This window comes from Macrobrachium rosenbergii, chromosome 9 (genome assembly GCF_040412425.1).
Source record: "Macrobrachium rosenbergii isolate ZJJX-2024 chromosome 9, ASM4041242v1, whole genome shotgun sequence".
Lineage (NCBI taxonomy): Eukaryota > Metazoa > Arthropoda > Malacostraca > Decapoda > Palaemonidae > Macrobrachium > Macrobrachium rosenbergii.
The window spans coordinates 1629452-1701540 of NC_089749.1; the positions used below are offsets into that span (position 1 = coordinate 1629452).

Sequence of the window (72089 nt, forward strand, 5' to 3'; positions counted from 1 at the left end):
TAACCAAATCTAAAGTAATTATTCTTTTGCAAGTGTTTAAATCACTTTGCGTTCTGTTAACGAAAATTGTCCCAATGTGTTATTAAAAGTAATGTCACAGCTTCATAAAACCCTTAGGAGTAAAGTTCATTGCAAGGCTGAATGTAGAGTAACGTAAAGCACTTACCAATTACTCATTCTTGAATATCAATGTACACACCCGCAGGAGGTATGTACATCATCTTGTATGGGGAGGTATTATGATTAGCAAGAATTCTAGCAAATCCTGCCTCCCCAAAATCCTTTGTTGTTGTTGGTTGTTCTGTTGTGTTTCATTTACTGCCAGCCGATTTCTGAGACCATCGATAGTAACCATCTGTCTATCAACTTAAAACAAGGGTTTAAAAGATTAAAGGCCGCTCCCATTTTTGATAAAGATCTTTCCTTCGAGGCAAAAGTAAACTGGCTTGGGTGTTTCTCCTACAGGCCAAAACCTCCCCTGCAGGCACCAGGTTTATCAATGAGTCAAAACATCTGTGTTGGACGCACTAGCCCCATATAGGAGGATAAAAAGCAGAAACCCACGAGGTCTCGACACGCAAATTGGAAGATAAATGGAATTGAAGACGTCCCCAACACCTGGCCCCACCGTTGCCCTTGCATCCTAACCACGTGGCCCTTTCCAATGTATACTATTCCTCGAGCCCACGCCATTGCTTGGAGTTTCGAGGAGTCCCCATCGCCTTGCCCCTTTACGGAAGCCCTTGCATCTCACCACGTGGAAGAAACTTAACCCTGAAATACTCATGTCATCCACGGACTTTTTAGTTCTTGTAATTCTTGCCCCTTTTACAGGAAAATCTGCTAAGGTAAAGTGCCCTGAAGTTTTGCCCCATTTCAGTCACACTTTTGTCTCGTAATATTTGACTTAAAGAGAAAGCCAGAAATCACCCTTGTCTAATGTCCGTGCGCCTCTTGCATCGGCAGTATTAATTCTTTATTACTCCTTTGGCACCCTGATTGCAAATGCAGCTTCAACATTTTTCATTATTCTTTTGTCTATTTTCATTACTGGCGTATAATGTTATCTCTCTTTTGAGAACGGGATCAGGTAATTTGTGGAAGCTTCTCGGACTGTGGCTGGAAAATTCCCCAGTTTCATTCAATCTACTTGAGTTCCTCTTTCCTTTACTACCTGTCTCATTTATGTAAATACACTACTTTAAATGTGCCCACGTGTTTTACGTAATATTTCCCTCAGTAACCAGAGCCCTATGCTCATATGAAATTCTCCTTTGTTTTCTGGAAGGTTACGTTTTCCCGTATCTGTCTGACGAAGTCAGAATTTTAAGGCTAAATTACCTTAAATTGTTGCTACCTGTCTCACAAGCTTATTTCAAACTAAAACCACGAAAATGTAAAAATATATATATACATATATAAATATATATATATATACATATATATATATATATATATATATATATATATATTTCTATATATATATATATATATATATTGTATATATATATATATATATATATATTGATAGGTAATAGCCACAATGCCCTCTTAACTCCTCATTATATTCTTACTTTTTTTGGATACGCTTGTCACTCCACAAAACCTTAGGATCCAAGGGCAAGAAATTTAAAGAAATTATCAGTAGATTCCATATATATTTCAGCCTAAAAAAACAATAAAAAAAAAACGATTGTCCACTTGGCTACGATGGTGAGGTTGGGTCTATTCCAGCTCTAGTAAATATATCTGAAAACGACAGGTATTATGTATGTACGAGAGGCAATAGTCTTTATCCTTCTCGTGGTCAGGTAGGCAACAGGACCTACTGTAGTTGTGATTATGGAACCTGGTTCGTTTTCATGAAAATGGCCTTCTTCATATTTCTTGCACTTGGATCTTAAAGCTTTGTAGTGACAAGCGTATTAAAAAAAGCACGAAGAATTCGAGAAGTTATGAGGGCATTGTGGCTATTACAATTACACATTTATCTGGTAAAAAGTGACCAGTAGATTCTACATATATACTGTATATATACATCGAATTTATCAGAAAACAGTGGATGAAATCTAAGTTCCTCGACGTAGTTGACCTATATTGATCTCTGTTTTATGAAATTCCGGCTGTACTGCTGATTGTCTGGTTTTGTCAGGTTTGTATTCGGATACTAAATAATAGATGAATCAGCTATCAAGAGTAAACACCGATTTATCGATTACCGATTGACTGCCTTGCCGTTTAAGCCAAATCTCGTCAAGTTACCTGGTGTGAAGTATTACTAATAAATATAGTTTGTATATGTATACTTCCGCACCCATTCATGATTAATACCTATGATACCTACAAAACACACACACATATACATGCACATTTATATATAATGTGTAAGTCTATGTATATGCGGGTATGTATGTATGAATGTAGTGTATGTCCCGTGGGCTCAAACCAACGAAAGACGACGAACTTATTCCCCTTCGGTAACATATATGAAAATATATTATTTACGAGGTAGAGCGGATTGGATATTAAAGGACGTTTGTAGCTTAATGCTTGTATATGAATCACGGTGATGTGATAAAAATTCATTCATAATATGGCTACGTGCGACAAACGCACTACATGGTCAGCATGGCAGAAGTGGGTTGATATCCATTCTAAATACAAATACCTGAGTTCGACAGGGATTTGTAGGTGGGAGTCGGTATCAACTTATACATCACTTGTTGGCCATGTGGGTAAAGGGCGTCACTGTAGTCCTAAGTTTTTGTCTTTCGTTGGTTCGAGCCCACGAGACGACGAACTTATTATCAACTAAAAATTCCCCCTTCGGTAACATATAATGAAAATATATTATTTACGAGGTAGAGCGGATTGGATATTAAAGGGTGTTTGTAGCTTAATGCTTGTATATGAATCACGGTGATGTGATAAAAATTCATTCATAATATGGCTACGTGCGACAAACGCACTACATGGTCAGCATGGCAGAGGTGGGTTGATATCGATTCTAAATACAAATACCCGAGTTCACAGGGATTTGTAGGTGGGAGTCGGTATCAACTTATACCTCATTTGTTGGCCGTGTGGGTAAAGGCGTCACTTTAGTCCTGAGTTCTTGTCTTTCGTTGGTTCGAGCCCACGAGACGACGAACTTATTATCAACTAAAAAAATTCCCCTTCGGTAACACATATGAAAATATATTTCCGAGGTAGAGCGAATTGGATATCAAAGGACGTTTGTAGCTTAATGCTTGTATATGAATCACGGTGATGTGATAAAAATTCATTCATAATATGACTATGTGCGACAAACGCACTACATGGTCAGCATGGCAGAGGTGGGTTGATATCGATTCTAAATACAAATACCCGAGTTCCGTTGGTTCGAGCCCACGGGACGTCGAACTTATTATCAACTAAAAAAATTCCCCTTCGGTAACATATATGAAAATATATTATTTCCGAGGTAGAGCGAATTCGATATTAAAGGAATCGTTTGTAGCCATGATATATGAGATTGTATATATATATATATATATGGCTATATATATATATATATAAATATATATATATATAATATATATATATATATATATATATAAATATATATATATATATATATATATATTTATATATAAAAGAACAATATTATATATACCAGCCACCGGCCGTGGCATATATATATATATATATATATATATATATATATATATATAAATGATAAATATATATATATATATATATATATATAAAAATATTTATATATATATATATATATATATATATATAATATATATATATATATAACCAATATATATATATATATATATATATATTATATATATATATATATATATATATATATATATATATATATATATATATATATATATATATATATATATATATATATATATATATATATATATATATATATATATATATATATATATATATATATATATATATATATATATATATATATATATATATATATATATATATATATATATATATTTCGAGTAGAAAATAACACCCTTACGCCTGAATTCCGGAGACGTCAACAAAAAAACAGGAATGCATTACTCTTCGGCTAAATATTTACATAAGAAGATTTCCAAACCGAACCAGACAAACTACTCCATATTTCAGTTATAGCCAAGATAAAACTCCTACCAAACTTCCGAGAAGATACGCAGAGAACAAATGGAAAAAAGAAAGCAATGAAAATTCATTAAGTTTTATGCTTTATCTTCAGGTAGGATTTCAATTGGTATTGAGCAAATGTTACCTTCTTAATCCTTTCCAGGAAATGTAACCTATTTCCTCAGTAATTTTCAGTTCTTAAAGTTATATAACTAAATTCTTACCAAGGTACGCACCAAAGTTTACATAATTTTGATTCCGTCACTAATTTTCTGTGCTCATTTGTAGAGCTTACTTTTAAGATGCATTAGTAATTCTCTCTTTCATTATTATATGAATTAATCTGAGACAAATCCCATAAAGAAATTATTAATTCAGACTTTCCTGGATCTCTCAAAGAGACTGTATTCCTAGCACGGGAATTACATTTTACATTGGAGAATTCAACATTACTCTCACAACTTACGTTGTAATTATAGCCAAGAAGGTTATTCGTTACTTAAGCTGGTTATTTTGACTTGAAAAAGAAACCATATCTTGGACCATGGCATAAGCCACGCCCTTCCAAATGGAATGTACCTCAGCTCTATACAAATGGAGTAATAAAAGCATAAACTGTAACTGTAAGGGTGGGTGTGACTCTATTGCTTCAAAAGGTAAAAAAAAATATCTCTGTTGAGTATGTATATATATATATATATATATATATATATATATATATATATATATATATATATATATATATATATATATATATATATATATATATATATATATATATATATATATATATATATATATATATATATATATATATATATATATATATATATATATATATATATATATATATATATATATATATATATATATATATATATATATATATATATATATATATATATATATATATATATATATATATATATATATATATATATATATATGAGAACAAATAAACTTATTCAAAAGCAGTTCCTGAAAATCAAAGTGTTGACCCTTCTCTGAAACCAGCACCCTCTGTGGTAAAAAAAAAAGGCAGGTCGTACAAGGATTATTTCTCAATTCCGGTAGCCCCCTGGCCCTCTTCGCTTAATTAAGCAAAGAAAAACAAAGCTCAAAAGCTTTTTCAGCTTTCATTCTTTTACGTCACTACCAGTTTGATGTAAGACACGAACCCTTAAAAGGAGGGAATCCTATCCTAATGAAAGAATCTAAAATCAGAATGTTGTAATCGTTCCTTTTGGAAAACTAAAACAAGGACTTGGAAATCAAACACTTTTCAGCTATATATAAACTAAATGGTCATACGAAATTATGTTTTGATGCATACATATAGCTTTGAAAACAGTGTTTTTTTATTTGGTTAGTTCTCCACATGTGAAATAATAAAAAAAAGTAATTTTCCTTTAAAAATCACTAAATATAGACTTTATGTAAGATTTCACCGAATGTAATTTTTATTTGAAAATAAATTTGATTTAGAGACCACTAATTAGAACTATGGCCATAAAAGTATTTAAAACCAGTAAGAATCAGTGAATACGCCATTCCCAGAAAATCACCGCAAACGAAGCATTTGAAATACGGTCGTCAAGGACAGGTTTACGATCGGCCCCTTTTTGTCACGTCACCAAAAACGCAGAATTTAGAGATGATGTTTCATTCTCGAGGATAAAAGATTTTTTGATCTGTCTCATTAAATGTAGCGCAAACAGGGACGAACTTCCTACGAATATCGCCGTCTCTTTTCACGAAAACAGAAGCCGAAAGGGTTTGTGTTCTGTGCTAAAGTAACAATGGTGGTCAACCTTCTTCAGGCATGACCTAGAGTCGATGAAATAATATCTACACAAGTTGTGAAAGAAGAAGGAATATTACTGGCAGAGTTTTGGATCACAGGGAAGGCGAATGCTAAGATGAAACGGAAAATATGAACTAGTAGTTGGTTTTATCTGGAGACGCGACGATTGGTTAAATGAAGTGAATTGTATTTTTGATTTCTGAAAGGAAATACAATAAGGAACCATGAAGTAGCATTCAAATCTCTGATACATAGCGTTCTTGAAAGCCACAAAAACATGAATGCAGAATCAGATTTTATTATTTACTTTAATTAATGTCGCCCATTCTAATTGATGATTAGACCAAATCGTGTTCAGGAGCAAATGAATCACTGTCTCTGCCCAGATAGAATAAATTACCTCTGGCAAATCAACAGAAAACGTCTATAACATCTGTGCAGTTGCTTCTGCCGAGTTACACAAAAAAAATGTGAGGAAAACAGATATTTGCATGTTTAAGGATACATTTAATTTAATGTCCACATTTAAATGTCTATGAATATTACATCCTGATGTAGTCATACTTATAAAAGAAGATACTTAAAAAGAAGATACTAAAAAAACTCTAATATTTATTATTGTGAATTTTTCAACGTAAGAATCTGAATAATTACTAATAATTATAACTAATAGGAAAGCTATATCATACCCAAAAGGAGGACAAAAGGGACCCGTTGACCTAAAATTCCTCAAACGTCGTTGCAGCTAAATTAACTTGAATTGCAGGAAGGCCAGTTTCGCTTTTCTGGGGATTTTCTTTAATGAAAGGATAGGAATTCCTTTCTTCGGGGAAATGAAGTGGAAAACTCTCCTTTCACTCAAGCAGAAGGAGAAGAAGAGCGAGTCCAAGATGGCCAAGGACGTTGGAGGGGAAGCAATGGAAGAAATCATAGATACTCCCAGATATTTCTATTCCTTTTTAATTTTCAAACTTTCTGAAAATTTTCAGACAACACACTGTGTTCGAAAAGTTTCAAACTACACTTTTTTTCTGGAAAGTTTCAGACTACAATTTTTTCTGAAAAATTTTCACTCACTCAAGTGTTCTGAAAAGTTCCAGACTACACACTGTGTTCTGAAAGGTTTCAGACTACAAACTGTGTTCTGAAAAGTTTCAGACTACTACACACTGTGTTTTGAAAAGTTTTAGACAACAATTTCCATAGGCCACAGTATGAGCTACTTTCTTTTTATTGCATAAATAATTCACTCGTGAAAAGAAAACAAGGAATTTTGCGATTGAGATATAAAAACAAACATATATATTTAACTGCGGAGGTTTAATGGAAATCTTCATATAATTAACTGCTTGTACCGGATACAAGAGAAAGGACTAGTGGAAGATTATCTCTTCTCTCTTTGCCTAATAAGTTACCTTGCAACAGAGGTTACGCGCCTGATGCAAGCGGCAACGACTTTCAGTTGGTCCTCGTATTCCAGTCAATTTAAAGAATTAATTAGCAGAGTCTCCATTGTTTTGGAAAATACATTGTTTATTCATATACTGTATTTTTCTGTGTGCAACACAGACAGCCTAAAGGGTATAAAAAGCTCCACGTTTTAATTTCCGAAAAGTCTCGAACAAGAAAATGCAGGGCAACATAACGTAACCTTTGCAAATTAGAAGACCTGTGCAATTACAAAATCACCTAAATACTAGTTTAATTTTTGACATGACATACACTTACTGAATTATGAGTCATTCTCGTCTTCTCTCCGGAAAGGATTTCAAATGACGTGTTATTTTTGTGCAAATTTTATTTCCAGTTCCTTGGCAAAATGAATCTGAGTTTGGGCGAGGACCAATTTTCCATGGAAGGCAAAAAAGTGAAATCTTTCGCTCACTTGAGGCCGAGTCGTTTTTCATCTTCTTTGTGCGGAGGATTTTCCCCCCATTCATTATTCTATCGTTTGAGGGGATTTTTTTATTTCATTTTTCTGGAGCTAATTATGTTAGTAATGAACTGGATGAATTCTGATCCATCACACTGATAGTTCTTTTTCTAGTTTCCGAAGTCAATCACAGATTATCACTTTATCTAATTGAATTTTGTAACTATTATTATTTTTATTATTATTATTATCTATTAATATTATTATTAATTTATTTTAGGAACGACTTTTTCTATTTTTCCTAGCGGACTTCTCTTATAATGAAACTGCTAACAGTCGCCTTTTGTCATTTCATCAAAAGTCAAAATTATTATTCTTTCTTTTATATATTATTATTAGTTTATATACAATTGTTGCCGCGACGTTTCGACGAACTCTTCTGTCATTCTTAGCATTGAGGTTACATGGGTATCTATACGGGCTTCAGCGGCAGGGGTCATGGAGTGGCGAATTCAAGAACACCCAGTCAGCGAACTTCAACCACCTGCGGCGAAGCTCGATCCTGTTTCGCCTGGAAGACATGCATTCCGGCGTTCCCAGGACCGATTTCGGCTCATCAACCCTAGACAAACCTAAATGCTATTGGGCTCACTAATGATGTCATTATCTACCTTTCAACTGTCGGACCTCGAAGGGCGCCTCGCTCATCAGGGCATCTCCATTTTCAGGTTGTCTTTCAGGTATTCGTTGGATTTTGGGTTTCTGCATTATTATTATTATTATTATTATTCATTATTATTATTCGAGAAACGTATTATTATATGTACATCACCAGATCTTGCCTATCAGCCCTAAAGAAAAGAGAACAGTGAGAAGAATTGAAAATGAATTTGTATAAAATCAGTTCCCCAGGATTCTGACATTCTTTTAACAGAACATATTAAATTATTATTAACCATTATTATTATTATTATTATTATTGTTGTTGCTGTTGTTGTTGAAGACCTGTTGTTGTTGTTGTTGTTGCTCCCAATTAAAAGAGTCGACACAAAAGCTTATAGTTCCAACAATTGAAAAAAATAAATTAGATAATCCAATTGACTTTTTGATATGACAAAATTAACTATAACAGACTGAAGAGACTCCAAAAAATGAGAAAATCTCTTCTATAAAATAAACCAAGCTGAAGCAGAATGTTCCATTCTAGTACTGGTAAACTGAGGGTTCCTAATTATGATAAATGGAGATGACACTGTTATTAATTTATTGCCATGTGATTATTATTTTGTTTCAGTTGATTCAAACAGTAAATAAAGAATCTAGTTTACTGGAAAGAATGAAATAAACTGGTACAAAACAAATGTCCAAAATTAGAAGCATTCAAGGAATAAACAAATCACAGTAAGAGCAGGGAGCACAACAATGACTAGCCTCAAAGTCTATACAGTTCCAGGTAGACTGGAAATTACTGGTAATGGTACCAGTACTGAAGTCGGAATCCTACTAGTAATATGATAAATGCAGATGACACTATTTGTAACCTACTGGTTCCAGTACTAGTAATGCTACCGGTACCGGTGCTGATGCCTTGTACTGGTACTAGGAAGTATGGAATCAGAGCATCAAGGCAAAACACTCCAGACGAAAAAGGAAAGAGGAAAATATGCTTTTATAAAATAAATGCATGTAAATGACCTTCTTACGTCCAAATATATCTTAAATTTTATTATATTTTTAACATTGTTTCATAACAAACAATCTTTCTGGGGTAATATTAAATAGTGCATTCATTAATCCATTTATCCATGAGCATAATCTTATATAAAATTTGCTCAAAATTATTTGGCATTTACAAGATACATTTTCTTTGAAATATCTGCAACCAAATACTGCTATTGTTCACGGAGATATAACACAGCGAAAAGCGGAGGCATTTATGCACCATGACTTTTCATAAACCAATGAAAAAAAAAAAATTATTTTTCGTTACCAAGGGTATAAAATCAAATGATTTAATTACCAGCCATTAAAAGGAAATGGATTTTAATGATCTTCACTGGAGACATTCACAGTTCAGTTAATATTAAATCTCTACTGATAACGAAACTTCATTATGGTATTCATAATGAATGAGAACTCCCTTTGCTCTCTGTAATGTTATTAGGCAGTTGAATTTCAATTATTCTAGTGGTCTAATAAAAGGCATGCTTTTCTCTCTCTCTCTCTCTCTCTCTCTCTCTCTCTCTCTGGATCTTATCTCTCTCTCTCTCTCTCTCTCATAAATGAATTTTACCCGTAATTGAAATTTCTTCGTAAAAATCATGAAACGTATGTAGTGGGTGAAAGGACGTAATTAGCAGGTAAAAAGCCCTAAATAGTAGGTAAAAAGACAACCATTAAGATTAGTAAATGATGTTTTAATCTGTTTCACTTTCCAAATTACTTTTTATTGAAAAAGAATTCTCGGAAATGTATGAATCAGGCACCTAAGTCACTACTCATAAACATCGTGGGTTTCATTGAGTTCAGCTTGGATATGGTTTCTTTAAAGCTACCGAGAGAGAGCCTGAAAGATTCGGTTATCAAGAAACAGCAATATTGATTTTAAAAATTCCGGGTATTTATGTTTAATATTTTATTACTATTTTCACCATTGCAAGTACTGCTACAGTTCCTGATACTAGTGCCAACACTTAATTGGCTTATTCATGAAAAATATAAAAGATAAACTACTTCCTTCAGAAATTACAGAAAGAAATTAGTTTTAAACGAAAAAGATTACGACATTTATATTTCTTGTTACTACTATTTGCAATACTACAACAACTGCTGCTATTACTGCAACGACTATCATTCCTCGATCTTTAGATAAATAGAAAATTTCTGTTTCACAATATTCCTGTTATCAATAATACTTTAGCTACAAATCCTACCGCCTCAATAACTTCCATTACTATGATACTGTCAGTCGTAACAAAATCTGAATAATTCCCCTTCATATTCACTTCCAGTTATTTTGGGATAGCAGACGTCTGGGTCATTTCATTTGCATAAATCTCCCACGGGAAGGTCGAAAAGGCGATCTAAGATCGTGTAAAGTTTCTAAACAGCTATCTATGAAGAATGTTTCTGTAAACAGCCAAGATCTATAATATATATTGCTATATATATAGTCCAATATAAATATAGATATATATATATATATATATATATATATATATATATATATATATATATATATATATATATATATATATATATATATATATATATATATATATATATATATATATATATATATATATATATATATATATATATATATATATATATATATATATATATATATATATATATATATATATATATATATAAAATATATATATATATATATAATCTATATTAGTCATTTTTACCAGATACGTATGTAATTGTAATTACCACAATGCCATCTTAACCTGTCCATTTTTGCATCTTTTGGATGCGCATTTCGCTACAAAGACTAAGGTCCAAATGATGAGCCAAATGAAGAAATTTTTGACGTCACTAGCAGGATCCGAACCTACACCCGCAACATCAGAAAGAGGTAAACTTTATGTGTGTGGGGGTGTATTGTGCGTATGTGAGTAAACAGGACAAGTAACATTAGAATACCCTTCAATAATTAGTTTACTCGAGTTAGTGACAGAGAGGAGGGGAGATCAAATGATGATTATCACTGTATATCAATAATGAATTACATTGTTTATAGATACGAATAAACATTTCATCTCATCTCCAGATGTATCGTTGCAATGTACTATTAGTTAAAATTCAAGTTTTCTCTATCATACGTAACAAAATTTCCCTTCACAATCTGTAAATTTTTCAATCGCATATTTTGCGAACAATTCTTGCTTCTTTCCAGCAGATAATCTCAAGCAGGCATCCGTCGGAGAACTATTCGGTCTCACGGCAAGACTAAATTGATGAAACTGAAAACTCTACCATCGGCTTTGAGAGAGAGAGAGAGAGAGAGAGAGAGAGAGAGAGAGAGAGAGAGAGAGAGAGTTAACCAACTCTGATTTCCCTCGCATGAACTTGAATGAACTTTTTAATTTATGGAAAGTAATCGTGAAACAATTTCCATCGATTGTAACGTTAGGAGCTTACTCCAGTTTCATACCCTGATGCATCCGAAGGCAGATGGAAAGTTGGCAGATTTCACTTAGTTTCAAGGACTCCTTTAATAATGCTGAAAGCTGTTTAACAGAAATGTAGAAGTGAAGAGATAAGAGGAGACAGAAGACAGCTTATAATCTCAAGTGCAAATGGAGAATACCTGATGCCTGTTGCAATTATCATTATTATTTTGTATAACTCCTTTTCATGAGATTAAATGTAAAGTTGTGGAAACAGACAATCAGAACAACAAATAAGAGGGGAATATATGTACGTATATATATATATATATATATATATATATATATATATATATATATATATATATATATATATATATATATATATATATATATATATATATATATATATATATATATGTATATATATATATATATATATATATATATATATATATATATGTGTATGTTTTTATGCGTACGTATAAATATAACAACTAAATAGCTGAATAAATTAAATCAGCTACAAATAGCAAGGTAACAGGCAAAAAATATTTAATAAACAATGAATAAATAAATAAATAAACAAAAAAAGAAAGTGTATAAAAGTGCCTGAACCTCAAATCTAAGACCTTGGAATGCCAAAGTACAGTGATTATGGCGCAGTTCAAAGCAGGAACGTGGGACACTTGAGATCTTCAAAAAATCCATAAATAATAATACAGGTAACCATAATAATTAGGCAAAAGACATTGGAAGTGAGGGAATGTTGAACAGCACTAACTATCCAGTGGATGCAGAAAGTCAGGTTTTCAAATGAAAGAGGTGAGACTACAAAACTCTGTCAAGGCTGGACAACCAACACAGTCCCTTTTCCCAGAAAGTTATGTTCCTATATCTCCCGGAATTTAATCCCATGATCCCAGATAAGAAACCCTAACTGGGTCGGAAAAAGTCTACAGATATCTTCTTGGGTAATCCTCCTACAGAGCAGACAAACCAACAAACTGGCCTGAAGACATAACCTCCTTGGAAAAGGCAAATTCTTGTTTACTTGAATATTGAGCACTCTTCCAGCATCTGTTCATTCATCTGAATAATTATCATTTATATTTCCTCTATATACCAATTTGAGTGTGTGGCATATTTGCGTCTATTTATTTACTTGAACAGTGTTCAGATAAGTTATCTTGTTTCTTTATCTGATTATCAATTGTTTCTGCATCGATGATTCGTCTACAACATCTTCCAGCTTTTATTTACAACAGTATCTGACTGTGGTTTACAGGATGGTGAAAACAGAACACCAAACCATGCGAACCTCACAGAAAGACCTGAGCATTATAACGTACATGCAAAATTAAGGGATTATGATGATCTGCTCCAGATATCGGTCTGACATAGACAGTGTGATTAAAAACCAAAACATATACACTTGAAAGTGATAAAACCCAAATATCCAAACATTTTCCCAATGTTTAAAAGAAAATTACACAGAAGGTACACAAATAATGTATGTAAACGGCTTACTTCCATCTCATATTACGAGATGCAAGTGCAAAGATAGAAACAACGAAAAGGAAAACCCAGGTGCCATAAAAAAAGGGAATTTCTCTGTTCGCTCTTCAGTTATGGATTAGAATGTTATTTATAGAGGAGGAATAAGAAGTTTTTGCAGATTTCTCCAATAAAAACAACCCCTTTCTTCTCTGGAAAACACAGACCCTACGGCGCGTCTCCCGATAATTCTTAAACTCTGAAAAGAAGTTTATGAGTTTGCTATATTTCGTCGATATATTTTTTCTCTCCTTCTTCAGAGCGTGAGATACATCAATTTGCAAACTTTTCTTTCGCGTAAGTTACTACGCGGAGATTCTATCGTTTATCCGTTAAGGGAAATAAAAAGTGCTTTTGGGCAATGCAACCTCAATCCATCTCTCTCTCTCTCTCTCTCTCTCTCTCTCTCTCTCTTGTTTACCCGTGACTGGTAATAAACCCCTTTCTGTTTCTTTCTTTTCAATATTTAGCTGTACAAACTCTCTTATAACAGTGCCTGACTCTTCCTCCTCATCTCTCTCTCTCTCTCTCTCTCTCTCTCTCTCTCTCTCTCTCTCTCTCTCTCTCTCTCTCTCTCTGCAATTATTTACTCCTTAATAATCCCATTTCTAAAATCCATTTTCATTATCTATCAATAATAACTCTCTCATGACAGTGAATGACCCTAAACTCTCTCTCTCTCTCTCTTTCATCTCTTTATCAATAATGAACTGAAATTTGTTTCAGGATAAGAGAAAACACAACAAAATTGTTGAAATCGGCTCAGAAGATGTTAGCCTTGAGGAGAATGTCGTCGAGTGGCACTCTGACCGGCTTTCGCTGTTCCTCGTCGCTGATCCTCGAGAGACCTTGAGCCTTTAAGTAAGTCTCTGGAAAAGCTGTTGTCGTCGCCGTAGTAAGATCTAACGCAGAATAATTCTACCAACGCATATTCCTCTTTAAATATATTTTTACTTTACTTTTTCCTGCATGTTGTTTAAACATTTCAATAATATATGATATGTATTTCGCTAAGATAGAAATATATCTTGTTATAAAATTATAAGTAATTATCTTATAAAAATCTATATATATATATATAATATATACATTATAACCAATAATAATTCTCTCATAACAGTACATTCTATATATATCTCTCTCTCTCTCTCTCTCTCTCTCTATATATATATATATATATATATATATATATATATATATAATATATTTATCTGTAATAATCCCATTTCTATATCTCCTTTTTCATGTTGTATCAATAACTCTCTCAAAACAGTGACTGTGTGTGTGTCTCTGTGTGTGTGTGTGTCTGTCTCTCTCTCTCTCTCTCTCTGTCTCTCTCTCAAAGAATGAACTGAAATTTGTTTCAGGATAACAGAAAACGCAACACAAATGTTGAAATTAATATTGAGGAGAATGTCCTGTGATTGATATGTAGTGTTGACAGTTGAGAGACCTTGAGCCTTTAAGAAAGTCTCTGGAAAAGCTGTTGTCGCCTGCTTGGTAACTAACGCAGGCTATATGTATATTCCTCTGTATATATAAAACCTTTTCCAGTTGTTTAAACATTTCCCTAAAGCCCATTTCTTCTCCTAAACTGTCAATGGGTTTTGTTATAAAAAAAAAAATTAATTTGTTGGTAAAAAATCTCATTAACTCAATAGCGCTACAAACAACTGATATATACAGGTATGGATTTATCGTCTACTGTATTAAATGTATATATAAATGCTTCGCATAAAGATCATGTTTTTCCTTTGACTGTGTGTGTGTGTTTATGTGTATTGGTTTCGTCTTTGCAGCTGACGCCAATTTTACTGTCAAATTAATATTTCCTCGTTTGTTATTTTGGTCTTGAGAGATGAATAAAAAAAAAAGTAGTTAATAACTGGCATTATAGGACTGATAAAACATTATTTTGTCGAAGTTGCTTTGTAATTTCTGACACTGGAACCTAATTCAAAAAAATAAAATAATAGTAATGGTATTACTGGTCATGGAGTAACTCGTTTGCGTGAGTGCTTGTTAAGATCGCCATTTGCTTTCATTTTGATATTTAAGCATAAAGACGGGAATATTAAGATATTTAAACATAAAGATAAAATGGATTCTAAGGAAAACCATTAGCTACAAAACGTATGCGTAAAGCTAAGGCCTAAAACTGCCTGTAGAGATTTTCTATGCGGAAGCTGATATATATCAGCCAACCTAAAGCCTACACCCAGAAGAGGCACAAATAAAACTTCAAGAAGGAGAAAGGAAAGGGAGAGATGTACATAAAGAGAGCAACAGATTTAAACAAAAAAATGAAAAGGTGAAGGGATTGTTCCATAATGTATATTGCGGTCGAATGGTACAGTGATTGACTCGCGCTTGCCTGGTCCAAGAAACGGTTCCGGCCTATTGTGGATGAGCGTTAGCGTTCCTTGTGGCCGAGAAAAAGGGACGTAATGCCAGCGACCTCATCCGTATAAACATACTTAGAAATACTAAGATGTACACATACGGGGCCACTCACACAAGAGGGGAAAAAGGTAAATGGCAACATTACACACACGCACACACACACACATTATAGATATAGATATAGATATAGATATATATAGATATAGATATAGATATATATATATATATATATATATATATATATATATATATATATATATATATATATATATATATATATACATATATATATATATATATATATATATATATATATATATATATATATATATATATATATATATATATATATATATATATATATATATATAGGTAGGCAATGACCGATGAAAAGTTGATTCAAGAACACTTGAAAAAACTTTTGCAGTAATTCCAAGTGAGAATGAAGATGGGCGTTCCAAAGGCTCTCTGCAGATTGTGTAAAGTTTTCCCTTTGGCTTTCGCACTTACTTGGAGCATTTTCTATTTCACGCTCCGCCTCTCTTGAACAGGATAATGCTTTCAGGCAGACAATTCGGTTATTTATCGGACCATAGAGTACTCTTGTAGACAGATTATTGGAGGGTTGAAAAGAGGAGTCTCCGGGAAGCGAAGCTTAGTAAAGGTTCATAAAAAAATTATTATATGTGGCTCTATTAGATTTTGTTGCAGAAAATACATAGAGATCGATGTAAATTTAGAACAACCAGTTCGCTTATATAAAACAAGAAAACAACAAAAATAACCGCTTAAAAGAGAAAAAGAGAGAGACAGAGAGACAGAGATGAACTCAATCGATGATCAAAGATAAATATAATTAAGAAACCTAACCTAACTCATAGGTACAAACTATACACATAAGGATATGCACATTCACATATATACATACATGCATACACACACACACACACACACACACACATATATATATATATATATATATATATATATATATATATATATATATATATATATGTATATATGTATGTATGTATGTATGTATGTATGTATGTATGTATGTATGTCTGTATGTATATATGTATATATATATATATGTGTATACATAGTTCCTCCTCTAAGGGGAAATTGCTTGAGTTGATTAGATTTCGTTCCAATATATTAATCTGAGATGTGCAATATGTTGTAGAAAACCAATGCGTTCGAGTATTTCTATACAATTCCAAAACCAGCTTTTGCAATCCAGCATTCTACTTTCTAGATCCGGTTACCCAATCCACTCAATCAATTCTCTTTGCTATTCAATAACCACACAGTCTTTTAATTCACAGAATCCCTGTGTTTTCCGGATTCTTTTGCGTTTACAAAACACACGCACACACACACACTCACACACACACACACACACATATATATATATATATATATATATATATATATATATATATATATATATATATATATATATATATATATATATATATATATATATATATATATATATATATATATATATATATATATATATATATATATATATATATATATATATATATATATATATATATATATATATATATATATATATATATATATATATATACATATACAATAATAATAATACTATCCCACGCCATGAAAGATTGGCTTTTAAGTTTTCCTTTCCGCTTGACGTCCAAGGAAAAGATTTCACTGATGAGAAAAGTTGCAGAATTTTTCTCATCGATTTCGAACAGAAAAAAATCAATAAAGAAATATAAAACAAAGACGATTTCGCTGAAGGTCCGGTCTTTAGCCCCAAGTTTAAATCGGTTTTGGAATCTCGGCGACATCTGATACCCCGTCGATAATCTGCGCTGCTGGAAACGGAAAGAAAATAATGCCTTTGTGTTGTAATCAAAACAAACTGTTTGTCATACTATTCATCGTGACTTTAAGGAGTGGAAACATGTGTTTGTTTTACGCGTGGGTACAGAAATTATGTTCATACTGATATTATAGGTAAGTGTCGAATTCTTTTCAGTCAGAGGTAAAAGGAATGAAATAAAATAATTACATTGGTCAAGATGATAATAGCGGTTTACCTTTCTTTTCCTCTGAAAAGAATAAGGATACACTTTTTATCACGCTCACTTCCGTTGATATTAAAATATATCTCGAATTATTTCCTGCAAGTTACAAAGACCATTTCATATATAAGATAAATTTATTATAAATGATCAAAGTTATAGCAAATTAAAATTATCTAGTTTAGTCAAAAGAAATAAAAGATTATAGATAATGTTTTCTGATTTATTGTAGTAAAATATCTCGGTTTACTATGACGTCTAAACACTTACACACACACACACACACACACACACACACACACACACGCACACACACTAACGCACAGACACACACACACACACGCACTATTCAGTCGTCTTCCTTCTAGAGAGCGACTTCTCCTTTGTCACTAAAAGTGCTGATATAATTCTTCCAAAAGGGAAGGGTATGTTCAAGCATCTCCTTCCACTCTCTCTCTTTTATATTCAAGAACACAAACGCCGTATTTTTGGTTTTCATCACTAATAAAGAATTGTTTTTAAAAAGCGCGTGAATGAAAACTTAAGAAATATTGCTCTTCTTTCTTACACGAATCTTATCTCTACTTAATTTTATATATAATAACAAGAACGAGACATCTTCCTTCCCTTTCAAAAATTCGTACGGAACTCTGACTCTTCTTTCTCTGTTTACGAGGAATGATAAAGAAGTTTATACCCAGCATCCAAAGATTTTGGCGACTCTTGGTACAATATATGCAAAAGCCGGGAACCAAAAAGTGATGTCATTTTGCGATATGCATTCAAGATTTCACTGCACCCTACTCTCTCTCTCTCTCTCTCTCTCTCTCTCTCTCTCTATAGCAGCAAACATGCCCAGCCCCTTTGAGAGTTAAGAGTTTCAAATCAGTGATACAGAAAACATTTAATTTTTCCTCTTCAATATCAGTGTCAGTTTACTTAATTTCATTCAGCATTCATTACCCCATTTATTCGTCACGCTTTCATAATGTTCACAAAGTTTTGTCCAAATAGAGGCAACTTTCATCTTCCGCAAAATGATTGAAAATGCCGCTGAGGTTAAATTCTACTCGAAACTATTACTAATTATTCAGTAGAACCCATTTGCAACATTGCGGCTGTTTTCAAAATGGAACGAGTCCACAAAGAATTGTTTTTTTTTTTTTTTGGTATTGGATGCAATATGAAAAACTTAATTCACAGAAATATCAAAGACTAAAAACAAATTATTTCATAGCAACCAGAAATTCTCACAAGCTGGTAAATTCCTGTTCTCAAATAAAATCTTTTCGTCTGCCTTCTATTTGGAAATGACTGAAGACAATTCTCACAGAAGCAAACGAGTAAAAAAGTCAAGCAGTCAGAAAGACCGTTTAACTGAAACACTCGGTAATGGCGAAATAAAATTCTGTCGCTCATATTCGACAACTCTGACCCAGATATAATGGCAATAATATGTTAACATTCGACGTTGCTGTGCATCCGAGGGAAATTCCCTGTTATCGAAATGTTTTAGATAAAAGCGCAAAACAAGTTTAGATTCTCAAACGATTGCAGAGCCAGCAGAAGTATTCGGCGTACTTTATGTGACTCTGGAAAAAATATGTAGAATATCAAAAAAAGGATCCAGTACACAAAGTAGTTTTGATTTCTTAGTGATATAGAAGTATCGATTAAAGTATCTTATAGGAAATTTTCCTTGCTTGTATGCTTACATCAAATTTTTTCCTTGCATTGCTTTGCTGGTAACGTTGCGCTAATAACATTTAAACTATATCAGTGATGGAAACGTTGCTGACAATTAGTGCGAATGTACCACAGGCTATACACCTAATGTAACCCCACTCACCCCGTCCATAAGGGGAAAAGGCCTATAGTATTTTGTAAATTCAATATGCTCACACATACACACATATGTATGTATATTATATATATATATATATATATATATATATATATATATATATATATATATATATATATATGTGTGTGTGTATATGTGTGTGTGTGTGTGTATATACATATATATATATTATATATATATATATATATATATATATATATATATATATATATATATATATATATAGATAGATAGATAGATAGATAGATACATACATACATACATACGTACATACATACATACATACTTAAATATCGACCCTCATATGCCCTTTAACATCGAATTCCCGTTATCGTGGGAATACTGTAACTTACCCTAAAGGAAATTATATATGAAAAGTTCATTCGCACTGTCCAGGATTCGAACTTATTCCATGGGGGTTTCATCAGAGGTAATCGGTTGACTTATGCACTATATAATCCTGGCTAGGGATGAATGCAAAATATATATAATCCCCTTTGGATGTTAAGGGGTATTTGCGTTAAAAAAAAAAAAATAAGAATGGCGCTAGAACCTACAGCTTTCCGGCTTCTCGGAATATTAAAGACGTGAAGGAATTAAATTAGATTAACCGCATCGCAGCATCCCAAGGCATCTATGATTCGCCAAGATATCTTCTATATATTAATATATATTAAACTTTTAGCTTAAACTGACTGTCAAAAGTGCATCGCTCCTCGAAGGTGTTAAAAGAATAAATCTCAGCTGAATCTCAGTTTATTTCACTAATATCTTTAAATGTTTGCATTTTCGTAATACTAATTGCCCTTACATACAACGATGTTAGTGTTACCTGTTCAGGTTTGAAGTTTATTCAAGAGAATTGCCCTAATATAACTCAAAGAATGGGTTATGATTCTTTGTAAACCACAATATGATCAAGTCCAAGGAAAGGCGAACTAGAACACCCAGTCATTATTTTTGAAGTGGTTTTAGTGTTCAAAATACTGCATTGAGTAATATGCAACTAAGTAACTACTTAAAACCTGACATAAACAAGGTTTTAGAATATAGTTATCATGTACGAGTGCTTGAAGTACGTTGTCAGTCCACTGAAAAATGGCTAAGGATTGAACTGTAAAAAGTTTTTTTTTATTGGTAATGTCAAAGTAGTCGTATAATACAAAACATTATATTAAATCATCCGTTGAGACATATTTCCCAAATTAAGCTCCCGCTTTTATTTTGAACTTCAAAAGAATTTTTTTTTTACTAACTCTCCAACCGTTGTTCCAGTTCCAACTGAATTCTCGAGAAGAGAAAAGGGTGATTTACTAATTTTATTAGAGAGGAAATATTTTGTTAAAAGTTCCAAAGTAATCTGGATTATTCATTTTTTTTTTTATTCATTGGCCCAATCTTTTATTTCTTAATAAATGCCATGACAAAACATCCACAGAAATTTTAATTTGTGACGCTGCTACTCTCTCTCTCTCTCTCTCTCTCTCTCTCTCTCTCTCTCTCTCTGTCGTCAAGTGAAAGGATTATTACCTTCATTGCGTGATAAACGATTTTGAATGACATTCTGACTTATTAATGCCAGGAAAAATGAAGAAATGACGATTATGTCAGACTTCGTCAGAACTGGATACTTCTTCCCCATATAGTTTAGATCATATGTTCATACATGGGCATTTATTCATTAGAAAACCCATTACAGTGAATACCAAAAAATAAGACAAAGATATATGGGCCAAGTATTCATATTGTAATTCTGAAACCTATGATATCTAATCCATGATAAAGCCTTGTAAAGTGTACATGGAGTCAAGAGGAAAACGCTGTAATGCGAGATGTTTATTAACATAACATAATATTAAATGAACTTAATATCGTTTTAAAATGACCTTTCTAAAATCAAAAGAAGTTGAATTTACGATATTTTCAGCTCAAAATGAAAGCAATTGCATCACATGTACACAACAGCCTTCTCAGTAATGAGAGATAAGATCCTGACACAATCGTTGCAGAAATTTAAGTAATTCCATTGCATGCAGGCAACACTCTGTCTTTAGAATAAATCAGATAAAATTATGTTCTGATATCCACGATACATTAAATGGAGAATGACCTCTTGAAGTAATTGTACTGAAATTCGAAAAGCACCTCGTTCTTGCTCTTGCCCGTTTAAGCTTACAAGTTTAAAATCATTTAGGTATTCGTTTGCTTAAAAGTAACTCTGTGCCAGTTTAATACCTCCCTACGAGATATGATTTTAATTATTATTAATATGATGATGATGATGATGATGATGATGATGATGATGATGATGATGATGGTATCTAGTTTCAATATTAAACTGTTGGCTATTTAGATCTAACGTGACTCATTTGTTTCAAATCCCTTGTAAATAAGGAAGAACTTCGAGCAAATGAGCAATCCCTGGGGTTATCGTACATAGATCCCAATGCAAGAAGTCGACTAATTGTAAGCCAGCCGCGCACTGTATCAGAAACGACGCTTCAGATCGGAAAAGAAATGTCTGAAGGGAATCGAAACAATACATTTGAACGAGATAGCGCGCACTGGCTCAGATCGGAAACGAACCGACGCGTCAGTTCAGAACAGAACCGACGCGGAAATCTCCAAGAGCATATTTTTCTGACACGTCTGAAGCGTCTGAGAGACCGCGCATGCGCAGAACGCACCATCAAGCGTTACTCTCACCAGTGCAGTGACTGAATTAGCTTTGCCTTCTCTTCACGTCCGCAGTCATTATGGCTAACTTTGATGAAAAACTAATCAATGGCGTCTATCAACACGATATTTTATATGATTTAAGTCATAAATACTATTATGATGTTGGTAGAAAAGAAAATGCATGGGAAGAAATTTCACAAGACTTAAATATAGCAGGTAAGAAAACTTCAATTCATTATATGTTTTATTCCAAGTTACAATTATGTTTTTTTTTATTAATTATCATGTAGCCTTCCTCTGGTGATCATATCCTCCTGCCAGGGTACTTTGCCTTCTGGTGAAGTAAAATAGTGCTTAAAACTATCTCTAATGTTGAAAGCTTCACGTACAGCATTACCACCCACCCCACGAAGACCTTCAACCCCTCGTTTGTTAGGCCTACATCTACACTATTCAACTCATCAGGCTGCCACAAATTTTTAAATCATCCCGTAGGAAATTATGCAAACACGTTGTTGCTAAGACAACAATATCAACGTGGTCAGGTGTAATTTGCAATTTCTGACTGAAGATTCTAAACTTTTTCGCTAATATACCAAAAGCATTTTCAGAGACACGCCTAGCTCTGAATCTATAATTATATATCTTATTTGCTGCATTATTAGCAAGTTGCGCTCCTGGGAAAGGCCGCATGATATGATTATGAAGGGAAAGGCTTCGTCGCCAACGACGACATGTGGGAGTAAATATTTGTATTAGGTAATGCTTTAGGGGTGGTATATTCAACTCATTAGATAAAAGCCTTTACCTATTAGAATCTCTGAATATAGCGCCATCGCTATTTTTCCATAGGCTCCAAAATCTACGGTAATGAAATTGCAATCTGCATCTACTAATGCCATTAACACAATGGTAAACTCTTTTTTATAATTAAAATACAGAGGGCCGCTTCTATTAGGTTTGGTAATCACTACATGTTTCCCATCAATCGCTCCTATCACGTTTGGATACTGCCATTTGTTAGCAAAAGCTTCTGATATTTGTTCCCACTTTAAGACATTAGGTGGTGGCATTACAATTGGACTAATGTTTTCCCAAATTATTTTGCAAGTGTCGTAAACAATTTCTCGTACAGTTGTCTCTCCCAGTCTGTAGTTGAATGATATTGTCCTGTAGGTTCCCGCTTGGCCTAGAAATCTGAAAGCCAAAGATACCAAAGAATTAGTCATTTACCTAATTATTATTTTTATTCCACATTTATATGCCTTCTAAAATCGCACTAATTTTAAATGGAACAGATAAACCCCCATACCTGAGTTTGGGAACCCCTGTTAAAAAGTCGCACTATAAACTAATGGTTTGCATTTTGCGTCTTTCCAGTGAAAGAATTGAAGAAAAGATGGAATTCCTTGCGTGACTGCTATAGAAAGGCCATAAATAGGAAGAAGACGGTGAGCGGCCAAAAAGCAGTCAATATTCCACTGTGGAAATATGAGAATCAGATGGCGTTCTTGAACGCACATTTTAACAAAAAACGGCAGCAACAAAGCAATTTGTCTGCTATTGAACAAAATTCTTTGGAATGTGAAGACAACCCCCAAGAAACAGGTGAAGATGAGACTTCATTCATTGCAGAAGAAGCTTCTCCACATGAAATCACAGTAGAAGTACACGACTCTTCAACCCATGAAGTAGAACCTCTTTCCCCACACGAAATTGCAATGCCCGATAAGCAAACCAGAAAGAAGAAAAAGTCCAGCCAAGAACTTGGGTCCTCGGCTCATGAAATTTTAAAAACGTATTTGCAAAGTAAAAGACCAAAACAAGATCATTTAACATCATATTTCAAAGGAATAGAAGACACAGTTAGGACATTTTCTCCCCTTTTGCAAATTGAAATTAAATCCCGCATTTCTTCTTTGGTTTCAGAATACGAATATAGAAATTTAACAGGCTCTACATTTCCCCCACAACACCCTTCCCCTTCGACAAGTTATACACCAGGCTCTTCACTCCCCCCATGTTCCCCTTCAATATGTTTGACTCCAATTGAAAATGAGCAAAGTCATTTCCTTTAACTGTAAATTAGTCTTTTAATCACCATGTCTTTTATTACCAAAGAAATTGTGTAATACAAGTTTTTTTTTCCTTAAGCAATTCGATGATTATGAATTCATTTATAACAAATTATTTTCTAGATAGTGAAAACATTTTCAAATATAAATCATTGTGAATAGAAATTGTTTGATTACCTGATAACCTAGACTAGCCTTTACTGCATTACAGTTGTAATAACATTAATAGTAATAATCGTAATAAAAGAAAAGAAAAATAGGCCTTTTACCTGAGAGTTACAGCCAGTCGTTCCTCTGGAGTTATGCATTTTCGAAAATAAATTTTGCTTGGCTATTTCTTCTTTTAACAGTGATAGTAATTCACTAAATTTTTCGTAACTCATGAAAATATTGGAAAAAATTTTGTATTGTCTTTTTCAAATGAGGAAACAGTGTAACATATTCGCCTTCGTTTTTCTAGAAGCACAGATATGATGAACCCACTGTTTTTTTTTTTCTTTTTTGTTCCTCCTCTGCAGATGCAAATGCAAGGGCTAACACAAGAGCTTCTTCGTCACTGCTAAAAGAATCGCTCATATTTGCTGGAGTAAAATGAAATGACGCCCAAGCACAGTGAGAACTGTTTCCGCGTCGCATTCGTTCGGATGGCATCTGATACAGTGCGCGTACTAAACGTCGTTTCGTTTCTGTTCTGAAGGTTCGGAAGCTTCGGCGTCGTTTCCGATCTGATACAGTGCGCGGCTAGCTCCTTCGGTACACCGGTAGCACCAGCATAACACACATTTGGTAAAATATGAATAATTTCTACATGGTCCTTTCCGACAAACGGAATACGGAAAATGTACAAACGTCCCACTAAAGGAAATGGAATTTCTGCTCCGCAATTGACTTTTTAAAGCAAACATGGGTTGGCTGTTGAATGTTATATATTGTAAAATGACGCAGCGCTATTTGTTGAATCATATGAACTGGTCGTTTTTGCAACTATTTTCAGTTACTCACAGTTTCGAGACAACGCTGCCAACAACTTTCGCAGTGATATTTGTTTTAAGAAACGCCATGAATTTTCTGGGGTCTTTTCCCACAACCATTTGATGTTTGCCAAGTTTATTTTTTATTACGAATTGAATGTCAAGTTATATTCGTGGCTTATATTTTAAAGCACATTTAAACAAAATAGTAAAACTGTAATAACTAAAGGAAAACCTCCAAAAATTCTGCGTTCAATACATTTTGGTTAGGTGTCCTTATTTTCAAGTGAATGAAAAAGCAAAACTCGTGAGATTCATGGGCCGAGTTCGGCAGCTGAGAGAAATGGAATGTCGAGGCAAAACCAACTCAAACCATGAGGAGCTGCTTAACGCTCGTTTTATCTTTTATCTATCGCGATTGATAGAAGACAGAGGATTTTCCTTATAAAAGACATTATATGAGAGCAATTTGTGCTAGATATCACTTTATCTAAACAAAAGGGATTTGCTTCAATATTTTGTGTATTTACACATCACAATGTATAAATTCTTCGTTCGAAAAGTTATTTTTTTTCTCCCAAACAATGCTTTAGTCTTGGTTTTTCAATTAAAATAATGACAATATAACAATGACAATATACACATCAACGTTCAAAGTTGATGGCACTTTTTTAATGATCAAACGGATGTGGGGAAACGTTCTTCTGATGATAATGGTAATGAATTATGGCGTGGCGATGATGATGATAATGATGATGTTTGTTATAACTAAGCGGTATTTTCTCCTTCAACAAACACTTGCATAACTATATTGACTACAACTAAGCTCTCTCTCTCTCTCTCTCTCTCTCTCTCTCTCTCTCTCTCTCTCTCTCTCTCTCTCTCTCACTAAATTAAGATTTATTTACTTTAAGAGCACCATACATCTCTTTAAAAGACATAAGTTTACACTAACATTCTCCGTATCTTATATTTATAAATCCTTACACTAATTTCAGAATATTTCATTATTCATCTCCATCTTCTTATTTTCTACGTAACTGAAAACATCAGGACAACATACATACATATATACATACATACATACATACATACATACATACATACATACATACATACATACCATTCGAAGCCTTCGTGTAAAATCGCTCCAAATTTTCATTCCGGAAAAGCGGCTGCCCATTGCAGAAGACGAAAGCGAAAATTTTGGGCAAAATGTCTTGCACATGGAGAGTAATGATTTGATAAATGGATCACATATCAAAGATTTCAGCTTGATGACATATCATTACGTCATCATAAATGATGTGGATGTATCTGGTTTCTGTCCAAAAGAGATAAATTACCGAGGATTCGAAAAAGGAAAAGAAAGTTTGGAACTGATTAGGCCAAAGGGAGACAGACGATGCGAAATAACCAAGGGCAGGTGAGAAAAAAATTTTGTCTTGAAACGTTTCCTTTATTTTTGCTTTCGTAAATTGGTCAACTTTTTCTCAAAGAATTATTACCGGCAGAGATGGGCATTTTCTGATAATAATTACGAGATTTTTTTTTTTGGAAACTTGAGAAACAGACGAATTTTGTATCGGAGGAATCTAACAAACCATTACTACTACTACTTTCAGTGCATATTATTATTATTGTTATTATCATTATTATTATTTTTATTATTATTATTATTAACCAAAATAAAACCACAGACACGTGAAAACGAATACGATTACATTCTATATTCGAAACGACGAACACAGCCTTTGAAAATTCGAAGGAATCTCAGGATCACCAACTGACGATTCTCTAATGAAAACTACACATACACAATAAAATGATCGTGATCATACATAAAAACGGCAATGTATATTTTCACCCGTGATTGAAAGGTATAAAGTTGAAAATGTCGTCAGGAAAATTATATTAAATAACTGTTGATGAAATAAAACAAAAGATAAATAGTTGCGGATGGTTTTGCTTTTATTTCTCGTTTTTCCTATCATTACGTTCTCGCTGAATTGCCTCCATCTACTGATGTCCAAAATTTGCACAAAATCTGGGCAGATGATGAAAAGAAAGATTCCATTTTTGCAATCGTCAGTCTCTCTCTCTCTCTCTCTCTCTCTCTCTCTCTCTCTCTCTCTCTCTCTCTCTCTCTCTCTCTCTCTCCTGTAATTTCTTCTTTCCATGCGCCATTTCAAACTGTTTTAAAAAATTAAACTGAATATGATTTTGAGAAGGCTACAAATGTTGATGATAATACAAGCGTTTAGTATTCTTAATATTCTTCATTATTTTTCTTCCTCCTTTCCTCATTTGCTCACTATTATTCCCTCACCCTTTTCATACCCCATCCTTCATTCTCTCGCCTCCTCCTCTCCTTGCCCTAGGTCACAACGCTTTACCCTGGGCCGCCAGAAAAGCTGCCTTCGTGAATGGCTGGACGCCTTTGGTCTACCTGGGATTTTGCAAATGGCGGAAGATCTCAGACCAAAAGCAGAAGCCCATACTGGGGGTTCTGCTCAAATATGAAATGACGAATATGCATTTAGCTGTCATGGTTGGCTACCGTGTAATGACTATGACTGTCAGGCATCCAACTTGAAGTTTGTTTTGGTATGTATTGCCAGATGAAATCATAATAGAGGAAATGTAGCGAATTCGGACGTAAAACTAGTCAGCAAACGCTGTGATTCATTTATTAAACTGAGCTTCATATCGAAGTTGCCACTGGAACTTAATGCCATATGTTTTCACAATAATAAAACCACATTCTTCTTGTTTGTCTTGAATGGTTAAGAACAAAGCTACTATCGAAGCACAAAGTTTAAGCAAATAAATATAACAACAGGAGCTTTCGAATTTCACTAAGGTTCTCTTCAGCTGTGCTTAAAAAAGTAATTGGAAAGTGTTTGTAAAAGATAAAAAGTAGAAACAAAACAGAAAGGTTGAAAAAATAAAATAGCAATTAAAGTTAACACTGCCAATCAGGGGTTTTCCCTAAGTATTATCATTCCTTCACGGCGTCCTCTTGTTGTTGTATGAGTAATTGAGACGTTTGGTGGCCGAAGGCTCATTTTCCTCTGAACTATCTAACAACACATTAGCGTCCAGGCATATTAAGCGATCTGCGAAAATAGTCTTCAGGGTGAAGGCCTTGTTGTTTCCTCGAAAAGTATCTAACTGTCTGATGAGTTCCCCTTCTACTAATCTTCATTTATGTTTCTTTTATAATATCTATAGGGGTCTGTACATTCCCTGGCACTGTCTCTTCGTTCAAAACAACTAATAGTTGACTGACAGCCAAAAGTTAAAACATCTCATGAATTGCAACTTTACATCAGGATATTTAGGATTCATGCATCATTAATTACAAATAAAATTAAATGCAATCCAATTAACACCATTTCAATTTAACTTCCAGTTATATTCAGTTTATTTATGGGAAAAATTTGCCTTAATTAGTGGAACTGAATCACGTTATTTCGACACCAACCGTTTGTCAAAAGACTAGGGACAGAAAATTGCTTCTAATTTAATTCTATTTATTTCATTATTTATTTACTAATTTGTTCATTTATTTAGTTACTTACTTTTCATAATTCATAAGTCCCTATTACCACTTGCAGTTGATTTCAATGGTTAACTCTAAACTCTAAGCAACAGAAACTGGAACCAATAATCGAAATAACGATGAAACTTTTTTCTGGTAAAAAAAAAAAAAAGTCATTTAAGCTCGTGTAAAGTATCATCAGTAAGCTTTTGCAACGAGGAGGAAGGTAGTTCTTCCGATAACCAATTGTTAATGTGAAAATTTTGCTTCGTTTCGCCAGTTTCTATCGATAATGACCCAACCTTACAATAGTAGCCAGGCTTTTGTGGTTCATGAATATTATGACTCACGCTTTATTTTGCTTTCGCTCTACGACCGGGTATAGAAAACGAGATGCGTTCAGAACGCCTGCAGTCGTAGTTGCTTGAGAGATGTCAGTCACTCATCGCCTAAATATCTAAGATTACTTTAACTCTCCTTTCATGTCTGGGCAGTTGGAAACGATGATTAGTTTGCTCCTTTATGGCGTCAGTAAAGCATCGTGTAAATCAGCATGCCATGCTAAAAATATAACAATAATCTAAATCATTATAAATATATATATAACCTTAATATTAGCTAATCAATTATAATCTATTCATTGTCGTTATTTTTAATAAATTATCTTCAGTAACAATTTTATAACTAAACTTAAAAAAGTCTATAAATATGTAGTAAAAAATCGTGAAAACTGAGAAATCCTTAAGTTTCAGTTTCCACACTTTTCGAAAAATATCGAGGACTATTATCACGGGTACAAAAGCCTCCATTTCCCAATACCTAATTAAAATGAAAAGCCTTTCAGAGGCAGGAATAAAGTTGAAGCACCACAGCAAATCATCGAGTGAATTTTGGACTCCTGGAGTAATAGTAGAAAAATTCAAAATATGATAGGAAAATGTTTATGAGATTTGGAGACCCAAAGGTATTTATTTGGTTAACTAGGGTAGGCTACTTGTCTCTTCAAAAATTACGATAGATTTGCGATTGTACCTTGCATACAATTTGTCACCTTCATTTTGTTGTCCTGCATTTTCTTATTAAACAGCATATGTTCTTTAAAAGTGAAGCTTGTTGCCCGTATACTAATCTGCACACCCTCTGAAAAACCCCCCCAACACACACATAAACATATGAATACATTTTGTGTGCTATGTAGTCGGGTAACAACGTTTATTCCTTAATAAATAAGGTAAGTAGTTAAGACCGCATTCCTTTCATAATTTTAAAATGAAATGCTGAATGAGCAGTCACATCATATTTTGGGTTTCATTCGATCATCAAAATTTTGAAACATATCTAGTGTATTTTTTGATAGAGTTTGAATCAGCACAAATAAATGGGTTGCAAGAACGTGACAGTAGCATTCTGAATTGCAGATTATTATTATTATTATTATTATTATTATTATTATTATTATTATTATTATTATTATTATTATTATTATTGATGTTACTGCTAGAGGGTTTTTGATAATCATGATGATGGTCGCCAAATTTGGAAGATAGACAGAAAGATTCAAATTTTCTCCCCCTTATTCTGATTTCACGTTTTTTTCAGGAAGGGTTAGATAACGACATCTTGTGGCAGGTTCGGTTAGTTCCCGCAAAAAAAAAAAAAAAAAAATCATGCGAATAAAGTATAACACTCATCGCTATGAGCATACATTACCGTCATAACCTTATCCTATCATGTACAAAATGTCTATCTATACTCGTATTCTTTGTTTTATATAAATGTCCTCATTAGAAGCCTCTTAGAAGTGGTACAAGCACATGCACATGCATATATATTTGTTCATACACACAAACATACATACATATATACATACATACACACACACATACGCACACACACACACACACACACACACACACACATATATATATATATATATATATATATATATATATATATATATATATATATATATATATATAATATATATATATATATATATATATAAGGATATATATATATATATATTTTATGAGTAATTCCTACTGAATTGTACATTAAACTGATGACATTTATAGCAAACCCCTTGGATGAGAGAACGTCTGAGATTACCATTTCTAAACAAAATAATCCACTTAAACATATTAAAACGAATTCTGTACCCAGATTGTTTATATTTAGAGGTGAATGCCATTCCAGATATACGATATTAATTTTTATTTTACTGCTGCAGGTTAATGAGCTCATGCTATTTTATTTGGAGACCAAAAACGCTCTATTTATGACTGAATTGTAAAACCTAACAAACAAAAAAATAAAAGATAGAAAATAAAAATATAAAGATATTGTTTACTAAGTAATGGAATTCTTATATCAACCTAAAAAAATAATGATGTTGCAAACAAACTTTTAAAAAAATATCAATAAAACTGTGAACTTGACTGGCGAAGAGCCGTCAGGTTAGCAATTATGGTGCAATTTATGTCTATGATACGTGATTTTCACAAATCACGTATCATATCCATATTTTGCAAAGACAATTTCAGTAACAAGATGCCCAAAGGGTATGGGCATAATCTCATTACAGGCATGAATATGAAAACTATTATTGGAAGTAATGACAAATAGAAACGTGACAAATTATAAGAAATAAAATTTAGATTTCATGAACCCAATCGAACTTACCGATGTGTTATGTCAAAAGAATGTAAATGAATAAGGTTGAGTAAATTATTCCACATCTACAGTTCTTACTAACATAAATTATAAGAAATAAAATTTAGCCATTTCATATATATAACCCAATATAACTACGCCGATGTGTTATGTCAAAAGAATGTAAATGAATAAGGCTGGAGTAAAAACTGTATTTACAGATATTTAATTCTTACTAACCTCATTACCAGACGATACGTTCGACGTATGAAGATATGAATATGTATATGTATATATACATACATACATACATATATATATATATATATATATATATATATATATATATATATATATATATGTATGTATGGTGTGTGTGTGTGTGTGTGTGTGTGTGTGTGTGTGTGTGTGTGTGTGTGTGTAGTCATGGTATATGAGAAACCTTTGAACTAATCTCCGTGATAAAGGAAAAAATTTCAAATGGATTCGCACGTAACTAAAAAAAATCTTAAAATTCACTCGCTGTCATTACGTGAAAAAATAATTTCAATCGACATTAAAATGGCATTACGCTTCTGAATTTACTTCATATCCTTTACACAGGGAACTCCGTGAACGCACTTTATACTTAAAAAGCAAATGTCGCTCCTGTCAGAATTACATAACGTGAAATCAAAGTCACTGAAACAAGAACGGAAATCAATCTGTCACTCTAAATGGTAATTCCAATGGTCATTTCGTCCAAATTTCTTATTTTATATACATAGCTCGCTCCTTCATCCCTAGAGATCTGTTGAGAGCTCAGAGCTCTACCTTTCCGATACTACCCTCTCTAAAAGGTTCTAAAAGGTGACAGTGCGTATGAAACAGCAAAAGGCAGTTGTGGCTCTTAGCAGAAGCGAAAACAGAAAAATTGCCAACCTGAAATGAGCAAGTCGTCATGTGATTAATTTTACAGTTTTTAAACGTTTCATTTTTAAGCACCATTTCCTGCAAATGGTAACCTCGCTCAAACTCATTTTCAATAAAAGGCTAACACTCATTTTTCAGCGCATAACAAAAACCAAAGCTGGTGATAGCAAAAAAACTTTATGGAAACGTTCAAACTGGTCTGTTTAGTGTCCTCAGCATATCAGCTAAAAGAGATTAAATTCAGCTTCGTCAAGTGGCCTATGGGGGTTCTGTATTGACGCCAAGAGATGCAGCCGTTAAAAAACCACTTTCTTATTTCTCTCTCTCTCTCTCTCTCTCTCTCTCTCTCTCTCTCTCTCTCTCTCTCTCTCTCTCTCTCTCTCTCTCTCTCTCCATTTTAATAAATTTCTGTTATTTTCCTTTCTATCCATGAACATGAATCGATACTTAGTAAACATTACATCTTTTTACCATAATGTATTTCACTTTCTTTCTCTTATTATTTTCATTTCCAAATACCTTTTATCTAGTTCACTCCTCCCTTAATAATTCGGCGAGCAGCGTAAATAATACCTCAGTTGTAAACTATCACCTACAGGAATTTGGGGTTATCCGCATAATGCAATGAATAAAGGAGAAATCAGTACGTCATAAAAAAATATAGAAGTATTCCCCACCTTTAAAAATTGGTAATTCGCTCCTTTGTATCTAATGTCAATGATCCCGAAATAGGATGCGATGTGATACTACTGTGGCCTTTTTTGGAGGATTTAAATGATTAAAACCTTACAGTTGCTAATGAAATTTTGAGTGCTAATGACCTGATGAAAAGTGACAGCTAAATTCAGTCTTAATTAATTAATCTCATTGTAATTGTGTTAATGATTCCATTCGGTCGACTGGGTTTATGTGTTAACTAAATAAGATTGTCATCATTCACAAACATGAAAGTAGTTTACTTAGATTAAATGAATGGAGTTTTGTGGCTATTGAAGGTTTTTTTTATTACAGTTGTAGGAAATATCTCACAGTGACAAATGTATCCCAGTTTTCGACAGGTATAAATTATTCCCGGAACCTGGACAACCACCCAACCCTTGGTGAAAGGCGTGACTGAATACACATTTCTTACTTCAAAAATAATTGTAAAGAATGTGCTACAAAATTTTAAAATCTCCGACCCTCTGAAGGATTGACAGTTACAGCTGCTCTATAAATTGTTCTAAATCATCAAATATTTCGAGGGAACAAGTCATAGACCTTACTGATAACTGCATATTTGGCTAAATTTTTCAGTTTTCGGTACCAATGAAAAAGAAATAACTGAAAATTTACAAAATGTCAAACCCTATCTCTTATTTTCAGATGAAAACTAGCTGAATAATAGTGAACAACTATAGCCTGTTTTTTTGGAGCTGACGGTAATTAACACGGGGCCGATATCGCTAAAGCTGTTCGTAACTGACTCATGCCGATTGAGACACTTCGGGAAGTGACGCAGTTACAGAGGTGACGATTCTCCTTTTTTATGTATTCATTTTCACACGGTGATATTTAGACTGTGAAAAATAGACTTACACTCCGACACAGCACCTCCTCCTAACAGCGGCCTGGGCCCCCGCCCCCGTCCCCATCAAATTGAAAAAAATAATATTTTATATAAAAATGGCGTAATTTTGGCCAATGAAATTAGCAGTGAAAGTAGGTCATATATATATATATATATATATATATATATATATATATATATATATATATATATATACAGTATATATATATATATATATATATATATATATGTATATATATATATATATATATATATATATATATATATATATATATATATATATATTATATTCATTTATATATATATATATATATATACTGAAAATATATAAAATCTTCAAAATTTATATATATTTGCCATAAAAAATATACTTAGGTTATTCTAACATTTTATGAAATAAAGTAATTTTTTATATAAAACAATTTTGAGGATAACATTTATTAAAGCTCTTTCATGTTTCGACATCTAATAAAAATTTCACTTATGATTAGTTTTAAAAATCTTGAATAGTGAAAAAAAGTGAAGTGGTTTATTTTAAAAAATTGTGCATGAAAGGTTTCGACTCACGCCCATCACAATAAAAGCATACAGATCTACGAAAATTAAAACAAACGCTGGAATTAAAGCATTTTCTCTTCCACTGAAGATCCTAACAACAGCCAAGGTTGCTCACCTTCACAGGTCCATGGAATTAATTTCTTTTTTTATTATCCTTTTCAGATGTTTATTTCAAAAGCTTAACTCGTTTCTTTATCCTCTCTTAAGGAATGAGCTTGAAAATGAAGGAATAACTGAGACAAGGAAAGAATTAATGGAAAAGGGGAAGGAATTTGCTGTGAAGTGGTATAAGTTGACTGAGACGTGGGAGGAATTGCATATAGGGAGGAATCAACAGGGGTCGGTGGTGGGGTTGGAGATTGGGGGTTAGGGGGTGGGGGATGACCCAATTCAAGTCAGCTGCTGTGTCTCCTCCGACTGCAATCCTGATTCTGTTTCCACATTCACTTCATTATTTTCGTTTTCTGTTTCTTTCTACTTCAGCCTTTTTTAGCCTTTTGGTTGCAACCTCTCATCATGACTAGGCATGGCTGAATTTCCTTAGAAAACAATGGAGAATGTAGGAACGCAAATAAGAACGTACAAAGGCAAAAGAGCCTGAATTTTGTTAACAAAAGTAATGTATTCCGAACAATATGTGGATACGTAATATTTTCCACGCACTCGAATGTATAGTCAGAGCACCAAAGCATAATTTAAAGTATTTAACTGTTATCATTCATTAGATAACAAATATACATAAAATAATGCCAACATTAAAGACCCTTGCCCTGACACCAGCTAGAAGTATTTTTTATCAAAAAGTAGTAGCAGAAATTATAATTTTTTCGTCAGAGGCTTCCAAGGAATGCAACATGCACCAAACTCAATTGCCACTTCCCTTGCTTTCTTTCTGGGACCCGCTTAGTCTTCTACATTAAAGCTACGAGAAAACAGACTCTTATTTCAAGAATATTTCCGGTGAAAGATGATCTCTTGAAAATATCTGAAAACTAACGAGAGGAGTTTACTTTTTAGAACGCCCGTTGAAGTCTTTTACTCCTGGATGGAAATTAAGTGGGACTTCGTAATTGCGCTAAAGGACATTACGAAAAGATAACCCAGGGGCCGAGCTGCCTTTAACGTAACATTTGCAGCGCTTAATATCCATTCCAGTGACCCGAATGGCGCTTATAACTCACTTGAGCGATAAAAAGGGCTGTAATGTGTTTCGTTGTTGTTGCTAAATTGTTGTTTTACGGAGCGTGAGAACTTTATTTACAGGCTGCATTCACGTTGTACTTAGTTTTCCAAATAGAACAAGCATGAAAGGCTTTTCAAAATGTTTTTCATTTAACATGACTAACCTGTACTTTTTTCTTACAGATTTAAAGCCTATCATTTATTTATTTTTTCTACACACATAAGTTGACTGAGCAGTCTTAAAGACTTTACAAGCTTGTACCAGAAAGCAGGACAAATCTCTTAATCTTTGCTAAGTCCATTTCGCGGTACTTTTTGGACTCTTCATGCAGAACCTGATCAAGCGTGAAAACGACAGAGTAGACCATATTCAAAATATCTTGCAGCACCATAGTGAAGATCCCTGGATTGTATTCACGCATAAAAAATATATATGTTATATATATATATATATATATATATATATATATATATATATATATATATATATATATATATATATATATATATATATATATATATATATATATATATATATATATATATATATATATATATATAATATATATATATATATATATAGATATATATATATATACATATACATATATATATATATATATATACATATATATATATATATATATATATATATATATATATATATATATATATATATATATATATATATATATATATATATATATATATATATATATATGTATGTATGTATGCTAGTATGTACTGTATGGGTGTGTGTATGTTCAAACTTTTCAAGGTATAATAGAGAAATATTTTAGTCATCTGATATCCAAACAGGGCGGAGACCGATAAAGGAAATGGGAATTCTTCGTTTCCAACGAGGTTTCGTTACTTCTGCCAAACGTCTTTGCATACGAAAAGGGACCAATTGCGCTCTATTTGCGATGTTTGCGTATGACGTAAACTACTCCGGAAATGGCAATGGTGATTCTCCTTTTAAACTTCCTAGTTTATTTCACGATAATGGAACGGAGCCATTCATTCCCAACTAAAAAATGCTGTGGTCCTGAAACTTTGTCGGGCACACAGAATGCTCTGAATGATTTGAAGAAAATGTATTCTCTCCCAAAAGTTTTGAAATGTCTCTATTCGGCAAATATGATAGAACTGGATCAGTTTGCTCTGCCCTATTGGTATACGCTAAAGTCCATTGCCACTGGAAAAAGAAATGAAGTAACAAGATTAATTCTGATTTATAAATAATTTTGCTCCTATTAACTTGTTTATGGATTATTTTTTCATGGACTGGGTTGTGCACTGCATAAATCAGCCAATAGATTTCTTTAGAACAAATTTCTTTCCAAACAAGATTTGTTCATTTTATTTATTTTTTTTAGTTTGGGTTGGTTAAAAATGTATCTTTTTAAATTCGTTTGTTATGATGTTGTGGTTTATGTAATTTAATTTCTAAATGCAGATTTATATCAGAACCCAGATTTTGGCTTGGGACAATACTTCCTGAGTTCTCGGACCTGATCTGTACCATTGCTTGCTTAGGGAACTCTAAAAAACACCCATTCATTTATTAATATATTGCTGTGCATTTTTAAATTAAAGACTGCTCCACTCAGAGTGAATTATGATCTTATATTTTCAATTCTTTCACATCTGGTGCCTTGGCAATCAGCCTCATCAAGTGATGTCTTCCACTTTTTTCCTGGAGACAGACATCTGAAAAATCGTTCCGGTCCAAGTGTAATTTTTGCAGAAGAAAAACGCCACACTTCTCACTCCCTCCCTTTCCTCAGATTCTGAACTATAATTAACCTGCATCCTGAGACAGCTGCTCTCCCTTTTACCTCCTCCTGCTAAATTAATATGTCCCATTCAACCCTTGCCTTACTCAACACAGCAGGCCCCCACGCCTAACCACACACGCACTCTCACGCAACTACACACACACACACACACAAACATACACAGTGACTCCCTGATCTAATCAGGATTTTTGTTTTGAAGACTCACGTGCCTTAATCAAGGACGTCATTGGGACGAGAAAAAATTTCACCGGGAAACGAATTGATTCAAAAGTTAATGATTCGCTTGTGTTGCGTACTTATGATCTGGTTATATATATATTTTTTACGATATCTTTATCCAGTTTGGGATAAAGATAAATGCAGATTCATGCATACTGAGTGTACTCGCATATATGTATAATGTGTATATATACATATATAAATAGATGTGTGTGTCTGTGCGTGTCTGCGTATTTAGACAAACATTTTCAAAATGTTAAATCATAGTATACAGGGAAATATGCTCGCAGCCTAATGGATGTTTTGAGAGAGAAGTGTTGCCATTCTTGAACAAATAAAGAAAAGAAAGTCATCCATCAGTCATAGGATATGTCCTCATCATATAGAAAGCGAAATAAGTAAAGCAGTGAAAGGTATCAAAGAAAACCAGCTGTCGGCGTTAATGGTAATACAGTAAAATCAAGAGAAACTTTACGAGCTGAAAGTATGAAATATCGTCAATAGTTCCACACAAGGAGCTGAAACTTAAGGGCTGGGGCTCCTCGCGAATGCGACAGTTACGTTTAAATACGTAGAGTAAAGTCAATGGGACTGGAAATTTATTTTATTCAAAGAGAGAGAGAGAGAGAGAGAGAGAGAGATCATTCGTCGTCATTTTCTTCATTGCACGGAGGATTATGTCACCGAAGGCCTCCTTTTTCAGTTAAAGTATGATAGTACTGTTATAACTATGTCTCTCTCTCTCGATCTCTCTCTCTCTCTCTCTCTCTCTCTCTCTCTCTCTCTCATAATTTGCTACCCACAACAGTGAAACAGTTACCAGGATTGAAGAAAGTACTTCTGGGAACTCTCTGGTTGAACTCTCAAAATTGCACTCTGCACAAGAACGATCTCTCTCTCTCTCTCTCTCTCTCTCTCTCTCTCTCTCTCTCTCTCTCTCTCTCTCTCTCTCTCTCTCTTTTTACACACACGTTCACAAACACACACACACACACACGCGCGCACACAAACACACACATACTTTTCACGCACATTCTTTTAGGTTGTTAACTAGTAACACTTGAAGATGTCGGCAATTCGCATTTATTCCCGATTAAAAAAATGTGAACAATTTTAAAACAAAATTGAAAATATTTTGCCGTTCCAGAGATTGATCCGCCTTTATGATTTTGTATAATTTCAATTTATCATCATGCAGCCGCGAAGTGGCGACCACAGACATGAGGAGGTAAAGTCTTGTTTCGTGCTTATCCTGTGTAACTAATTATTAATTATCTCCCTTGAATATGCCTGCCTTTTACGATGCGCGCACAATATTCGTGTGGCAATTAGAATTGTAAGTTAGATATCCGTTAGTGTATATAAGCTTTCTCTCTCTCTCTCTCTCTCTCTCTCTCTCTCTCTCTCTCTCTCTCTCTCTCTCTCTCTCATAATTTCAGGACCTTGCTACTCAAGTTGTCTCCTTTGGAATGGAAGGCGTCAGCTTTAAGTTTAATGATTCGTGTCGGTGAAGTTGATTCCGGTGTGAAAGACGTGTGTCCCACAACACTTTAGTGAGACATCTTGAAAGGAGAAGAGGAGTAGTTTGTTAGTATAAGGCCAAAGCAAAATTAGACAGGGGACAGGGGACAGAAGAATAAAAGTATAGACAGTATTTGGTTACTTGTGAATTACGTGCGGATAAAAAATTACATTAATTACACTAACCTTTAACTATGAAATAAATATTTTATAGAATTATTTACTTAATTTTTATATTAAAATGTTTTTAAGTCATAGAGCCATTATCCTTCTACTAAAGTACGGTTAATATTTTAAAGGTAAGAATATATTTGAGCTGATTGGCGGAGAAGTTTGAATTAGCTTTCAACTTAGCCAGAAAATAGTTTTGTTTTGCAGTGTTTGCTTATACTGACATTCCTCATGTGGGGGTTTTGATATCCAGTCATAAAGGTCAAAGGTCAAGATCAAAGGTCAAAATCGCTGATCGGTTTCAGCCAACAGATTCAAGATGGAAAGTGAAGGTTCCGTCATGAGTATTGGGGCACCTGACAGAGCTGCTGTCGTCACAGATTTTTCCTATTGAAAGGTTACACCAGCTTTTTGTTTCATTAATTATCGTTGATTATTTTTAAAGATGACAAGTTATTGTATAATGATCTTTTTCATTACCAGATCAGTTTTTAAAGCTGTTTTTATTATCAGGTCATTTTTTTAAAGCCCTGTCTTTATTATCACCAGGTCATTCTTTAAGGACCATCTTTATACGCATGATCTTTAAACATCGATATAGATAAATAACATGAAAAAGATTCTTCTCTCTACTTCCATGAAATCGTAGTGATACAAATTCTAAACGCAGTAACGAAAACAGCAAAGCCAGCTCTGAGATAAGGAATAAATACGGAGTCACTAAAATAATATTCATCTTATTTGGCTTCGAGACTTCTTTCCTCCTCAGGATAAAATTTTTTTTTCTCTCTCAAAATTGCCAAACACAGTCCGCGTCGATAACATTTAAGTTGAGGGTTTTCGTGCTGGTGCCGTAGTGTCCGTAAGAGTCTAAAATTCCTGAATAAAATTGTTTAATTGCTTTGCTTAATTGCGTCCTTAGCAAGCAGTTTACGAAAGTTACTATCTTGTAAACTTGCTCATGAAATACAGATGAGAACCTCTTTATAACGTATTAGAACACACACTGTGTTCATATTTTTATTTTTCTGTGCGTAGCACCGGTCATCAAAATATCATGAAGTCTGCGAGTATACCTTCCGTCGCGGTGTCTGTGTCGGCCAACCTATCAAGAGTTTTGCATACGACGTGAATGTTGAGAATGAGGAGACATGGTACGGTCTTCTGGAAGGTACGAATCGTCTTTTGGATCGAGACTGACTCCTCGACGATCGTTATATTACAGTTCTTTTGATACCTTATATTACCCTCGCTCTTCGATTTGAATGTCTTCAGATGCTAAGATTAAAGATTCCAGACGAATGAGATCTTGAATGTTGGGAGTTTGTGAAAATCTAAGGGGAACCCACGCCTTAGACGAGAGCTTCTTGGTCGCACATGCAAACCAGAAAGACGGATGCAGATACAATACAGATAAATTCTAAATAGATATTCAAGTTTTAAGGCTGAATAAACTCGCATGCAAGCAACTACCACAGAGCCACTCATAACCGCGTGCGTTTATGCATGCATGGAACCACGTATGCATATCCAAAAAGGAGAAGAAAAAGTGAGAGATGAAAGGTTTGCACCAAACAAATCTATAGTTCTCTCCTCCTTTGGAGGAATGGATTGACATCATTTCCTCTCTGGCGGCAAATGAGTCTCTGGTGGACAGCCATTTAAGGCGAAATATTTTTTCGCAGCCAATCCCCAAAGGGACCTTTCTTTTGCCTCGGAAAAGCACCAACATTTACTACCAGAATGCAAACATGCAATGGCTCCTCGAGAAATGTATCAGAGTTAATTAGTTTTATAGTTACCGACAGAAATAATAAGCTTACAGTCATTTTTTACGAGTCTTCATTTAATGCAGTGATTGTATATGAAAGAATGATTTCATTTGTATTATTTTTACCACTTCGTACACACTGAACATTTTTGCTTCATGTGGATTTTTGTTTCTGTGACCAACAACTAAAAGCCTTTATTCTACTCAGTTTAGATGAATTTACTAAGGCGCTTCACCAGCCACTGTTTTATTTATAAGTATACGGTTTTAAGTAATTCAGATGATGCTGCAGTCTTCAATTTTATATCTTGAGGCATATCAGTGAAAGATTTCCTATCGTTGTGGTAGCTATTTTAGAGCATTTTCATTTAAAAACTAAACTTAAAAACGTTAAAATACATATACACATACATACTCTCATACATTACAATATTACTAACGTTGCATACATGAATATATTAGCATACTAAGTTATGTCCTGCGCACATAACCACAGTTCATGAAAGACCAAATTTATAGCTATTATCCTAAGTATCATTAGTCTTCTGTTACCTGCGCGTTTCGTTAGGATCCTCCGGGAGAAGGGCTCCAGCGGCAGGCCTGATTAGGTGTAACCCTTGCCATAAGGGAAGTGTAATATATACTTTGATGTAGCCTAATATATTCTCCAGTGCAGAGGCCGTCCCTAGATCCCTCATATTAACGCTCTCACTTGGCGCACAATAAGTGACTGTCTTTTGTTTTATTGTCAAAGGGATTGTGATACTGTTTACAGTTTCTAATGATTTATCAAGTAGAAAAAATGCTATGGAAATAAATTATTGAAATCTGAGATCATAAAAATCAAGTGGAGACTTTCCTCTGTTTTACTGTTATATTGCTTTTTTGTGTGTTTTCTGTACAAAATCCTACTGATTAGTGTTGTCTTGATAAGGTATTTACAGAGTATAGAAACAGTGACAAGAAAAGCAACGATTAGCAAGACCTTTAAAAACACTACAATAGATAATCTGAAATACGTGTCCCTATTCAATTCATATCCCTAATAAGCAACAGTATCCCTAGCATCAATACCGACCTTTTCCCCTGATATGTATGATGAATGTGACTAAAAATATTCCACCCTCACCAGTTTCTCCGTTCACGAACAAAAGCAATTTTAGTCTCTATCATTTCTTTACTGTACGCGTTTCAAAACCTTATCTTCAAGAATATAACGTTAAGATATAAATGAAGTAAATTAGACGTTTTTCACAAAACTGTTTTTTTAACGTTTTCGATTCAGAACCCAAAGAGCATTATTGAGTACACTCCGGTAAATTTAATTCCTTTTCGGAAAAGAATATTTCATACCAACACATCTTAAATTGAACGATATGTCATATTTACCTCTCTTCGTGTTTTTCGCCAGTTGCGTAACAAGAGGAAAGATCTCTTCAATAAATGGAATGAAAATAGACTTTTCAACTGCAAGTGTTTGTAACAAATTTTGGAGATATGTTTCTGTAATAAAATTAACTTGTCACGGGATTGCCCATTGACAAGGGAACAGCTGTGAAAAGGCATTTTCTGCTCTAATGCAAGAGCACCCCACTAAAATAAGTGAGGTTTTTGATACTGTAACTGTAATAATAATGTGTGTGTGTGTATATATATATGTACATATAAATATATATATATATATATATATATATATATATATATATATATATATATATATATATGTATATATGTGTGTGTGTGTGTGTGTGTGTGTGTGTATGTATGTATGTATGTATGTATGTATGTATGTATGCATGTATATATAAAGTGAATGTTCATCTATGTTTGTATGTTTAATTGTTCGCGCTATAGAAATCCTAACTGCTTGATTGATGTAGACAAAATTTGGCATGTGGTCATCATTTGACCCAACTTAGATAATAGGGTGGGTTTCAAACCCGTACATCCCTTCCCCTTCCCCCATCCCCCTTCCGACTTACCTTTGTAACGTATGTGGTAAATAAACTCTACAGATTTATTATACCTCATTTCATGTACTCGATACCACAGAAATATATTATTGGAAAAGCTTTCCTTTCCTGAGATTAATAATTCTGTATTAAGGTTTGTGTTTAGGTTTAGTAGGGGGTGTGTTTAGGTTTAGTTGGAGTGTGTGTTTAGGTTTAGTGAGGATGCGTTCAGGTTTAGCAGGGGGTATGTTTAGGTTTAGTGGGGGTGTGCTTAGGTTTAGTAGGTGGTGCATTTAGGTTTAGTGGGGGTGTGTTTAGGTTTAGTGGGAGGTGTGCTTAGGTTTAGTGGGACGTGTGTTTAGGTTTAGTGGGAGGTGTGTTTAGGTTTAGTGGGACGTGTGTTTAGGTTTAGGTTTAATGGGGTGTGTTTAGGTTTAGTGGGGTGTGTCTTTAGGTTTAGTTGGGGTGTGTTTAGGTTTAGTGGGATGTGTCTTTAGGTTTAGTAGGGGTGTGTTTAGATTTAGTGGGAGGTGTGTTTAGGTTTAGTGGGGTGTAAATGGGACAGTCAGGTGTGTTTACCTTTAGTGTAGATAAAAAGGACAGTCACCACAGTAATACCTGGATAAAATGGACAGTCACCACTGTAATACTATGAATAAAAGGGACAGTCAGAACAGTAATACCTGGATAAAAGGGACAGTCACCACAGTAATACCTGGATAAAAGGGACAGTCACCACTGTACCTGGATAAAAAAGGGACAGTCACCACAGTAATTCCACCTGGATAAATTGGACAGTCAGCACACCTGGATAAATGGGACAGACACCACAGTAATTCTACCTGGATAAAAGGAACAGTCACCACTGTACCTGGATAAATGGGACAGTCACCACAGTAATATATGGATAAAATGGACAGTTACCACAGTAATATGGATAAAAGGGGCAGACAGAACAGTAATACCTGGATAAATGGGAGAGTCAGTACAGTAGTGCCTGGATAAAATGGGACAGTCACCATAATAACACCTGGAGAAAGGGACAGACCACAAGGAATGTCTGAATAAAATGGACAATCACCACAGTAATAACTGGATAAAATGGACAGTCACCACAGTAATAGCTGGATAAAAGAGACAGTTACCACAGTAATATCTGGATAAAAGGACAGTCACCACAGTAATATTTGGATAAAAGGAACTGCCAGCACAGTAATATCTGGGTAGAAGGAACAGACATCACAGTAAACATGGAAAAATGGGACAGTCGACACAGTAATATCTGGATAAAAGGGACGGTCACCACAGTAATATCTGAATAAAAGTGACACTCAGCACAGTAATACCTGGATAAATGGGACAGTCAATACAGTGATACCTGGATAAATGGGACAGTCAGTACAGTAACATTTGTATAAATGGGACAATCACCACATTAATACCTGGATAAATGGGACAGTCACCACAGGAATATCTGGATAAAAGAGATAGTCACTACAGTAATACCTGGATAAATGGGACAGTCAGTACAGTAATACCTGGATAAAAGGGACAGTCATCACAGTAATACCTGGGTAAAAGGGACAGTCATCACAGTAACACCTGGATAAATGGGACAGTTACCACAGTAATATTTGGGTAAAAGGGACAGTCATCACAGTAATTCCTGGATAAATGGGAGAGTTACCACAGTAATACCTGGATAAATACAACATTCAACACAGTAATGTCTGGATAAAAGGGACAGTCAGCACAGTAATTCCTGGATAAAAGGGACAGTCAGCACAAGGAGGTGCAGGAAAATTTTTCTGAGTCCTTCAGAGTTTTCCTGGGAGTGCTGGGTTGGCCAGTTAGTATAAACAACGTGAGACTATAGAAACAAGACTGTGGAAGCCACTTATGCCTCAATACCAATTGGCTAACTGCTTATGTCACTGTGTTGTGCAACATCCCACCACTGTTCTGCTATAATATTGTTCACCTCCTCACTCTGTGCTTCTGTTTCAGGTTGCTGTGTATCACACTGCTGTTATGCCTTGTCATGTAACTGGAGGTGGCTCAAACATGGAGCAGATAACTTGAAATTCCTGGTTGAGTTGGGGAAGGGCCCAACCAAGTGTCTCAAATTTCTCCAAGAGGCATATGGGGAAAATGCATTTCCTCAATCACCTCCTTGACTGGGTGCGACGTAGCAGGAGGGCTCTGTGGAGAGAAATTCATGGCTGCTTCACCACGACAATGTGCCTGCACACACCGCCTCAGTGTGAGGCAGCTCTTGGCCAACAAACAAATCGCAGTTCTCAACCACCCTCCTCATTCCCCAGATCTCACACCATTCAACTGAAGACTGTGGCTCTTCCCTCTGTAAAGGCTGAAGACTGTGCTCAAGGAGGAACCCATTTCCTCCTCCCCCCTATAAGAGATCAAGGAATGCAGAAGTGCATTAACTCTTGGGGAGGGTGGGGTTACTTTGAAGGGGGACAATGGAGATATTTTGATGGCAAATAAGTCCTCCTCCTTTATTGTCAACCCCTATAGCTCCCTATATATATATATATATATGTGAATATATATATATGCATTAACTATTGGGGGATTACAATATATAATTTCTCTGCAGATTTTGTAATAAATATAATATCTATATATATATATATATATATATATATATATATATATATATATATATATATATATATATATATATATATATATATATATATATATATATATATATATATATATATATATATATATATATATATTATGATAGGACCTCACTGAAACTGGATGGTATCTAGTATCTAGTGGATATATATATTTGTTCGGGAAAAGTTACAAAATGTTATAAGTTTTCTATAGACTAATAGTCCTCATTGTCTAGTATCCGTATATGTGTATATATATATATATATATATATATATATATATATATATATATATATATATATATATATATATATATATATATATATATATATATATATATATATATATATATATATATATATATATATATATATATATATATATATATATATATATATATATATATATAAATATATATATTTATTTCTTAGGCTTTTGTTCAAAAGAAAAGTAGTGATCCCTATATGAGATTTAGTTTTCTGTAAAAGAAAACTACTGAGATGCTATTTGTCTGTCCATCTGCACTTTTTCTGTTCACCTTCAGATATTAAAAGCTGCTGAGGCTAAAGGGCTGCAAATTGGTATGTTGATCATCCACCCTCCAATCATCAAGCATACCAAATTGTAGTCCTCTAGCCTTAGTAGTTGTGATTTTATATAAGGTTAAATTTAGCCATGATCTTACGTCTGGCACCGCTATAAGTGCCAACAACACAGGCCACCACCGGGCCGTGGCTGAAAGTTTCATGGGTCGCAGTTGAGAGTTTCATGGCCCGTGGATGAGAGTTTCATACAGCATTATACGCTATATAGAAAATTCGATTGAGCCGAAGAAACTTTGACGTATTTTTTACCTGTTTGTTATTACATTCAAAAACAACATTGTGGTAAGAGTAATGACTGCAAAAGTTGTGGATAATCTATACAAACAAAGAAAATATTGATTTTCTTATAACAGTTTTAAACGAGTAACTTAGAAACTAAATTAATGAAACAAAATAAAAATTATTTGTGAATATGTTTTGGGGTCTAATCGCATTAACCCGATAAGTGGACTTTAAGACAACATCTGGACTCCAATGTCTGCAGATTCTTTAAATGTATCTCTCGTACGGAATTTCATCTTACAGTAAATTTCACAAATTTCCACGTCGCCATCATATTCATAGCCGAAATAAGATTTTCTTTCAGGTTATTTTTTTGTTTTCCCAAATATTTCCGTTACAAAAATGTAGAAAAAGAAACTAGAAATAATAAATTTTTAGTCAGAGACAGTGTGCCCTGTTGTCAATCACACCATAATATCAAGACCGTAAAACTGAAACGTATACAAGATTTTTAATGCAAATCTTCAAGTTATTTCCCGTGACATGAGATTATATCGTGTTTGTAATGGACGGGAATAATTGCATATTGCACTCGTTGGTTTTACATTCCAAATGCGAAGTTTGAAGAACGCAATGATAATCAGAAAGCAGCATTTGAAGGCTGAAAATTATGAAAAAAAATTCAAATTTTTCTCCAAAAATTAGATTTAATTTACAACCTCATTGGTTTCGTATCCTAAAACATTGACGCATCATTGACCTTTGAAACTATGATGCCAGATCATTTCTAATCCATTCATACAGAGCTGCTGAAGTTATTAGTTAGAACTAACAAGAAATGAGGAAATTTTCTAGGAAAATCTTGTCATTTCATTCCTTCAAATATGATGTATTTACTATTCTAATATAAATTTATCCATCAGTTTAACCCTTGGAACAAACTTTCTTACTTTTTAAATGAAGTATATTGACAAAAATGGACTTATTTTATGTCCCTATTCAGATTTGAAATAAAAACAAAGTAATTGCTTGCATCTGCTTTTTTTTTTTTTATATAACCTCAGTCTAACTCCGATAACGGAACATTAACTTCCCCACTAACAATTATAAAAAAAAAAATTACTAAGTATATATGATTCCATTAAAATGGTTTTCGTCCAAAAATAAATGTTTTGTTTATTGTCAACAATAATTAAAACCTATCATATTCTCATTGTTTTCCTAATATTTCTATACTCTATATGCACCCTCTCTCTCTCTCTCTCTCTCTCTCTCTCTCTCTCTCTCTCTCACACAAACACACTTATCTATTTGTTTTGTTTTTTATCTTATTTGTTTTGTTTTATCAATTACTTATTCATTTTCTCTTCATTTTTGGTCCCTGACTTTGCTGTTGGTAAAAACAAGAAGATTCAGCAATGATCGATGTCATTGCATCACCTCTTGGCCTTTAACTGAGTCTAAATTTATACTGCATTATGCACTGTTTGCTGTAAGCACTTGCATTTTTATAGCAGTTTATTAAACAATAATGTTGCGAAATCAACATTGCTTTAAAAAGAAGAGAAAAAATGGAGTGATATGACAATTTAAGAATGGCGATTGTCATGCCTCCTACTCAAGTAACCTCGAAACATAAAATCAGTCAAATAATGGTTATTGTCAAATATAACTTAATTTACTGCTAATTATTCCAATTACCGCACATAAAAAAATAAAACAAAGTCTAGTTTTTGATGACGTTAGCAAATTGGTCTTTTGCTAACAAGGAGTCTTGTTGTTCAGAGGAACTCTTAAAACTATCTTAGGGACACAAATGAAGAAAGAAAAATGACTAAAATTCCTTGAGGAAGAACAAAGGATACAGCGTGACAATGACGAGAACAATTACAGAAGCTGTAATCATAACTGTCGTATGCTACTGTATCACACTGTTTCCATTACCTGGAAGTTTTTATTTTTACCGGACCTGACTAAACCTCCTGTGCAAACACTTTCAACTGTGACGTCGATCACCAAACATTGCCATCAGTGTGGGACGACGGCCTTTCTTGGAGCTCTAACTTTGATTTGATTAATAAAGTTTTGGTGGAATCAAGTGTGATATTGCGTAACTTTGATGAGTTTCTCGCAGAAATTAATCGCCGCCAAAGTATGAGTGACCGCCGTCCATCGCTATTCTGGCCCACGGAATTTTCAACCGAAACTTGTTTAATTAAATCCCAGAAGGAACGTTTCCAACTTGCATTAATCCCGAAGCCGTAAGCGGTGTTACCCTGCAAGTGCCTGAATGTCGTGAGTGCATGAAGCATGCTTGATGAAGTATGTCTGGTAAAGTATGACGGGAATGATGCATCCACTGAGGTATCATGTCCTATTTATGTCTCTCTCTCTCTCTCTCTCTCTCTCTCTCTCTCTCTCTCTCTCTCTCTCTCTCTCTCTCTCTGGATTTGAGAACGATCATAAACATAAGATATACTATTTCTGCTGTTGTGTGTTGTATATGTTAGGTTTTTCAGTGCAATAGTATTTGCTTATCAATTCTTTTGACTAGATCTCAAAGAAAGGAAAGCAATGTGTAAATATCAACTGATACTGTAAATTTTCAAAGTAAAAGGCCATTTTATGCAATATTTCATTAAATTCTTACTGCAATATGTCTCAATACGAATTAAATTACTTTGCAAAATTAAGAAAACTCAAGCATTAGCTACAAAATTATTATTTTCCTTTGATTTCATGGCCATAATACCACGTACCTTAGTGGCCCAAAGAATTTTTCTTTCGAAAACTATAACAAAACTCAGATTAAATTTCTACCTCATGCAGGGATCGAACCTAGGGCTCTCGAGTGGGGCAAACATTCATTTCGATCGCATACGTAATTATGCGTTGATTTTTAAAAATGAAATTGTCATATTAACTGAAATGAGGTAGATGCTTTGAGCGATGTTTTTTTTTCGTCCTAACTTTGTGAGTCTTCCAGATGACCCTCGAAGATGTGAAAGTTGTGTGCGAGAGACTCTCTCGAGTGCCACTCGAGCTCTCTCTCTCTCTCTCCAGTTGCGGCCAAACACTTTAATCTTGATTACAACTTGAGTCTCGTCTGTCTCCTCCCCTTTAGTGGACTTCATTACCTTTCAGAGATTATTATTTCTGTTTTGTTTTTCCCTTGTCTCCCTGAATAGTCCCTTCCGAACTCTTCCTTCGTTTCTTTAATTTTCATTGAATTTTCAATTTTCCTCCTAATCATTCTTCTTTTTTATCATTGATAATTTTAGACATTTTTTAGTCTCTTGTATTTTAACACAACGTATGCTTATTTGAACATAAAAATAATCAAAATAATAAAACTTATTCATTTATCTATTTATTTATCTAAAAGGTGTATTGAGACAAACTTAGCAACGAAGCTCTGTGGTACAACGCTTTGCTTACGTTTGCTCCATCTGTGGATAGCTCCCATCTTACCCCAACAGGTCTAAGTTAGTGCCAGTGTCTACTGGGATCAAGAAATTTGGGTCTGGGCCTATCAAGTTTACTCCTCAAGACTTATATATGTATGTATGTTTATAGGTATGTATGTATGTATGTATGTATGCACATGCACACACATATATATATATATATATATATATATATATATATATATATATATATATATATATATATATATATATATATATATATATATATATATATATATATATATATATATATATATATATATAATATATATTCTGGACAAATATGTATGGCCTGTCATATTGATATACATCCTCCCCAGGTGCATTATGTAATCGTTGGAGGTTTACATGGTTAGATACAGTGGGTATCTAATGCATAAATCTGTGCTTATATATATGACCATGATTAAGTTCATGGAGACAGTTATTGTGATCTTTCAACATTGAACTGCATCACATTTCTTATAGAATCTGCATGTACATGAGTTGTATTTTTTGCAATCTCTAATGGTATATTATCAAAGAACAAATACTCACAAACTATTCATTTTGTGATTTATCTATTTTTTTGTTTGCAGTGTTCTAAGAACCACCACATTTGACGATATCTTTTCAAACCATAAAAAAGAAAAATTGAATAAATATCATAATCAGCTCATGAACATATGATCTTTTTGGACCAAACATTATGCTTCGGAAATACCCATTTGTGCTGCAGTGGAATTCCTCTATTCTCCATTATGCATTTTCCTGTTCTGTTCTCCATTGTGCATTTTTCTGTTTTGAATATTGATATTATCTAACACCATATCAGGCTTTAATATATGATATGGTTCTTTTAACAGGAATTATATTCGTCCTGTGAGGACGAATATTTTGGAAGTGGTGTTCTTTTACTTACTATATGACTTTTATTGTGGTCTAGAATAATTATGACCTTTTTACTTTGTTTGGTGACTAGGTGTTAATCAATTATTAGTTGGTCTAGAATCAATAATTAAATGTTTGTGAATCAGAATTTCCAGATAGTGATGATTTCCATTTATAGGGAAAAATAATTCACTCCATTTTTTGATTGTAACTTTTGCTGAATTACTTTCGTTAATTATTTGCAAATAAAGTCTAGTTTTGTATATGTTGTGAAAAATTAAGAATGACAAAGCTTGAGGATAAATATCAGTTAGAAGTCGAACGGATAGAGAAGGGATTTGCTGACCCAGGGTCCACAGCTACCAGAGAATACAACCAGGAAAGTAAGACTCATTGATGCTGGTCTTACAAATTATAGTCGAAACTAGAATATGACCCTATTTGACCTGGTATAGGGTCATTAACATTATTTTTCCAATATATATATATTGGATATATTATATATGCCGTATTTATATATATGTCTCATTCGCATTCCAGTTTGTCTTGGTAGTGTCTATATATTTATATATAAATATAAATATATAGAATAATATGATTGTTAATATGCTTCTTTAAAAATTCAGAGAGAAACGTTCAAAGTTATTGTACTTCACTTCATTATTAATGAAAATATTTGCTTTTATACGATCTGAATGTATATGAGCACTGAATTCTTTTATTTTCCTCTTTCATAAAGAACAAAGAATCAAATAGCCCCAAATTATTCATCATGCCATTTATTGTATTTTTGTTTCCCCTTCACTTCGTCTGCATTTGTCTTTGACGCCATACGTTTACGCTTTCTATTTTTTTTGAGTCATTCAAAAAAACAGTTAAGGTTTTCAAATATCAAATTAAGTATTCAGATCTCGATCTTGTTGGACTTCAAACTGATGCTTCACGGTTTTCTTGATTCACAAAAATAAGGATATGTTTGCCCTAACGCAGAAACAAAAATGTTTGCCACAACGATATGTTTGTAAGATTTTCATTTAAAAAATCAAAGTAACGAGAGAGAGAGAGAGAGAGAGAGAGAGAGATAGATATATATTTAAATCTCATTGCATTTATATTCTACTGATATCCCTAATTGCGTCATTTTATGCAAGAGATAAATCAATGCCGGTTTACTATGCAATAAACTCAAAAGATATTTCAAACGTAATCCACGAGCAGTGATAGATGGTGATAACAATCGATCAATCAATTGCCCGTCACTACATCTGGGTTGATGGCCTCCTGAACACTCCTATCACTTCCAAGATTATGAAGATGAAAAAATGGGCTAACGAAGTGTTTAGGATGCTTGGAACGAGCCAGGATGAACGTAAGCCTTGCGTTATTTATACATCCTAGTTTTATACTGTATTTCTGCTTCTATTTTGTCGAGTTTTCCAGGATAGGACAGACTATAAGCAATTCTCAAATGTTTCACTATGCTAACATTGATAAGATTCTGCCATGCCTTTATAACGGAATACTAGAATTAATTTTGTCGTGTATCTGCAAAAGAATAACCACAAGAGCTTTGCTTCTTAGGCCATTGTGTTTCTTACAAGAGCATGCTAACACCTTTCTAATTATGTTCCGTCTTCCCAGCTCAATGTTAATCTCTAACTAGGTCTGCTTTTGGGCCCAAAAATGCAAAGTAAATTACTTCCTTTCGTATTTTTCACAATAAAATGCTATCATTTTCCTTACTCAGTCATGTTTTTACATAAGAATAATATCACTTCTCTAATTTAAATTATGATTTCTACAACTTGGCGTCGTGAATTTTTTCCGAAAATGTTATCACTCCCGTTTAGATTTTTTTACGATTAATAAAAATATTTAGTTGATAAGGTCAGAGGATAGGAGAGTCAACAAGCTCTGGAAATAAGCCGCTCGAATGCTTTCTGCTTCAGCAAATGAATTCGTTAGCACCGAGAACCTCCATTCACGGACCTTCGATTGGAACATTCAAGACTAAGATTCGGAAAATAGAACGGACTCTTGATCTTTTTTTTTTTAACAAATTCCTCTGAATAATATATATATATATATATATATATATATATATATATATATATATATATATATATATATATATATATATATATATATATATATATATATATATATATATATTTTTAATACTTATATTTATGATATATATCTCATTATATTTTAGATGGCTATATCTGTAATTTGCTGAACAAAATGCCTATATTCACCATATATATATATATATATATATATATATATACACATATATATATATATATATATATATATATATATATATATATATATATATATATATATATATATATATATATATATATATATATATATATATATATATATATATATATATATATATATATATATATATATATATATATATATATATATATATATATATATATATATATATATATATATATATATATATATATATATATATATATATATATATATATATATATATATGCGTATGTGTTTTCATATAAATTCCCTATATATTTTACAAAAATAGATTCTGCAAACACGATATTATATATAGATGTTTATGAAATTTAGATCCATACATATTTTCCATAAATTCCTTGGAGCTCATACAGTAAGTATAACTAATGTAACATTTTCAAATTCACATGGATTTATGAATGCACTAATGGAATTATGAAATTAGCAATGAAATAAATATACCAAGGAAAAAAAAATAAACCAATATTACTAATATATTTCATAGATAGTATATAAGTATATTTTTTTTGCAATTATTCTGTATTGCAACATTATCAAAACGATTTTGCTATAGTGTATTACACCCAGTGAGGAAATTTTAGGCTGTATCATGAATCATTAATTGTTAATTATAAAGATGTTTGCCCCTATACCAAAGGGCAAAGTCTCAATCAACCAGTCACAAAAAAACAACCATATACAAAAGCTCCGAATGGAATCCCTCCTTCCCTACAGGTTTAATCCCTCAAACCTGCCCTCCCTCTCACTCAGCCTGAATAAAAAAAGATGAATTTCATCTCAGCGGTAAACTTAACAAATTAACTTATTTTGTAATTTTTTTTAAACGCAAGAAAGCTATCTTCTATCTAAAAACTATAATTTATTCTGTTGTAGCTATGTAATTTGATTCAACTTTCTTGTTAATCAGAAAAGATTTTTAAAAATTTCTTTCTTTACTAGCTTTACATTTCTCTGTAAAATATTCTATCTCTCTGAAAACTAAAAAATAATTATTAGACTGAGATCTATCTGAAGGGTTTAAAAAATTTGATAAAAAACACTATGATAGATGGGTTAATGACTGACCTATGGGCGTTACGTGCCGTCCCGAAATCATTTCTACTTATTAGCCATCTACTGGTATTTCTTGAGCTTGATTCAGTCCTTTACAACATATACCGATGGTTGAGAAATGAGTTTGTCACCCAACTCTTCAACTTTTTAATAAGTCTGAAGCGAGAATGCCTTCAGATTCATTTGAATAGTAACTTGTTACACAAACATCTGTGGAATTACAATATAATATTATTATATAAAGATAAATGCCTTCAGTATTCACTGCATTATATTAAAGTAGTATTTTCAAGTCATGGATGTTCAAATTTGATTTATAAACAAATATCTAAATAAAACACCTTTAATCATATAGGACTAAGAAGGAATAAGGAATCAGCCTTAATGGCCTATATGATTATATCCTTTCAGATTTACTGATATCATTGTGTGTTAGTACTAACCCCAAAATGGCATTTTAAAACAACGCCACAGCATTAGCATTTTCAGTATTTCTTGTAATAATTGTTGGGCACAACTACATACAAAGTTGGTTAAATCATCTTAAAACTCTTCATCCCTAAAAGAACCTAGACAAAGAAAGTATCATCCCCATTAAATAACCTCAAATTTCGTATGGCGCTGATAACAAATTGGGAATCAGTATAAGACCACTCAGCGCAAGATTTAGTTTCAGGAAGATAGTGATTTGTTTATTATGTTCACAGGCATGGTCAGTACACAGGGAGATTACCCATTTATGTTCTGGATGAAACTTTCTCATTTTAATAATTCATAGCATGGAATAAAATACCTTTGCCAAATTACATGCCATTCTTTGTTTGCATATTCATCCATATTCAGATTTATATGTAGTCGGCATTTTTACAGCCAGTTATACATTGAGGGCATACATATACGAAAATCAGACCAATTGCTTAAATATACCAACTACCACGGGGAAATTTGCCAATGGTGTATTCATTCAAATGGCTACATCTCAGCTCATAAACGTATAATCTAGTAAGCAAGAAGTGATGGACAAACCTCTATCAGGATAGTATAATGACATGAACACCTCTTGTCTTTGCCTGTTTTTAGCTCTTTGAAACTTCCCTGAATGCATGAATAAGCGCGCACAGCTTCTCGTCCCATTGCAACATCACCTGGCCTCAGGGTGTTTGTGCATATGCCTCGGATCTTTCTTGGCCAGAAAGTCATGATTTCAGACAAGCCACCTTCAGCTGGGACAAATGACTGCCGCCCGCACATCCCGAAATACTAGTCGGGGAACATGCAACGATACGTGCGCTCCTCATATACTACGTTTCACCCTACAGACCTGCAGGCTCTCTCTTGGAGGCAAGGCTCTCTCTCTGGCTCTCTCTCTCTCTCTCTCTCTCACTCTCTCTTTCTCATACCTAGTCTCAGCTCTTGCCATCTTAATTTTGGAATATATTCTTGTGTAAGTAAACATCCCTTTTCTCAGTAGTGTTTGCCAGTCATTATTTAGGCATATGGTGTCTTTGCTACGTAACAATTACAATGCATCTACTTAGGAAAGATCCTTCCTGGCCTTTACTTTCGCCATGGATTTCAAGATGATGTTCAATCAAATTCAATTATTTAACTTAATCTACGCAACGGAAGTATTCACATAGCAAGAATTATCATTCTGCGTATAATCAGCCTTTTGTTTCCACCAAACTTGAATTCAGTTTAAGATTCAGGGAATCCCAATACTCTCATAAGCAATGTAATAATGGTTTCATTCAGTGCCCTGGGAAGACATTCTCCCACATTTTTTATTATTAGTTGACGTTGTATTAGTTTTCAGACTTGTAAGTGGTTTTTCATCAAACATTTAAATGACTAAAAACGTTTATTAAAGGAAAAAATGGTTAAGCCTCTGTAATGCCTCCTTTTTGACAGAAAGAGAGAGAGAGAGAGAGAGAGAGAGAGAGAGAGAGAGAGAGAGAGAGAGAGAGTGTAGAGAGAGAGTCTGTTAACTGGAGGGTCATTCCTGGAATCTACTAAGTCATTGAGTTATCGATTTGAATGACTACACAATGATAAAATATGTGTGCTGTATTCTTACTAGATTTGAAAGCCATTCAGTTACAATCAAATAACACTACATATAATTGTGATTAGACTACATATTCGACAAGCTATTTCGTTGTTCATTCCTGAATCCGATAACAGCCATTTCATTTCTCGTGCCTCGTGGCTTCCAGAGTCTGGTTTCATTCCAGAGTTAATGGTCGTTAACTCGAACGCTCTCTTAAAATGAAGGTCCTCCAAATTTCACATTCCTTCCTAGGTATGTTCGATATCCGATATCAAGGAAAGCCTTCAATACACAGTTCCAGAACCATTTTAGTATTTGATTTGATACATTTGAGGTAAAATGGGGTGGAGGTATATTTGTCGCTATAATTGTATCACTTCAAACAATAAAATATATTAAATTATATTTTAATATATACATATAATATATATATATATATATATATATATATATATATATATATATATATATATATATATATATATATATATATATATATATTATAATTTTGCTATGTTTTGGAAGTCTCTAGCCATTTTGGCGAGGGTGACTTGGCGAGGTTATTTTGGTGACAAACGCATTCTGGCGCAAGTCCTTTGGTGTCGAACGTTTTGGCGCCATGACATTTTTTTTTATTTTGAATTCCTGTGTTTACGCACAGTTTTCAGATAACAAAATTACGAAATCCCTGTTATAATTTAAACTTGATACATGATAATGCGTATTTGGAATCAGAAAAATAAGATTCATTCTGTGAGTGTCAGATGTTTAAGTTACGTAAACGTACGCATCGCTTTTGAACATTTTGATGGGAAAATAAAATTTTAATGTGTTTGTTCTAAATTAAACTTCGGAGCTTAGGAAACATTTGGAAATAATGAAAAAACTGGGACCTTAACAGGGATTAAAAAAGAGCAAAAATCTCACTGCCATCAAACTTCTCAACTTACACAGTAGTCTCAGTTTAACTTGATGTGGGTGGCATAAAGTTTTTATATGAAAATTTGCGGTCCTTTTTCTTTTTAACCAAATACATTTATCTATAGTGTGGCTGTGGAATTATTAACGAAATCGTGATAAAGAAAAAAACTTGCGCATAATGGATTCTTCTAATGTCTCTGACAGAGGAAGCAAAACATTGATTCTAGTGACCTGAAATTTTGGACAGAATCAGCTGGAGTCTCCAGAGTCACGGATTGTATTTAGTCAATTGCTGAAATGTTTTTACAGATGATCGGTAGCTAGTCTAGCTGAAATTCCTAATATATCTCGTATTTTTGAGAGAAATTACACAAGTTTTATATAGAGGGCGTAATTTAGTGATGAGCGATACAACCAAATCCTGGTTGTTTATCATCAGTGAATTCATCATCAGGGGTCGAGGAAATTTTAGGCCAAACGAACGCTAAAACTGAAATGGATTCTAAACAATATACTGGCTTGATTACAGTCAATTAATATTCAATCAATTTCCTATAAATTTGCAACAAATTAACTTTTTGGTCTCTAGCACAATATTCTTTCATTTATGGTGAATTTTTATCAAAACTTTTTTCGTCCAAATCAGTTAAATACATGAACATCATTTTGTGATAATATTTTTGGTGCCTAAACATGGTTTTACAATTTGTTATATACAAAATCATTGCAATTTATATATACAATATAAAAATAATAACTATATATATATATTAATATATATATATATATATATTTGTATACAATTATATATATATATATTTATATATATATATATATATATATATATATGATAATATATTTTTTATTTATGATGGTTGCATACTAAACTATAGGCAATGATAAAAAAATATAAAATGAACTCTTAATCTTAAAAAAAAGCGTGCTGTGATTTTTGAAAAAAATTTCCGCTTCATATATAACTCCCGAACGCCGCCGGCATATATAGACACTATAAATAGATCGGCGTTAGATAATATATATGTCATTCCTAATATAATGCTTTGAGAGAAATAACACTTAGAGAGCGCAATTTAGTGATGAGCGACCAGACCAGTCCTGAAATTTATCATGAATTCATCATCAGGGGTCGAGGGGTGGGGGCCATAACACCAAATGGCACGCTAAAACTGAGCATTCTAAACAATATACAGGCCTAAATGATTACTTGATCGCTTTGGTCAACTGAATTTCTTATAAATCACTGTTGACCAAAATGACCACTTTTAACACTTATTTGGTCTCGCGCCCAAATAGCTTGAGCCAAAAAAAATCTGGGCCTTGCCAAATCATTCGGTGTCTAAAGGACAGAATGGCTATCGACGCAACACACGCAAACATATATAAATATATATATATATATATATATATATATATATATATATATATATATATAATATATATATATAATATATATATATATATATATATATATATATTGATTTTTTTTAAGTAAATTAAACAGTGACGATAGTCTAAAGTAAAATCTGATTTTTGCATTTTTTAGCCTTATATTTGGGTTGAATAAATCAGATTGAGCTTGGAGCAAGGGCTATTGATGTTTATTGATAATATTCTGTCACTGCAACTGTAAAATTAAAAATCTCGGCTTTTCGAATGACCTGAAGTACGTTGCAGTTAATTTTGAGAACCTTCCTTTGTCAAGTATCTGACAAAATCGTAAATCACAGTAATCATGGATATAATAAAATATCGCTTTAAACAATAAAGATGAAAATAAGACTGAACAAGGAATTTGTCAGACATATTGAAGACTAAAATCCAAAGTAGAATGAAATTTTTAATATTTGTTAAAACGATTTAATATAACACTTTTACACCACTAACAGGAAAAATGTTAACAATTTAATGCGACAGAACTGCACTTTTAAAATTATTACAAAAAAATGTGATCTAGGACACTTGTAAGGAAGTTATCAAGGTATCAAATAACTATCCTCTATAAAAAAAAATAAGTGCATTTTAACACTGGATCTTTACAAGTAATCATTTCAGAGGATTGACGAAATAGGTGATTCTGTTGTGCAATCTTCCCTGCTCCGGGTCACACTTACAGCGCTCGAATGCTTTTATGTTCCAAATTCTAAAAAAAATCATGATGAGCAGAGTCGAATCAAAACGAAATCAGTGTCGCACTACAAATACACAAATTTCAGCCGGTAAGATGATGTTGGTCAGCGCCTGATAATTATAATATCACTATTATAATTATAGATGAAGTGTAACAGAGGTGATCTGAGATTGCAGCTAAGTTTTTAAAACAACAGATCTTTATCCGATGATTCCCGGTACTAAAACTGCAGTACGAAATACACAGTGGTAGTATTGGGACATATTTACAATCTGTGCAGTGACTCGACCAACTGGAATGGAATGTAGAATACAGGCCAAAGGCCAAACTCTGGGACCTATGAGGTCATTCAGTGATGAAAGGGAAATTGAGAATAGAAAGTTTTGAGAAGTGTAACAGGAGGAAAAACTCGCAGTTGCACTGTGAAATAATTGTTAGGAGAGTTTGGATAGCAAGATGGAAGAAAGAGAATATGATCGGAGGTACAGTAAAAGGAATAAAAGGGATTGCAGCTAGGGTCCGAAGGGACGCTGCAATGAAATCTTGAGACTAAGTAATGCCTACAGTGCATCGCGTGAGGTGCACTGACGGCACTACCCCATACAGAATAGGCCAATTGGAAGTCTAAGGTCTCACTTAACCTAACCAAGCAATGAAATGTGAAAAACCGGAAAAATTCTAGAGCAAAAGACCGAACCGTCTGCAAGTATTTGATCTGGGGGCACGACCCACCTACCACGGACAAAACAAACTCGCATAGGCATAGTAATTCGGAGATGGTTATCAATTATGATTCTAATACTGTAATAATACGCTCCCATTCTTTTGTCTAAATTGGCTGTGGTAACCTCATGCAATGATGAGCAAAATGAGTTAACATGTATGAGAGAGAGAGAGAGAGAGAGAGAGAGAGAGAGAGAGAGAGAGAGAGAGAGAGAGAGAGAGAGTTCTCAAAAATAATTACAACGAATTTCAGTTAAATCGACAAGTCGTAATTTTTAATTGTACAAGTATAGTGGCAGAATAAGATCAGTAAACATATCAATAGCCTTGCAAGCGCAGTCTGATTTATTTAACGGGAATTTTATATAAGACTAACAAAATACTGAACTCGGACACTACTGTTCTACCAATCACCGCCCTCGTTACAACACGTTAGCACGCAAGGGTTCATAATTCATATATCGTATGGCCACCAACCGTCCCTTTGTTAGGATTACCATATGTCGCCATCAGCGTTAATTTGTAACGCCTTCCTTGCAGCTGACTGTACACCCACGTTTTTATTTTTCGTGTGAGAACTTCACGTTCATCTACCAAAACATTTTTTTGTAAGAAAATGATTATTTTCAGCTCTTTCGACGGAGCAGGAATATCAGAAATGATAAGAAGCGAGAGATGTTATATAACATCATAGGGCTACTCAGATATGGCCGACATTTAATTTAACTATTAAAATTGCTAAAGCAAAAGAATATACGGGACACTCCGGTAAGATATCCAAATTTCATCGCAGGCATCTGAACCCTCCTAAGATAGCAGAGCGTTAGATGCTGCAAGGAATCGTTTGAGGCTACAGCAGCATCACCCTCTCTCCACGGCAGCAGATGCAATACTGAGCCTCTGACCTAGCGAGTAGCAAGTCAGTGGCGCTGACTCTCAATTCCCAGTTTCGTTGTTCTCCTAAGAGAAATGGATCAAGTTCTTGTTTATATGCAAAAGCGGTTTAATGACCGACGGTCATACACGCACTCAATTAAACATACAAACATATATGTGTATATGTGTATATAATATTACAAACGTATAAGCTATTTTGGCAATATTCTATATATATATATATATATATAGCCTATATATATATATAACATTATATATATATATTATCTATCCTTCAAATTTATATCTTCACACCAGTACTAATTTACATTCTCCGTCATAAGGTGGACTTATTTTGGCAAACGATTTAAATAACGTGGAAACTCTTAATTCACCTTCATAACGGTATACAATATTACTGGTATTGAAAACATGCATAAGCATTAATTTTGATCCTTCAAATACATGTATCTGATTAGTGGTATTTAACCAAACAAGGTAAAGGATTTTAGTATTTAAAATATACATTGTTAATAATTACTGGTATTTAAGATAAGGTTAACTTATTACAAACGATTCACCAACCAACAAACTCTTAATTCACCTTTTAACGGTGTACCACTAATGTTAATAATTATTTGAATCTCCGACCGGCCATTGAAAATATGCATACGTTAATAATTATTGAAATTTAATATATACATGTGTTAATGATTACTGGTATTTAATATATAAACAAGGTAAAGGATTTTAGTATCTAAAATATACATATGTTAATAGTTACTGGTATTTAAGATATACATACGTTAATTACTATTAAAATTCAAAATATACATATGTTAATAATTACCACTATTTAAAATATTCAAAGCCAATAATTTCTGGAATTTAAAATACTCTGTTTTAACAACCTATCTGATTAGAACTCGATGGCAACACATCTTTCATGACCTTGTTATCTAATCTCAGTAATCCGTGACCTTGCATAAGATCCTAAGGGGCAGGTAAGGTCTAACACTACATGACAGACACTTCCCTCTTTTCTACAATTATGAATAAATTATTCTTTGGAAAGGAATCCTCCATATGGCGTACTAATTCCTACTTTTGTATATAAGAGACAAACTTTTAGCTAGAATTAACGTAATTATTCATTATATTCATAAAAATTTTTCAACGATATCAAGGGGAACTTTAGCAATTTACCATATAATAAAACGTTCTCATGATTTTAAATGAGTTTCAAAGAGGCTCAAGTTCTCGACTGAATCAGTTAAAAATGATCATTGGGTCAGAAAATTATCATTAAAAGAATGATATGATTCAGAAACATGGTATTAAGATATGTGATCTTAGAATGACCAAAAAGTAACTTGATGAAGAGTAAGTGAAAAGAACTGACAATATTAAGTTTAATATATAAATGAATAAAAAATTCAAAGTAGACTCGATACTCGAAAAAATACTTCAGTGTAAACGCAAGTTGAGATCTAGTTAATGTTATGAAAAGTTTTACTTAGATGTAACTGTAATTAACCATTAATTGAATTGCGTGATTTCATCCCCACTTCCTTTACTGCATGCTCATCAACTCGACTATATTCGTCAAATTTTGCTCGTGAGTTTATTTTTTGTAAGGTTGTAAATGAACTTGTAATGGGAAGAGTGAACTAAAATCATTTGGAGCAGCCTTCTTGCAGATATGGTCCCAGATTAATCTCTCTCTCTCTCTCTCTCTCTCTCTCTCTCTCTCTCTCTCTCTCTCTCTCTCTCTCTCTCTCTCTCTCTCTCTCTCTCCCCCTAGTTAAAAAGTGTTAACATTCAACGGTTCAAGGAAAAAAAATTATTGTTACTGTATTTTTCAGTCTGAGCTTTATGTTAACAGCCATGCCTACCACAGTTTGAAGAATATTATCTTGTTTTCTATAACGTTTACTGTATATTATTTGGGCGTTACTTCGTTTCAGAACAGGGTTTCCCAGATTTAATTATAATTATAGTTATCTGGATAGTTTACCTGTCCTTGAGTTAGTCGCATTTAAGGTAACATTTATTTACTCCTGGAAGTAATTACTTTTGGTGATATTCTTAGTTATAATTACATTAATTAATATTGAATTTTCACCACTGAACCATTTATATACATTTTTTCTTACTTCCATAACCAGGTACGGAGGAGAAGCTGATTAATTGGGAGGAAAAGCCTTGCATTTTGTACCTAATACTTATGAGTCATTAAATTGTAATAAAAATACTGTATTTTTTTTAAGGTGTATGACTTAACTTTCTTTCAGTAGCCTTTCAATTATGTATTTATAAAAGTGAATATGCAGTTTTCAGCATAGCTGATTAACTCATGGTTTTAATTCAAGAAATGCTGTCAAGAAAACAGTTGCATAATGTCACTGTGAGGGGAAACAGAGGCTCCTGGTAATAGGTTATATCAATAGTTTATGTCCTCAAAGAAAGTGGAATCTGGCGCTCTGGATAACATAATAGAATTAGTCACAGAAGGTGCCAAATGATGCTTTTCAGCCTAATTACAATAATTATCGACTTTTTCAGGATAATTACCATTATTATCTACTTTTTCACCATAATTAGCATAACTATCGACTTTTTTCATCATAATTACCATTATTATTTACTTTTCACCATAATTACCATAATTATCGACTTTTTCAACATATTACCATAGTTATCGAAAAATTTCAGCATAATTACCATTGCTACCGATGTTCTTCAGCATAGTTACCTTAATTATCGACTTTTCCAGCATAATTATCATTATTATCTGCTTTTCGGCATAATTATCGACTTTTTAAAATAATCATTATAATTCTCGATGTTTATCAGCATAATTACCATATTTATCGACTTTTATCAGCATAATTGCCATTATTATCGATATTTTCCAGCTTATTTATTATTATTATTGCCGTTTTTTCAGTACAATTACTGTAATTTTCGATATTTTTCAGCATAATCATAATAATTATCCGTCTTTTTCAGCATAATGATCAAAATTATCGATGTTTTTAGGTATAATCATTACAATAATTCTCGATGGTTGTTCAGCATAATTACCAAAATTATCAAATAATTATGTCATTACAGTTACCATAATTATCGATGTTTCTCAGCATAATTTCTATAATCAATATTTTTTTTTTACTTAATGACTATAATTATCGATTTTTTAAGCATAATTACCATAATTATTGAGCAATCTCGTGGAAAAGGCACAAATTAATGGAGGCTGCTGACATCCAGATATGATGACAATATTATGATGAAGGTTGAACCACATACTTGAAGCTTATGATATTAAAACCACCTTTTTCTGTATATCGTGTATGCAGGAAATTGCATGAATAGCACCTTGTTTTCAGGCTGCGTTGGATCGATTTAATTCTTCATTTAGAAACAATTAAGGAAAATATTGAGAAAATCTTATAGCCAGTTACTTCGACTTGTCGTGACGTACATTGAAAAATAATCTATCAGACATGGACATAATCCTTCAAGTTAAACAGCAAGGATTATATCATTAAATAAACAAATCTAATCCCAAAGGAGAGGGTTAAAAAATATATATATAAGTCTCAGCCCACATATTCATATTGTCAAGTTTAAATCAACATTATAGGAGAAAATAAATTTAGATCGTTAGTGGTTTGAGTTGCCACTTGTTCATACCAAAAATAAGGATTGTCGTAGTGGTAAAAGCATATGACTTTCATTATAATGAATGGATGACAAAGATAACGATTACTTATTTTATTTAACGGATGTCTGACAAATGATACTGGAACTAAATACAGTGCCAAAAATTCAGCGCCTGTAGGGCTCCCGAAACCATGATTGAAAAGCATGAATTTCTCAAAGAATGTCTTACTCTGAATCTATAGACAAAAGTGACTTATGACAAGTAAGAATTTATTAGCCATAACAGATGTATATTAATCTGAATTTTCAGTTCATATTGGCTTACTGAATTGTGTTGAAATAGAATCTTATCCCTTAGATTTAAAACGGCAAATCTTTTACTGATTAAACAGGAGTTAGTGATTATTCAAAAGAAATAAGAGGGATAGTCTTCGTAGACAGTAGTAAACAACGTAGCGCTCAAAATAACAGAATACCTGGATAACATTATGGTGAGACTAAAAGAACTTCAGTAGATGAAACAAAAATTCTCAATAAATGAACGAGGCAGACAAACATGAAAGGACCCTTTAGATGCAAACATAAATTGACTTTTTCACAAACATTACTAAAGGCCTCCCCTTTGTCTTTTCAAATCTGAGAGAATAGCAGTACATTTGCTTTTCCAAGAGCCTTGGATATAATATAGAAAAAAGCACACTTAGTCATACACTGTCGTAAAAATAATCATTCAAGTTGTTTATATTGTATGTGACTCTCAACAATAAAAAAAAAAAACTTGCGTCTCTTTGTTAGACCAACCATCTCAGTCCTTTCCTATCTTTATTTTACTTATACCTTTACCTTCCGCCCCCCCTCTCTCTCTCTCTCTCTCTCTCTCTCTCTCTCTCTCTCTCTCTCTCTCTTCTCTCTCACCGTGTGTCTCTTGATTATCATAAAATGTGATGATATATTATTATAAATGTTAATATTTTACAAATGAAAACCTTTATATATTTGCAATATTACTTGTATTCACAAATGTACAATGTTATGCAGGGATGTATCTCACTTATAAAGACTGTAATGAACATATTGATACATGGACTTGACAGCCTCCATAATTCTTATATGATATTAAAAGTAATCGCGTTGTATGTGGACCAGTTTTGGCTTGTTATACAATACTGGGTATTATTCATTAATTTACTTTAAAGGTGCCAGTAGGACAGTGATAACAATGGGGCGGTTCTTAGTTAAATATAATGTTTTATTTAATAGCAAATAATATAGTATATTTCACAAAAATATTTCTAAGATCAACTAATATGTATTTAATATTTCAAATATGCAACGAGTTAATTTTTCATATTAATAGTCACTGAAATATATATCATAGATTACTAAAAAAATCATATAGTTCACTTTCCTCCACAACTGCCTAAGTAACCAGTAATAAAACCTGAAATAATGTAATGAAGGAATAATTTACAGATATCATTATGTATTATGATTCTCCATAATTATTCAATAGCCATGAAAGAGTAATGCTGCTCTGATGAAGATGTCTAATGAGATAATATAATCATAATAATGACTAACTCTTCCGCAGCTAATTAACCAATAATAAAACCTGAAATAATAGAATGAAAGGATAATTGGCCACTAATCATTGTGAAGTATAATTTTCAAAATTATTACATCTTTTGAATGATTAATTCTGCTTTGAGTAATGTATTTTATGAGGTCGCCATTAGTATTCGAAAATCAACAATCGTTTCATGGTAAAATGCGGGATATTCGCTAACTTACAGACCTTCAAGAGAGCTAATATGTAAGTATATTCGTTTTAGTCTCAGCCAAGTTGATATTTTGGTGAAGACGAAGAAAAATCTGTTAAAATTATTTCCATAATTTCGATAATTTTATCATTTTAGCAGATTAGAAAAATATCGATTGTATTTTGTGATTTGCATTGCGTTGTATATGACAATATTTTCATTAATCCCTCATCTTGCGGCTCTCTCTCTCTCTCTCTCTCTCTCTCTCTCTCTCTCTCTCTCTCTCTCTCTCTCTCTCTCTCTCTCTCTCCATTCCTGAAAAATACAAATATCCAAAATCTTCGACGGGATCATTTGATCATTTTTTCCTTTAATGGCTTTATAATGCAATATATCTAAGTATTTAATTGCTGAAGTGTTTAAATGGCTATCCTCCTAAAAGCAAATACTTAGGTGTCTAAGTATCTCATGAACGTTGACAATAATAATAATAATAATAATAATAATAATAATAATAATAATAATAATAATAATAATAATAATAATAATAATAATAATAATAAAAGTAAATTAATTCAAAACAAAACAAAAAAATCCAGAAATAGTTGTAAAAGACTACTTCAGTGCTGAACTGAATCATCCAAAGTGGCTGATTTCATTTTTTTACTGTATCATTTACTCAACAGTAATTAATGAACACAATCCAGAAATCAACAAGCGTAATGATATCATATATATATAAATAAATATATATATATATATATATATATATATATATATATATATATATATATATATATATATATATATATATATATATATATATATATATATATATATATATATATATATATATGTATTGTGTGTGTGTGTGTTTGGTTGCCTGCCTCTGTATATACCTTAACGACCTAGATGACAGTGATTACGTTACGAGCTTATACACCATTACAGGCTACTAAATTAATTAATCTCTCTCTCTCTCTCTCTCTCTCTCTCTCTCTCTCTCTCTCTCTCTCTCTCTCCAAAAATATTATTGACCGTTCATCGCATCAACGCTTGCTCATCTGACTAAATTAATGCGTCAGTGCCACAAGCAACCAAAAGCAGCCATTACCGAGAGAATGGGAAGCCCAGAAACAGCAGAGGGACCCTCTCGTCTGTTTGGGTCTCCTAAACTACTTCTTGGCCTCCTGACGAGGATCCCTTGACTCGAGGTCCTCGATCTGCAAACTTCCGGGGAACAAGTTCACCACAATTTGCTGGTGGAAGAGGAACCTCTGAATGCAGATGAACATGACCCAGAAGTTGTTGAGAGAGAGAGAGAGAGAGAGAGAGAGAGAGAGAGAGAGAGAGAGAGAGAGAGAGAGAGAGAGAGAGAGAGAGGCTGGGGAAAATGTCAATTTTGCTTTGTATACAGCCAGTTTTATTTCAAATTATATTAACAAATTAGAGTAGTCTCAGTGATTTTAACATTTAGCATAAAATAGTGTAACTAGCTCAAGAGTAAAGCTAAAGATGACCCAGGGAGGAAGATTAACAACAAGTTAGAAGGAATGAGTTACGACAGATATTTATCTTTCAAGTCTACAGTCATGAAATTTAGATAATGGATAAATGAAATGTGTTCAAATAAACCACTGAAGTTTCTAAACAGGAAATGAATCAGAGACCACGTTATTTGGTAGGCTACCTTTGGAATGATCACCACTATAAATGTGTCTACTGGAGGGGATTCCTTGTGGTAATATGACGCTGCTGGAAGGAAAATTTTGAGGCGAATATCTATGATGATGACTACAGGGAATAAAATAATGATTTCGAAAAATGAATTGTAGTTTTAATCTACTTAAGCAGTTGAGGTCAACAACTCATTTCGGTCCGTAGTTGATGACAGATTTCTTTCTACACATCGTCATTTTATAACGTTTATTATTATTTTTGTTATTTATTGTCATTTTTAAGCACAAACTTGTGAATGCAAAATATCGTTATGATGTTTATAAATGTTTACCTGAAATACCTGAGGGTTGGTTGCTTGCTAAAAATATATTTTAGAAAATAACAAAAAAATGATTTTATTTCATTGTATTAAGTAACTTATGCTCTTAACCCGTCTTAAAGGACGTCCATATAACTGAGAGTCGAGACGATAAGTATCGTCCTTAAGCTCGGATGACTGCACAGTCACTCTGTATTCTTGTTTAGGGGTCAGTGGTGAGAGAGGCTGACCCGGGCTAGAAGACGACAAGACTAAAAAACAACCCACGGAAGATGGATAGTTAAGGGGGACACGCTACAGGTTACTGGAGAAAAACCATGCAGATGAGAGTGTAGAACAGAGCCCGTCGCCCAGCCGTGGAAAGGATATATTGCTTCAGAGATAAGGAAATAAAAGAAGAAAGTTTCTTTAAGGAAATATAGTAGTTAGGGCCGTTTTGCTAGTTTCGGGAATATTGAAGGGCTTTTTTTAAAAATGTATGGAAGTCGCTCCCTTCACCTCACCTTTTGTTTTACATGGATGGGAGAGAAATGAATCAGTTTCCAAGTTGAACGAGAACGGGTTGCCAGTATCCAGAACATGAAAGGAATTCTATGCACTGATAGCAATGAAATCCTCGATAAAATAAAAGATTGTATTCAGAAATCTTATAAAATGACTAATAAACCTTATATTTTTACGACTGATCTCGAAAATACCTTGAATGTGCATGGGTTAGCAAATACCGAAGAATGCTATCAGGGTTCGTAGAAAATTAAAAATTACTATTTCTAGGACTCATCACTGAAAATACCTTTAATTTACATCAGTTATCAAACATCGAAGAATTCGATCGGGTTTCTTAGAAGACAGAGTTAGCGGGGCTGCAATAGCCAGTTCTGGAAGAGAGAGGGAGAAAGAGAAAGAATAATAAAAGAGCAAATGGTCTATAAAGGGAGACACAATGTGCCCTTCCACTTTCATATTCTTTTCCTGTTCCTCTTTTCATTCTCGCCCCTCTTTCCACCTGTCGTTATTGCCATCATCCTTTCAACGTGATTCACAGAGAAAGCTTAGTCGAGCAGTAATTGGAAACTACAGGAAAAATGTCTTTCATGGAATAAGTATCCTAACGATCACTCATAAAAGAGAAATGCGTTTAACGATTAGATTTTCGTCTTTTGGCTCCACCCAGTAGGTTATGCAGTTCAGTTCTTTTAGTTTGTTCGTTCGTTAGAAGGACCACGTTAATAATCAAAGGTGGATTTTTTACGGAAATTTGAGACAGATGGACATCGTGACTAGTGACCAGTAATTAGATTCTGGTACTGTTATGGATGTAACTTTTGAGCAGAATAAGAGGCTTTTAAGGTTGGATTGCAAAGATGTTTCAGGCTTCAGACACTAAAATCATACTTACAATTACCGGGGATTTTGATGACTCAATTTGATCATTACTTGTGTGATGTTTATGTCTCCTTTTAACGTATTTAATTTCCTTTGGGGGGCGAGAGCTAACCTTTTCTGCCCAGAGACATCTTTTGCTCATAGGTGTTTGATGATGGTGGAGGCATGCGCACTTGGAATGCCTTTTCACCTTGTTCAGTAAAGTTTTTTTTTTTATGAAAAATAAACGAATGTATACATAAATAAACCTTCGAGAAACCTACAGTTAGATTTTCAGCAATGAATTAGGTTATACATACATACACACACACACACACACACACACACATATACACACACATACATATATTACACATATATATATATATATATATATATATATATATATATATATATATATATATATATATATATATATATATATATATATATATATATATATATATATATATATATATATATATATATATATATATATATATATATATATATATATATATATATATAATTTTTTATATGATACTCGACCAGTCAGCTGGTAAATTTAATATCTCTGAGTTAAATTATATTCTATGATTATTTTCCAGTGTCCTTACAGACTGAACTTCACAGGACCTTTCCAGATTTTAATGATCAGAAATCCTAAATTACAAGCAAGACGGTGGCTGCCTTTGCTATTCAGCGCTTTTAGAATGAAAATTTTTAAGTATATAATATAGGTTATTGAAGCTGAAAATATTGAAGCTAAAAACGTTCAATTGAAAACTGGTGCTTCTCAAAGCAAATGTTAATGTCTTCATTTTGAGGAAATAGACTGGCGTCAAAAGGAATTGACCTTTGTCGATCTACGAAAGAAATGATAAGCTGTGACCTTCCCAAGAGAAACTTCTTAGCGTTTGATGAACCAGCTTTTGACATTACCCCACGTGAGTATTATGATATCGTAATCTGTTTTAACTCCTTCAAGTTATGATTGGCAGTTATTAACGACGCAAAAATGAATCGGTACTTTCATTGTTAGCTTCTTTTGAATGCGAAATCGCATATGACTAGTTATAATAGTATTTTTCTTACTATTAAATATTCCTTGAACATTACTTTTGCTAATTCTTATTATGACTGCGAAAAAAACAATAATTCTTTTATTCTTCTCACATTTATTACCGATCCATCTATGAATTATATATAAAACAGAATGTCTGTAAGATACTGTAAGATATTTTAAATATGAAATGTCTGCTGTACCTTTCGTTATAAATCTTACCTTTACTCATTAAAAAAAGACACGAATAAAGCCATGAAGAGGAATAATGATGAGAAGGAAAGTACTACCTACACCGGAGGGAGAATCGCCAGAGGTCACAAATAAGAAAATCTATGGGAACTTCGTCTTTCGGGAAGGGTTGACAACTCCTTCCGAAGGTTTTGTAAGGAATCTCTGACTCAGAACAGCGAGACTTGATAGAACAATAACTATCTCCCCCGTAAAGGCTCTCCGGAAAACTTACAGCCCAATAAAAGGAGAGAGAGGAGATGGGAATGAATGGGAGAGAAAAAATACGAGAGGAGAACAAGCAGAAAATAAAGGTCGGTGTCTCCATACATTAGAATCAGAGAAGGAGGAAAAAACGAGGAATATAAAAAATGAGCGAAAGTCCCATAGACTACAAGCGAGAATTGGACCATCTAGGAATAAAGGTAATGAAGGTGATGGTTTGATTTGTGTTGATTATATTCTTTATCTCTTGTCTAAAAATGTCAAAATAACTCTTGCATTCTTGTTCCCCGGTAAAAAAAAAAAAAAAATAAAAATAATGCGTCACTTCGTTCTTCCAAATGTTTTATTTTTGCACTTACCCAGTCATAAAATCTCTCTCTCTCTCTCTCTCTCTCTCTCTCTCTCTCTCTCTCTCTCTCTCTCTCTCTCTCTTGGTTTTCGTATGATGTCTATGCATATGCAATCCTTCCTATATCATTACCAG

The 72089-nt window shown here is 33.3% G+C and overlaps 1 protein-coding gene across 1 annotated transcript; it reads left to right on the forward strand.

Moving 5' to 3' along the window:
- Window positions 1-22590: 22590 nt before the first annotated feature.
- LOC136842140 (transcription factor Adf-1-like) lies at window positions 22591-45495 on the forward strand. The gene is made up of 4 exons (XM_067109500.1): window positions 22591-22729; window positions 23894-24322; window positions 27941-28137; window positions 45421-45495. The coding sequence occupies exons 1-4, from the start codon at window positions 22591-22593 to the stop codon at window positions 45493-45495; spliced, it is 840 nt and encodes a 279-aa protein (XP_066965601.1).
- Window positions 45496-72089: the final 26594 nt, after the last annotated feature.

What these genes read in the sequence shown, in the direction of transcription:
- LOC136842140 (XM_067109500.1), top strand. Translation starts at nt 22,591, where the DNA reads ATGGCTAACTTTGATGAAAAACTAATCAATGGCGTCTATCAACACGAT. An exon ending in ACAAGACTTAAATATAGCAG is followed by an intron (nt 22,730 to 23,893) that starts GTAAGAAAACTT and finishes GCGTCTTTCCAG; the next exon opens with TGAAAGAATTGAAGAAAAGA. An exon ending in ACCGTGTAATGACTATGACT is followed by an intron (nt 28,138 to 45,420) that starts GTCAGGCATCCA and finishes CTTCTGTTTCAG; the next exon opens with GTTGCTGTGTATCACACTGC.